This window comes from Argiope bruennichi, chromosome 7, assembly GCF_947563725.1.
Source record: "Argiope bruennichi chromosome 7, qqArgBrue1.1, whole genome shotgun sequence".
NCBI classification, from domain to species: domain Eukaryota; kingdom Metazoa; phylum Arthropoda; class Arachnida; order Araneae; family Araneidae; genus Argiope; species Argiope bruennichi.
This window is the reverse complement of record NC_079157.1, coordinates 91,751,708-91,802,217: the sequence shown is the minus strand read 5'-3', so window position 1 is coordinate 91,802,217 and position 50,510 is coordinate 91,751,708. Positions and strand designations below refer to the sequence as shown.

Here is a 50,510-nt window from a genome sequence, read left to right as displayed (position 1 = left end):
GTTGAATTTAGCGATGTTTTAACTAGGATAAACTAAGAGGTAAATGTATCAAGCTTAATAAGCAGAGAATAAATTGAAACTCAACGAAGATAGTTTCATTTTTGTATTCAATTTTTCATCCAGCAGACGATTTATTATTCTTGCCGATTTTTATTTCTTTATTGTTTTTGTTGATTTGGATTAGGAAAAATTAACTTGGCAAGATATTTCTATAGTTGTAAACTTTTTTTTTTCTGTTGTTGAATCTGGAATACTTCTAGCAAAAATAAACTGAGCAAAAAACATGTGAAAATAAACAAACTGATCGTGAACACAGACTTCATTGAAAATCAATGACGTTAGTTAAATTCTTATATTTGATCTTTTATCCAATGGGAAATGGCAAAACGTTTCTCTTACTTTTATGATTTTTGGAACTAAAAAAAAATAAATTCAGAAACATCTTGACCAGATGTTTGTTTGTTGAACCTGCAAATGCAGTATCTGAATTTATTGTAAATGAATGTAGTCATTTCAAAGATGATGACAACCCTTTTGCATAGATGTAGTAGGAGATGTGTTCGGAGTAGTGTTTGAAGTCCAAATTGGACTCTATGAAAAGGTTAGACCTGTGACACTAAAAATGGCACTAGGCAGCATCAAAGATGCTATAGAGCTACTCTACTATTTAGAAGAGAATTCAATGGATGTTAAAATGTTTGATATCGCTAAAATTGTTGCATTTTTATCATGGAATTTGGAATTGTTGTCATGTTATATTTTAAATTTTAATATTGAAGGTTTTGGTAGAATCTTTTCTATGCGAACCATTAGTAAAAATATTTGAGAGAAATATATTAAAAGGAATATGCCATTTTTTATATAATGCTTCAATTATATTTGTATTTATATTGCTGCATTTGTATAAACTAAAGTTAGATGAGTTTATTCATCGAAGCTACAGGATTTCGAGAATTTCCCTTAAAGCATAAAGTTGGAAAGGGAAAAATAAATCGTCCCTGAAATAACAGATTTTTTTTAAACTTTTACTTTTGGTTTCCTATATGGCAGAGTGGGATCAGCGAGGATAGAACCTGGGACCTTATGGTTCGCAGCCCAGTAACATGACTACTATACAAAAGCAATTGCTCGGGTAGCGAAGCTGTTAACTGGGTTATACGCTTTCACCACAGACTCTCCCTCCAGTGAGTCGGAGGTGAGACGAACGATATGGCTGTTGAGCGGTGATGTATTAGCTGTTGATTCTGATGAGCCTGTACCCATTTGAGTAGCCCCAAGCGTTATGCCGAGCGTGTGTGGGTGAGTGGTTGCTGATGCTATTGCTGCGTCAAATGAGTTTGACGCCTTTGTGTTGCTGCGTCAAGTGAATCTGACGACTTTGGTTTGCTGCATCAAGTGAGTCTGGCGACTTTGGTTGTGGGTAGACGGCGCCACAACAGCTGTACGAAGGTTCATCGTTCGAGGTCACCAGTGTGGCGGATTCGTATGAACGAGGATATTACCTGGAACCTTGTGGTTCGCAGTCCAGTAACATGACCACGATACAAAAGCAATTGCTCGTGTAGTGTAGCTGTTAACTGGCTTATAAGCTTTCACCACACCTATCTTATAGAAACTGGATTAACCCTCCAGAAGGATATGAAGTTTGTGATCTGGCTGCGGATTAAAAAATGTACGTTTCAGTTGTGTGTCTTTGTGTTTGTGCATAAAAATTATGGAAAAGAATAGATATTTGATATCAGTTTTGAATTTGAATTCATCATAAAATGACATTTTTATTTCACCTTTCGCTTAAATGTTTTGGCTGTTGTTGTTGTTTTTCTCCAGTTCATACATATATTGGTGATTAAGGTGTTAATTTTTTTAATATGAATAGTTTCTTTAAATGAATAGTTTTTAAATCTTTTGATAACTCTTCATTCAACACTGTATTTGAGCTGTGCACTTAGGGTTGTTCGTTTGATATATTGTTTCTTGCTTACATACTTCGGGATGATAATTTTAGATTTTTTAAAATGTTTTTAAAAATATATCATTTTAATTTATAATCAAATTATTTAATAAAAGTCAGTTGCGTGAAATCTTACTGACTCGGATTTTTTTTTTTTTTTTTGTCATATTTGCACTAAGTAAATTTTGGCAAAAAAATTTCTTGTGCCGACTGTCTTTAAAATATTTAAATTTTCTTCATATTTGCACTAAGTAAATTTAGGCAAAAAATTTCTTGTGCCGACTGTCTTAAGAAATTTAAGTTTTTATTTTCACATTTGCTAAAATATTAAAAACATCTACAATAGATAGTAGCATCGACACAAAAATCTTTAGCAAAAATCATAAGAATTATTTAAATATATCTTTAAATAAAGAGAACTTTGTTAGGACAAATAAAAATTATAAATCTATATATGGTGAGAATTACTAATGAGTGTCTTTTGCCAATTAATATATTTAAAAAATCCCATATTTTTTATTTAATATTAATTTTACTAATGAATTTCTGCATTAATGCATCTTTTTTTTACGTTCATCTTTGTTTGCAGCATTTCATGATGAAAGGTACCACTTTTTAATGCTTTACTTTCTTGCCAATAGATGGCACTGTTTACGTTTAGAAGTATTCTTTTCACTCCAGCAATAGACAGACTGAACGCCATATTTCAAATTATATTGTAGGACTGTATATTTTAATACAAGCAAGCTTTTTAACTACTGAAGAGATGATTAAAATAAGAAAACGATTTTTTTATTTATCGAAAACACTACCAAAAAAAAAAGTATCCGTTTGAAGTACAATTCGTTTCATTATTCTTTACCAAACTGGGAAGTGTTTGTCAGGCAGATTTAGGCCTGTTGCGAACCAAGAGACCCTATTAACACAAAATATTGTGTAACGATGCGCTAATAGTGTCTTTAGGTATTTTGTGATAGTAAGGTTCACAATATAAGGCTTTTCTTTTAATAAACTTGGAAACAATTTATTTCCATATTAAAATACATTTTTCATTTAACATCACAACGTTAATGTATTTGAAGTTACTTCCTTATTTCAGTAACTTTGTGAAATGCATATATTTTTATTCATGGCTTTTGATTGATTCGTATATATTTTTATACACACTATTAATTGTTATTTATAACTACTGTAATAGCTAAATAGACAAGATAACATTAACATTCTGTCAATCATAATTGATTCAGTTCTAATATCTGGTGATTCTAATTTGTACATATAATTTAAAAGAATATATAAGTGTATATTGTATTCTTTTAATTTGTGATTTTTTTTTATAAATTTCCTTATTTCACAATGAGGCTAATTACATTTTTTAACCATCACCCTTTGATTTCCTTTAGTATAGTCCTGTATCTAAGCAGATTAGGTAGCTACCTAATCTACCCGGAAATCCGCCGACGTTTATAGTTAAACTCTGATATGTTTAATTATTATGTACGAGAAACTACCAATCAATGACACTATTCATGTGTCTATGAGTCTGACAGTTTTAGAAACATCTCCATAAAATTAGAAACTTTTCTCTTAAACATTTTCCTTCAATTGGATTTTTACGATTGACTACGTCACCTAAATTTTCATGACTAAAATAATTCTAAACTAATTAACGGTCTATTGTTCGAATTGATTTATTATATGAATAAAACTTTGCCACTGAGTTTTATTTTACATGATCGCATTATTACAATAATTATTTAAAAATACTTTATATTGCCGCATTGAAAACAGGCACTCGAACTCTCCATGGCCGAATGGTGATAGCACTGGTCGCATAATCAAGAGATCATAAGTTCGAATCTCGCTAGAGACAATACCATTCACAGTCTGTGTAAATATTTAATTCCTTAGTTTTATGTTTTCTTTTATTGCATGTTCCAGCAGATTCTGGACCTTTCTTTAGTTTACCAGATAAGTGATCTGGGCATTTCTTACTGTCTCCAGAAAAGTATTCTGGAACTTTCCCCGCTAGTATAAAAGCAGAAGATATGTCAATCACTGTGTTCTGAGTTGAGTTAATAACTTGGTTTAATTCTACTTCTTGTGTGTGTGTGTGTGTGTGTCATTGAGTTCCACACTAGAGTACCTATGTGACAATATGAATGATATCTGAAATGTGTTATTCTGAAAATCACCCTGTCCATTACCATGGTATTTGCCGAAAAACTTTCCTCAAGCTTGAAAACAACAAAAAAACTACTTGAGATCTAGTAGTATTTAAGAAGGATTTACCTTCTTAGACACTTAACAGTGTCGGATTCAAATTAAATTAAGCAACTTAATTATGATTATATAATCAACGAATCTGCTATAAAAGTTGAAAGAAAATGAAACAAAAATCCATATTTTATTAGTTCGCAAATCAAATGTGGGGAAAGGCAATGACCAGCATTAATATGAAAATATATTTATTATAATTAAAGGACTAAACATTACTATACTAACATAAAATATATAAAGATGCGTAAGCTGTACGTCTTACAGGCTCACTACCCAACTCTCTTCTTCCAATTATGGCGGGAAAGCATCACGTGATTAATGACGTGACGCAACATGGCGCCATACAGGATACGGGATCTGTCAGCAGTTCCCACAATATTATAACTTTGGGTCAATAATTTTTGTTTCTTTAAAGAATTTTTGTGATTTATATTCTGACTTTATTGTGAAAAATAATTTAATAATTTATCTTTTTCATGTATTCCTTTAGTTCTTATTACTTCAATATGCGTAATAAAATAAATATCGAAATGTAATAAATCCTTTTTTTTTTTTATTGAATGAAGTTTACTTCAATACCCCACCGCAAATGAACACTACAGCAGACTTCACATTTCTTCGGGCAAGCACTGGAGAAAGTAAAGGCCCTTTGGTTGATTAGCATTACCCAGAATGATCTTTTTATATCACGTGACTTTACGTCAAACGATATTTTCCCGCATTAGAACTTTTGAATCTAACGAACGCGGAAGGACGTAATTCAGGAATGCATGTTTTTGCCATGTCGCATACAATAGCGAAACAGCAGCAGTTGTTTAGTGTTCTGTTTTAGAAGAAAAATGATATGAAGCCCCTATTTATTTGTTTCTTATTACTGTAATGCGTATAGCATTTTAGAACAATCAAAGCCAAGTTCACCAAGCAAGAAAAGAAGGTAAGTCAATTTTCGTAATTCATTGTTGAATACGTAGCCATTGACTGCTCATTCTTCTGATAAAGAATCTGATAAGGTGTATTTCGGATGTATCAATGCAAAATAGTACATATTAAAACAGACACGCGACTCAAGATATGTATTTTGATCTCTATATCTTTATAAGTTCTAGTGCATTCGTCTGTTGATTCAACGACAATTCTTCCATTTAAAAAGTCTGCAGATATTTTTATTTCTTACTTGGTAATTAGAATGTAATCCATATTCGAAAATATTGAATTGAAATCTAATTTAGGGATTCTAAGAATGCCAACAATGTCAAGTTATCAATCAAGATGGTTGAAGTAAAAAATTCTGTAAAACAGTTGTCATCCGATTTGAGTTTTGATTTTGGCGACCCTAAACTAGATTTTAGCTAAATGTTGTCTCCAAAATTTGTAATTCTTGTTCAACTGAGATAAGAAGTTGTGTCAAACTAGCAACTGTATTTTTTAGTGCAGCTGAGTTGGAATTATCAGCTTGTGTAATTGTGATTTTCATTTATCTGTAATCACATTAGTTGTCAGTTTTTTGAGTCCAAGAGCTCATTGGCTTTATTTCTGTCAACTTACAAAATTTGTCATTCTTCTTCAACTGACATGACTTGTATTAATGTAGTAACTGTATTGTTTTTATGTATTTGAGTCAGAGTTATCAGCTTGTATAACAGCCATTCTGATTTATCTGTGATCGCGTTGCTTGTCAGCTTTTTAAGTGCAAGAACTCATTTGGCATCATTTCTGTCAGCTTCCAAATCTGTTGATAATATTGACAATATCTGTGATTACATCAGCGACTTCATCTTATTTCTAATGTTGACTCCTGCTCATTTTTTTTTTAAATGGGCACATTTTCTTTTCATTTTTGTTATTTTTGAATAATGTATTTACATCTAATTCTAAACTGAAATATTTTTGAATTTGGAAAAGGAAAGATAAGAATCTTTCTTGACTCGGTGCTCCCGTGAGCCGAGACAGTTTAAGTCTATATTTTATTTTATTAACCTTGGCTAACAAAAAGTAAAAACGGACTTTAAAGGGAAATGATTATTGTTAAAGTACAGAATAGTAATTTTGCTTTGAGTCAATTTAAAAACCATTTAGAATTTCCATCAAATTTATTCAAGCTTTTATTATTCGCAATTTTCTATATCCAGATAAAATCAAAGATTATGGTACCGCTCTTTAGTCCGTATTGGTAAAATAGTGCACAAAAAGTTAAAACTAAATTATATGGTAGGGTTACTATATTTGGCGAGTAATCGCCTCCGAAAAATTAGATTGGAGTTGGTATTGTATTCTTTAGCCAGATCGAATTGAATAGATTTGTTATGAGACATCATGTGAAAAAAAATGTGAATGAATTTCCAACGAAATATTTACAAATATTTTTATTAAAAAAAGAATAAAATCTATATAAAAAAAAGTGAGCTCTACTTATTACAGACCAGCTGATAAAAACAATTTTCCACAAATTTACAAGAATCACACAGAAAAAAATATATACAACAGACGGGAAAAAATAACCCTTTGGGAAATGTGTATTGATATATTCTGAAAAAAAAAATACTCGGATATATTTTAAATACAAAATTACGCATCCAAGCGATCGAATAATGGTAAAATATCGGAAAATTTCTTCTAATAATAAAAGAATCTTTAAAGTATTATATAATTTCGTAAGAAATATCAAAGATATGTGAAGTAAGAAATTAATTATATTTGAAATTACATAATTATTGTATTTTAGATAGTTGGAAATTATTTTATATAAATGGTAATATTTTTTAAAACTTTGAAACAATAATCACATTATGTGTATTTTCATGTTTTATTTTTATAATTTTAGTTATATCATTAAGTGTTAAGTTATGAAATGAGGTGGTTATGGTATTAAAAAAGTTTGGTTAAAAAGATGCTCGATATTTATAAATCATTTCGGTGCGTTTATTAAGTTTTTCAATTGGTCAAGGAAAAACAGCGCTATTTTATCCAATACAATTAGTTTTACTACCAAAATTTAAAATTATCGCTGACTATTTATCGCTTTTACTAATTTTTATAATAAGATATTTTAACACCTTTTGGGTGAAGTTATATCTAATATCAAATTTGATGAAAGATTATTTTTCCGAATAATGCTGTTATTTTTTAAAATTTATCTAAGAATCAATATAACGCTTATTTATGGAGTTCACATAAATTTTATATCCAATAATAACGCCTAACAAAATCTTAATATAATTGATACCTTCAAAGTTAATTAAAGACATAGGATCGAATGGATGCTTCCGCTGATGTTAAAAAATTACGATTGTAAGTAACTAAAATACGATATTAAAGAAGAATATAATAAAATGGCAGTTGAAGTTGTTATGGTTGACACTATGGTATTAAATGGACAAGTAAAAATATTAAGAAAGTTTCGAAAGCATGCTCTTGAAGGTCTGGGCTGCTATCGGGCATTTGTTTTGGGAGTTGAAGTATTCACAGTCGCCCCCGGAGCCACCGAAATCACGAGCTTGCACGAGGCCCCCTTTGTTCATAAATTTCTTGACAGCCGGTAAACTGCAATAGAAAAAAAAGTGATAAATATTACATAAAAGTGGTTTTAATGAGATTTAATAAAATTTCATTTCAGTATCATTTATTTAATATCGAATTTAGTTTATTTAGTAAAATTTCAATCAAGTGTCATAATGTGATTATGAATTTTATTTTACTTAATTGCCATATGCTAAAAATAAAATTTTATTAAAAATTAAATTTCTAAAGTATCATATCATGAATACGAATTTTTCATACAAGTTCATTTAATCTTCATATATTGAATATGAATCTTAGGGAAAAAATTCTTTGAAACATATTATGATTGTAAATTATAATGCAATGAAATTCCATTGCAATATCATATCTATAGTAAAACAATAAAACTCCAATAGTAATGCAATCAAAATTTCTTTGAATCACCATTAAGACGTATTTCAATACAACAAAATTTCTTTGAATCATCATTAAAATGTATTTCAATACAACAAAATTTCTTTGAATCATCATTCAAATGTATTTCAATACAACAAAATTTCTTTGAATCATCATTAAGACGTATTTCAATACAACAAAATTTCTTTGAATCATCATTAAGATGTATTTCAATACAACAAAATTACTTTGAATCATCATTAAAACGTATTTAAATACAACAAAATTTCTTTGGAGCATCATTAAGGAGAATTTCAATACAATAAAATTTCTTTGAAGTTTTAAGGTGCTTTCTTTTGAAGTTGAGATATTTCTTAAAGCAATTCTGATAGTAAACCAATTGTTTAGATTAATTGAAACCACATCCAGATAACTGACTACTAAAAGGGGTTATTACTTGGGAAGGGAGGAGGAAACGCGTTTATAGCATATTAATTTAATATCTACAAAAACAGGTTTGCTTTCTCCGCTCATAATTTTTCGTTCCCACAGAGACCATTAATGTTCCTAGAACTGGCAACATGCAAATGGACGAAAAAATAAGCACCAAATGCGAATTCTCATTTTGAAATAAAAACAACGCTTTGAGGTGTTGAAATCACATTTACACTGATTTTGTCCTTTTGAAGGTCACGATCCCTCGCAACTCTATCTTCAGGTACTAAAAGTTACTTTCTGATTGGGTGTAATTTGGTTTGTCAATCAAACCTTTTCAGCCACTTCCTTCGATTATTTGACCAACGTTTAAGACCCCTACCCCATTAATAGGGAGCACTTTCATCAAAATAGGGTTTTCTTGTGTGTATATTTGACTCTTAATTTTTGTATTGAAATATCGCTGCTTAAAGATATCAAAGTCAGTTTGTTCTTACTCGTGAAAATTTTGCTGTGGATTTGATTATTTTCCTCAAAGAATTTGAAGCTCGGGGAATTGGAATTTAAATGTATATCTAAGAATGAAAATGGTATGGCACGATATCTTTTAAATAGTATCCCACTGCGTCGAATTTATATATAATATGATTGAACTTACTTGAGGACATCTTCAACGACGTCAGCAAGTGATGATGTGGTGTCTCGGCCCCTTCTGGTGTGTTGACGTTTGGCATTGCCCAGCGAGCACAGCGCCACCTTCATGCAAGCCTCGCCGTCGATATTAAACTGGTTGAGAACATTGTTTACGTTTTGGAAGAAGTCATCAGCATTACCACCTGTAAAATTCAATAAACAGTGAGCTAATGAAACTCGAGAGCTCAAAGTTAATAAAAATTCTAATATGATAATTTTATAGGCTGAATATTGTCAATAAATTTTTGACGTAATAAAAATGATGTAAAAAGTCAGTCGAAATATTCTGCAGAACAGGTCGTTGGACTTCCAACTCGAAATTGGTGTGTAGATACAGCTTGGGTGCATCAGGCGCTCAATCAGAAAAGTTTTTTACAAACTTTTCCTTAGATTTTTAGTTAGAAATTAATAAGGTTTTGCCTCTTTATCACCAAAGCAATATATATATATATATATATAAAGTTCAAAATTAAGTTAATTAGATTTTTAATGATATAAATTTTATTTCAATAAAATTATTTTTTTTCTGTATTGATAAATTCTTAGTGACCCATTTAGGCGTATTTTCCATTTAATTAAATGAATGCACCAAGTAGCACTTTCCCACGATATTAAATATGTTTCATTGCATTCCTGTCTCTTTATGATTTTAAAGAATTAATTTTAAAAATATAAAATCAGTGGTAGTAGCCTCCCTGAGGTTTTTTAGTATGATATGTAATAAGATTTATCCCCCCCTCCTTCCGCATAACAATATTGTTACGAATTCTTGATGCGGCTTCCCAGCATAGTGGGTTCCATAGGAGATCCCAGAGCTTGGCGACGAATTTGGCGACTTTGGCGCCAAAATAGATTATACCCGAAACATCGAGAATTTTCCCGATCCGTCCAGTAGGAACCGAGTTAAGCCTCGAACGTTCCTGATTGGTTGAGAGGCTTCTAGCCCCGCTTCCTGATGCCTATAAAAGGAAGCAGTCCTGCCGCTGCCAAGTAGTTGTGAACCAGTGGTGAATTGAGTAGTCGGAAGCGACAGAGAAGAGTGGTCGTGAACCAGTGGAGTTGTCGTAGTCGAACCGACGATAAAGAACTGGCCTTCCAGAGATAAGCGGAGCAGCGACGGAGTGAAGCTAGTGCTGAACTAAGCTGTGTGCTACTGTCTGCAGTAGAGTCTGTTGTATGCTGCACTTCTCGGCTGAAGATAATCGTCTTCTGTGCTGTATATAGTTGTCGTCTTTGTGCTGTCCTGTGTGTCTTCGTGTAAATAAACGTCGTTGTTTTATTTTCTACTGCCGCCTGGTGATTGAGCGTTCTTCACACCATACAACTTCCACTATCCAAACGAATCCCGGAAATTTCGTAACAATATGGTGCCGAATGGCATTGGCTTGCATAATAATTACAGATTTCCAATGTAATAATTTTTAGCGAGCCTTATCCAGAATATTTCCAATAATATTTTACAGCCCCATTAATTATCGAAGCATTAAATTAAATGCAAATGCGAAAATGCTCAATGAAGTAATATGAAACGGTCGTATAGTGATTTCTTTACATTCGACTGTTGCCATTCGAAATTCGTAATAAGAAATATTTCTGTGCAACATTTTGTATAGATTGTCTCGATCTGGGTCCTCATTGAGTTGGAAAAAAAAATTGTGAAAATGAAAAATTGCGTACCATCTCTGAATGTATTGCCATCGGCGCTAAACAAGCCAGTAACCTTGGGATACAGCATAGCTGCTGTCACTGCCATAGCAGCCACTGTCGCGACAGTACTGGAAATGCCACTGCCAGACCCCAAGATATTGGATGACAAACTACTGGCTGCAGTGGTAGGGGATCCTCCGTATGCAGATCCTCCTCCGAGAAAATTTCCAAGTCCACCGCCCAGTGAAGGGGCACTCAAGGCAGAGAACATCTTGGCATAAGGAATGCTGAAGAATGGAAGCTTAAAGTCGAGACCCACCTGTTGAAATGAAAGGCAGTGGTTACTTTTTTAGAATGGGATTCGGAATATGAATTTTAAAATACAATTTTCTTTTACAAGAAATCTTAATACCTACTATATGCTGATAATTAAATTTGCTTATATTAATATTTATAGCAGCTACAATTCTTGTAATTCTAAATTTTTTTATCTGCAAGCTAAAAAATTTACAATCCCTAAATGGAATCCGTCTGCATGTTTCTTCCATCAACTTGTTGATAATTTCTCTGCGCAGTGGCGTAGCGATTGAGGGACAGAGAGGGGATACAAACTTCCCAGTTTTGTTTGTCTTTAGGAAAATAACTCAGAAATATCTTTATGCTATTTTTAAGATGAAATACCAGGAAATGTTAAGCCTCTTGCATCATTTACACCTGCAAAACCATTGATGATGACTGGGGGCGAAAAACACCCCTTATACTCCAGGCGCCTATTACTCTTGCTACGCCACTGACTCTCCTCTCCTGAATTATTACTTTAAATGGGATAGTTATATTTCTAATTTACGACAGAAAATATGAAAAGGTTAGCCAAAGGGTAGCATAGAACAGTATAATTATCTTCAATGATTTGAGAAGTAGAAAAGATAATTTTCTAGATTTTCCTTCTAAAATTGCCGTAGCAAATAGCTCCATAATCAAATTGGTGAACATCGACGCTCATTTCATGCTTAAACTGTCTATTTAACTTCATTTTACAGCGCATATCCAAAAGCATGTTTTGCCAGTAAAACAAGAATTTTTATGCAGTTTTTTTTTTTTTTTTTTTTTTTTTTTTTTTTTTTCTGTAATCCATCCATCTATACTTTGCCAATAGATAAACATTATATCATTTAGATAAAGAATTTTTCATTAAAAAAAACTAATAAAAACTAATATTTAATAAAACTTTTCATATATTTTATGATTTTTTTATGCATTAATTTTCAAAAAACTTTGATGCCTCGATATACTAAACAAAAACATAGAATGACATTTTTCCTAAAAATTCAACGAAGGCTAGAAGATTCTTTACCTGAATTTCTTTGTTTTGTATAAATTTTTGGCTCCAAGTCAGAAAATGAAAATGAAAAATTTGAAATATTCAAAACGATTTGACGAGAAAAAATTTAGGGAATATATATTTTACATATTGAAAAGTGTTCTAATAAATAAGAAAAGAAAATATTATTCTTAATTTCTATTTAGAAGGAAAATAGAATAGAAAATAGAAAATATTATTCTAAATAGAATAGAAAAAAAGAATGCAGCAAGAATTTGAAAAATAAAGATAAAATTATTTTTAAATAAGTGATTAAATTAATAGCTCTTCAATTTAGAAAATGATAGATCAATTCTATCGAATTGAATAAGAAGGATTTATGTTTCTTGAATATAGATTGTGTGACCATGATATAAATTAAATCACTAAACTTGTTTGATATAAAGACAAAATATTCAAAAACTTTTCCATTTCGTATCTTAAGGTATATTTGTTTAATAAATAATAAAGAAATCAAATTCATTCAAAGTAATAAATATCTTTGTAGCATTACTCAACATTCAGCTGATAAAAAAAAATCGATTTCGGCAGACGATTGAAAAAAAAAATTGAAAACGGAAAAAAAAGTAGTTTAAAAAACTTGGAAAGAAAAAAATAATCTTCATAAAACTTATATGGATTTTTTTTTTTTTTCTTTAATCATACTGGCTACAGGATTTTCAAATATTACTTTAAAAAAAACTAAAAAGATCTTAAGACGTGAAAACTATAAGTTTCTTTTTATCTTTCGATTTAGTTTTCATATTTCTACTTTCGAAATATACCTCCCTCCCCCTCCCTTCCCTGCAATGATTCTGAGTGAAAACGCTATCTCAGCACGAAAGACAATTTAAAGTCCCTAAAAAGATGTTGCGACGGCAGAATAAAAGAAAAAAATTAATACTAAAAAAGGATTGAGGGGGTTGGGGTGTATCATGATTTTTTTTATTAATCATTCTTTTTGCGGGGGTTTATAAGTCCCATTTAGAAAAATTTATTGAATTCATTGATTAGATAGCAAATACGTACTCCATTAATTTAAAATATCTCCGCTTGCATTAATCGTCTGGTGTTGGAAAGAAATCGTCTGCAGACAAAAAAAAGGGGGGGGGGAGCATACAAACTTAAGGCTCATTGAAAAATTTAAGAGAGCTTTATTGATATGAAAGCCAAATTGTATAGAATTTTTTTTTACAGTATAAAATTTCAGATATAAATGGAAAAAATATTTAGTGTGTTGATTAGAAAGAAGTATTTTGGAAAACGAATTGAGGTATTTGAAGCGATGTTTATCGACATTTTTGTTTCTTTCTCTTAACGCTGATGCTGTATAAACAAACTGAAGAAGTGCAAAAAATTTTTAAAAGGCAAAGAAAATTTTTTATACAAATTAATAGCGTCCAAATAACAAGGATCATTTTATTATCTAGATTCGTAATGTTCATAAATATAATATTTTACAGACTTTAATTTCATATTTTAAAAGATAAATCATTAAATAGAATAAATTTTACTTCACTTCCTAATGGACTAGAATTTTGAAATCTTGTACACTTCTGCGCTCTCGATGACAACATACTATTTAAATATCTTCAGAGTTAAATTGTCAGCTAATCGATAGATTTAAATATTTAATTTTGATCTCACAGTGATGAAGTCAACTGATTCTCAAGTTGAGGAAAAAAATTGATATAAATATTCATACTAGTTCATTATTAATATAATTATATCTTCTTAGTTATTATATTAAATTATAATATAAATAAATAACCGGAGAAATATAACTAAAATATTTTTGCTTTAAAGATACTAAAAAATAAAGTAAGTTTTGAAAGTTGTTTCAAAATGTCATCTGAAATGCCATTTCCAAAGTCTGTTATCAATGCGGTTTCTTTTCCCCCAAAATGAGAAGATTGGTTTTCGAGGCAATGAACTCTGATTTATAAATCACTCCTAACGGAAAAATTTCATCTACATACATTTTAAAAAAATCAAAAATTTACATTTAAATTTGTTTCAAAATTGAAAATAATTCATTCAATCAACATTTAGGGCGGAAAACATTTTAAAAATAATTGATGAAATCAATCTTTTAAAGATTTTGTTTGTTTCAAATACTGCTTCAAAGATTCCATTTCATAAGAGTTAAGTCATATGAGGCTTAACAAAGGGCATAATCAATCTCAATTGTTTATTACTAAAACAAAACATGAGAATTAAAACTTATAAACAGCAACAACAGCTGCTCTACTAATCTACTATTTCAAGTAACCAAATACCAAGAAATGAAATCCTATCTTTACTTGACACCTGTTTCAAATAAGATTCAAATAATTTTAATATTTTTTCTGAAGTTATTTTCGACTTAATAACGTGTTTGCGTTTATCCCACAAATTCGCATTAATCATACAGCACATCAAAAATACATTTGCATATTCCGAATTCAAAAAGACGAGATCATTTAATATCGTCTGCTTTTTTGCTTCGTAAATTTTTAATCGGAGTTGATTCCTTACACAAAATTGATTTAGAAATGGGAATTCAATATTTAGTTGCCTTTTTCATTGATTGATTGTTTGCAAACTATTCGCTTTTTACTTATAAACCCTCGGCCATATTTTGATTTTAATTTAAATTGATGAAGTTTGTACAATTGCATTGACTTTCAGGTTATATTTTTATCGAATAATAATTTAGCTGCAGCTTTTTTCGAATTTGTTTTATTGTTTACTGGCTTAAAAAATTTAAACTTGTTACTTTCATTTCATTTTTTTTACCAATTAGTAAATTGAAATTTATTATAAACTTTAATTTGCACTGAATTCTTTAACCCTTATTGTGGCAGGATTGCTTCTTTGAAGAAAAGCAAAAAAAAAAAAAAATGTATATAGGTAGCTTATTTTATATATATATATATATATATATATATATACAGTAGACTCCCGATTATCCGCGTGCGGGTTATCCGCGGTGCGGATTATCCGCGTCTGCCGCACAAAGTTTTTTTTTGACTAATTTTTTCAAAAAGGTGCAGTTTTACAGTTATGCTTTTGTAATTGCATAATACATTACAGTATTAAAACAGTACATATGTATTAATTTTTCTGTGTATCCTTGACGCCTCTCGTAAATACAAAGCACTTTTCTGTTTTCATTAACAAAATGCATTTTAGGTTAGTTTTGAGTGATATACTAAAATATTAAGCGTTAGTTAAACATTTCCTGCTGTTTATTTTACGTTTTATTGTACATAAAACGATTTTTCAAAGTTGGAATGACTGCTTTCTCTTTTGCTATACCCGTTTTTAGCTTTTTTCGGATTATCCGCGATTTTTGTTATCCGCGGCGGCCGCGCCACCCAATTCCGCGGATAATCGGGAGTGTACTGTATATATATATATATATATATATATATATATATATATATATATATATATATATATATATATATATATATATATATATATATATATATATATATATTATATTTTATATATATTTTTATTTTATAGTGGTAGTTTATTTTTATAAAGTTGTATGTATGGTATACTATACAAAATGAACATAAGGATTAATGTCGTATGTATAAACAACTAAATATGTCTGAAAAATGATTTTGAAATAAGAAGCTTTATGAACTTATAGTAGTTATAGCTTTTTATTAACAGTGAAAGAAACAGAAAATTTATTTTAGAAAGTACAGTTTAGATACACGGTTGTTAAATATACATTTATCACTATAATTATTTTAAATTTCAAAAAAGTTTTATGAATATTTTCTCATATAAAAAGGCGCAATTTTTTTTTTGTTTATATAACTTTAATCCATAAAAAATTACTTCTGAGTATCGCGTATGCTTGGCGAATATTTTAAATCGAATTAAATTAATTATTGAATTAGTAAAATACATTGAAGCTGAATTGAAATTTTACTAAAGGATATTCACATTTTAGAGCTTAGTTACATTTAAACACTGAAATTTAAAAATTAGCTTTAAATTTAAATTTCTAACAGTGATATAAAACTATATAATTAATAATTATCAATCAAATTTAGAACCTGAATCGTCAATTGAGTATTATTTTTAAAAATTTCAATCTATTTTTTTTAAATTTCGGTTTTTAAAAAAAAATTATTCAAATTGAATTTTGTCACAAGTACAATCAATCAGACGTTATCTTATTTAAAGCAGAAATTATGCAAATTAAAAGCATATAAAGATAGTTTATCTTCTGGATTATTAATTTCCTCAAAATTCCAAATTCCATAAAATTTAATTCTACATTTACCCACAGCTGCTCTCCATCTTTAAATAATATTCATAGAATTCGAAATAGTTCTTTTTTATTATTATTAAGTCTTTCGTCTCAGTGACGGATCTGTGCTTAACGAGCGTACATTTCCCCATTAATCATCTCACTGTATTAAAAATGCATTTGCATATTCCATATTTAAAAGAAGAGATAATTTTATATCGTCTGCATTTTTGCTCCGCGTAATTTTATACGAAGTTAATTCCAAAAGTCAAAACCGTTTCTAAAATAAGTATTCATCGTTATTTGATTATTCCAGGCTTATTTTTATTAATGCTCTATGCATGAGGTAATGCATTTTCGAATGAAAAAAATGTTTGACTCTCTTTTTTCAAGTAGAACATTTCAAATATGCAGTTGCTTATTCTATAAATCTCCATGAAAGGCGAGTTGAGTTCAAGCACTGATGTTTTATTTTCACATTTTTTACCGCTTTGCTATTTATTGAAATAAAAACGAATGTTGTTCTTAATTGAAAAAATAATGCTTAAATTTTTAATTATAAAATGTTTTTTTTTCATTTCTGTTTCAATAATTTCTAGTTTAGAAAAAATCCTCCTTTGACTCTCACGTATATGTGTTCACGTATATTTGGCGATTTGAAAGTTTTGTTAAATCGCCAAAAAATTAAAATTCCGAATTTTGGTGTATTACCAGATTACAGACTTCCCGAATAATAATAATGATAATAATAAATGTTTTTTGAATTTTATTTGTTTGTGAATATGATAATATTATGAATACGCTTTTGTGCAAGTAAATTTCTGAACATTCACGTTTTCCTTGCTTTAATAAATTTCACAAATTAATACCCTCAGGTGCGGATGTTGGGGGGGGGGGTAATATCCTTATTAGAATATACGAAAAAGTTACGGACAGACTACTCCCCGCTTTATTTTGAGGATCGTGGTGGCTTGGTGGTAAGGCCTCGATTACAGAACCGGACAGCTTCAGGTTCGAGATCCGATTTCACCGAAGAACCGTCGTGTAAGCGGGTCTGGTGCACGTTAAATCCGTAAGCTCCAAATGTCCTCCCGCTGGTGTGGTGTGGAAGTTTGGAGAGGGGATGCCAGTCAGGTGTCGTCCTCGTCATCTGGCCGCGGTTCAAAATGACGAGGTACTTCTCAAAGTAACCCTTGTGTTGCTTTAAAAATGGGACTTTAATATAGCTAAACTAAACTAAAATAAACCCTCTGTGTTTTATTGAGAAAAATAAGTATTGAAGCGCAAATGCGCCTTTATATATCACTACACCTGAAAGCGGAGAAGGGGGTGTACTCATGTTTGAGCACGATTGTGATCTACCAATTTTTGCCTTCTCCGTCCCTACACTACCCAACCCCACAATGCTTTCAAGGAATGATGGGAAGTATTTAAGAAATTCTGAAATGAAGGTTCTAGATTTGTCTTAGTACATAAAAAATTCCAGCTGGGTTTTCCATGACATTACGGTTCTTTACAGTAGTGCTGCACCCACGTGGAGAATCATTGCTTTAATCCATTCACTGCCAATTTTTTTTTTCAAATTTTTTGGCCGAATATGTTATATAGATATATGCACAAAAAATTGTAAATAATTATATTCAGATTAAGTATTGTTTTGAAAATATTTGGTATTTTTGAAAAAAGAGTATCATTATAAAATGATCAATAAAATCATTTCAATAATAAATGATTGAATTAGTAACAGGACGTCACTAAAGTCTCCAAATTACATATTTATGCATGGTATTTCATTACAGTATAAAAACCAAACCACAAATATAATGCTTTAACCCTTATGTTCATTTTGTATAGTATACCATACATACAACTTTATAAAAATATATACCACTATAAAATAAAAATATATATGAAATATAAAAAATATAAAAATATAAAAAAATATATAAAATAAGCTACCTATATATATATATATATATATATATATATATATATATATTTGCTTTTTTTCAAAAAAAAAAAACAATCTTGCCACGATAAGGGTTAAATAAGACAATTCCTCTTGTTCAACTTGCAAATTTCACTGTTATATAGAAACGAAGCACAGAATACACACTGTTACACACAGTATTAACTGATGTCTGAAGGATGAAACTAAATTGTCAGATTCATCAAATATATTTTTGGTGCTGGGTGGTGTACGTAAAATCCCAAAATCCCTAAATTGCGACCTTGTGGTGGCAAAGCGATCAAGAACTATTAAATGGTTATCTGACAATATTATTTTTGCAAGGACTAAACTAATTTTGTATATTATTTTAACATGAAAAAATTTTTAAAAATATATTTCCTATAATGTCTTTGCTATACTAGAGTGAAAGGGAATTTTTTTCTACTACTAACAGCATTTTGTTGCTTTTAACACGAATGTCAAATCCTGTTCTGAATTAAGTTTTCAAACACCGTCTTCTCTTAAGAAAAGGAACAATAAAACATTTAGGTAAACAAAACAAAACAAAACAAAATAGTCAGAAGTTCATAAATTGAAGTGTATCCGTCCTTGAAATGTACGAAATTGTAAGATGGATAACTGAAGCGTGTAAATGCTTTTAGCTGAAACCTACTTCTGATTTACAAAAGAAGTGTTAAATTTGAGGTAAATGACCTAACAGTGCTTTAAACGTAAAGACTATTGTCACGAACCAAAGAAATGCTCTCTACTATTTAAAAAAAAATGCGTTTGTTACAAATTGCTGCGTTGCTGTAATGAAGCTTTAACATCTCTCAAAGAACACATATAAATATAAAATTAAGGTTAAACCCTGTTTCGATAACTTCCTCCATAACGGTGTAATGTACTTGAACGATACAGATGATGCCGGATGATGCTTTCGTTTACCCCTCTTAGCACATTCAGTTTTAAAGACATAAAATAAATTATCTTTGCCTACACCTCGCTTCAAAAATTCGTTTTGTAACATGAATACGATGCTTCGATAGGGGGTGGCGGTAATTTAGAAGCTTTTCGGTTTCGGGATAGTAGAATTTTAGGTTCGAAACCCAATTCCACCGAAGCATCAGTACATAATTCAGCTTGATGATGAATAAATCTGTCTCTACCAAATTCGTCCGCTGACGTGGGGCTGAAACTTTGAGATGTCATCTCAGGTGCCTCCCTCGTCGGCTGACCGGGGTTCATAAATATAAAATTCATTCAAAAATAACTCTACTGTTGCTTTAAAACGGGAAGTTAATAAAACTAAACTATTCCAGTCTATGAATATGTACATTTAAACAAAGACATATAGGGAGAAAAAAAAAGAATGTTTAAAATTGTTTCTAGGCGCACTGATAAATATAGAGCTACCAAATTTGGCAAAAAAAAAAGAATGTTTAAAATTGTTTCTAGGCACACTGATAAATATAGAACTACCAAATTTGGCAAAAAAAAAAAAAAGAATGTTTAAAATTGTTTCTAGGCACACTGATAGATATAGAGTTACCAAGTTTGGCAAGATTTGTTTTTTAACCCTTTGCACTCGTAAAAGTAATTCGATGCATAATTATTCACCTAATACAAAGACATGTTTATTGCATCGAAAAATAAATGCATATAATTGTTTTAAGTTGAATATTCCCGTTCAATTAATTTGCATCTTCTTATTACTCTGCAGGTATTTACAACAATCAAAATTAAATAAATAAAACGTCGAAACGATGCATCATCTTGAATGAGAGTGAATGTCACCTTCCTAGTGCAAAGGGTTAAGTAACAACCCTAGATAGGAAAAGTTTTTCAAAGTTTCAAATGAAATAACTTAATAGAAAATTTCATGTTTAATAGTAAATTTCAATCAAATTTTTTATTAAATATGAATTAATCAAAATTTTTCACTTTTTTCTTTAATTATTTTGGATTAGACTATTAAAAAATCACTTTAAAATTTGAAGATTTAAGCTTTACAATGAAGCCAAATTTATTTTCTTGCATTTTTGTCTTTGTTAATAAAAATAAAATCTAGATAGAAGAATTAAGTCTAGAAAATTATTGTTTTATGATGTTTTGAACTGGAAGTTCGAATCTGCTTTAACTCTTTTTTTAAAATTTAAGTACTGTCATGGCCTTTCTTTGATAATTAATTATTTCACTTTTGAATAATTAAAAAGATATACCTATTATTTCTTTTATGTTACTTTTAATTTTTTGGCGCTTTCTTTCTTGAAATTGATTTGCTAATTAATTACAAGTGTGAAAAAAAACTTTAAAAAAGAATTCGAAAGTTTATTTCAAATTTTTGATTGATTATTGTTGCTTCATCAGTTAAAAAAATGTCGCTCTTACAAGTAGAAAAAATATCAACACATAAAATATATTTCGAAATTAAGCTTATGAATGTCCAGAAAGAAAGAGGGTGGCACAGCCGGAAATAGCCAAATGGTTAAGGGTTCCCATATATTTAGGGTCGTGATCCTAGAGATTTTTTTTCATAATTGAAATATAAAGACTGAGCAATCGAATTCATATAAATTATACCGAAGTATTTTTTTAAAAAATTTCTCAATATATTTTAGAATTTTTTTTTATGTTAGATTTATAATTTACAAATGATTTTTATTATTCTAAAAATATTATGTTTTATAATTTAAAAAATTAAATCCTATTATCAAATAATTATTTAGACTGTTTTAAAAAGTTTAATTTTTTGTACTATGCTGTATAATATTGCTTTAAAAATTTAACGGTGCACTTTTCTATATGCAGTATTTGTTGTATTTATATTGAAACCTCTTGAAAGTGATAAAAAAATGTTTTGTTATTTTAATCTGTCAAAATATACTCTGTGAACTGCCAATATAGAGATCAGATTTTTTAAATTTATTTTAATCTAATCTTGTAGGTTGGAGAAGGGGGGAACGAGTGTCAAAGCTTGCATGAAATCGTTTTAAAAAGTGGGCCCAGAGGCTCCTAAAGGTCCCTAGAGAGTTTAATAAGAGCTTGAGATGCGTGAGAGGGAAGAGCAAAAAAGGACATCATCTGATGGAGGGCTCGATTAAAATTTTTATATAAAGTTTTTCTCAAGGTACTAAAAGAATGAAAAATGTAATATCGGAAGATTATTTTGTTAGTTTCAGAAACAATCTTCACTAATTTTTGTAAAATAATCATAATTAATCTTTTAAAAAATCAAATATTGTTGGAAATCAATTGCTTTCTGCAAATCGATTATTTTCCTGCAAGTTTTCAGCCCAATTAAAGCAAGGAAAGATTCAGAAAATAAAGAAAATATTTTCGTTATAATCTGTTCGCACCTGCATTCCATTTTCTCCGAAAGATGGCAAAAGCGACAGCAAACGATTTTCATCCGACAATCCAGACGACCCAGCTGTGCTGAATCTGTCCTCGGTGCTTTCATAGGGGGAGGAAATTACGTAGGCGGGCTGGTGGGTCCTGGAATCTTGCTGCTGGGTAGCGCCCGGGAAGGTAAAAACCCTGGCTTTGCGGCCATTTTTAGGAGTAATCTCCTTGGCGGCGTCTTCTGCTGGAGCTTGGCGACCTTCAGCAGCGATTGGCGCCGGTTGACCGAAAAGAACCTTCTCAGCCGAAAGTGAAGAGTGTATAAGAACACTCAAGAACATAAGTATTAAAAAGTGATTTTCCATTGTGCTTATTCTGCAAAAAAGGAGAAAAATGAATCATTTAACTAAACTATTTTATTATGAAATAATATAAAATAGAAGAATAGTATTACCGTATTTTCATAAATACAATGGTATTACTAGCTAAGCAGTATATTTTCAAAAATTGTTTAAAACTTGAACGAATAGTATATCAATAAATGAAGATGGGAAATGTAATTTCTCATCTGCATAAGATTTGGCATGTTCTTATTTAGATTTTGCATTTTTTTTAAATGCAATGCGTAGAAATTTAAAGAAGTACTTGATAAAAAGGGACATTTACAATGCAATTTATTGTATATTTTCATTTTTATTTAAACAACATAATGCCATTAAAATTAAAAATAATGAGTAATCTATAAAAAAATAGTGAAACTCATAATTAGTTCGTTTACTACAAAATTCCAAATTAATGAATAAATTTTTCCAAATTTTACTCTTTAATTTTCTGAAGCAGCAGACGTTTTAATGCAAGTTTCGTGAAAAGTAATTATTTTCAAGAAACAATTAAACTCCATAAGTAGAAGTTTTTATTTTATTTTTAATATTACCGTATTCTAATTGGAAGAAAAAAATGACAGGTAATTCAAATACTTTTATTTATTTGGCGCCGAATTGTCGTTTGCAATGTTTAATTAAATTTTTAAAAGTTATAATTAACTTATGCTAGAAATTAGCTTTAATTTCTTTTTAAAAATTGTTTTGAATAGTTTAATTTCTACAAGGCGCTATAAGATTTAAAAAGATTGTTTAGTGTCTGCTGATTTTTTTTTTAAAGTTAAAATATTCTATATTTTTAATGCGTATATTTGCATGCATGCTGGCATTTTGCCGAATGTTAATATTTAACATGGTGTTACTTTCTTGCATATTTGCTTATTCTTTTAACAGTTGATTATGTAATATTTATAATTTTTTGTTAAATTAGTGATATTATAGTTAGTGATATTTTTATTTTTGTTATTGTAAACCATTTTGTTTATTAAACATTTTATATATATTTCTAATTTTGTTCATAAATGCCGAAGTGTAACGAAAATTGCATGAGGGCTAATAATTATATGGTATAACTGGTATGGTTATACTGTTTCGTTCTAAATTAATTAGAAAAAGTTAGAGAAATGCAAGATTTTATTTTTGAATTTTTATTAAAAAAAACAGCCATTCGCGACTTTTACAAATACTTAATTCTTTTTTTTAGAGTCAATCTCGATTAAAAATAATTTTTAAATTAAAGATATTTAAGTTTATTTCATACTATGAAATAAATTTTATTTTTAAAATAATCAATGTCCAGAATCAAATATATACTCTTTACTCAAATATTAAATAGATTTTAAGCAAGCGTTCGATGAATATTTTTTTAGTACAATTAATAATTTTGAAATACAAATTAAAAGCAAATTTTGAAATCGAATGAATATTTAAAACCAACTCTGTTAAAGATATGTGGTTATTATGAAATATGTTACCTATAAACATTTATACATTATATTTTTTCGTATATCAAGTATACAAGCAGAAAGTATTGCAGTTATCGAAAATTTTGGCCACAGGAATATAATGAACTTTCACTTTTCAGATCTAAATCTGAAAAATACAATTTTGAAATTTTGTCTACCTGTATCAATATTTGAAATCCGTCTGTCTGACAAATATATTTGAAATTATGTCAGGCTCTTACGATAATTTAAAACTGCTTTGGTGTAGATGAATGGAATTTGGTAGGTCATCTCTACATCAAATTTGAGGATCGTAAATAAGTTTTAAACGAAAGTCATTCACAGAAAATTTGTTTTTACCGTCTGTTCGAAAGGAAGTGTACACGATTATTACAAGGCACAAAATACCACATAAATATAATTTGTTGCACAGTTTTAGCACTTAAAGTGTAAATGTGTATCGAATTTCAACTTATATTCTCTGGACTTAACATTTCAACTAAATTGACCAATTTTTTGACTGTCTGTCGGTATGTTCATTCGCAAACACGTAAAAGGATAGATCAAAAACACATCAACGTAGACTAATGATATTTGTTGGAGTTTAGGTTTCAATTGCATGACAAAAAAAACCATTCAAAAGGCATACTCAATTTTCTTCATTACATTAAGAGATACAAAGCGTTCATATGCAGAGACGCCGAAAATAAAAATGTGAGCACTCGTCATCACAGTCCTCCTCAAGATCCACAATTTATATGTTCAATGAAAAAAGACAGGGGGGGGCAGAGTAACATCTTTATTAAGGAGAGTGCCAGAAAAGTTTGAGAATTCTTCCCAAAATTTCTTTACTGAAATTTTGCATAACTGCATTTTTTCTGTAAGATTTTTTTTTAATAAATATGGCATTTCCTTTAATATCTTTATTGAATCCGACTTAAATCTGCTATAAATTTGCATAAAATAATAAGCGTATTCATTTGAAAATGTGTATAAAGTTTCGATTTAGAAATAGATATATCGATTATTGGAAACTTTGCTTTGGGAAGACAGTATTTATAATAAATTCCTTTTATTACAAATTTAAATCCAACTAAAAAAAATCTTTGAAAACCTGCATATTAAGAAAAAAAGTCCTGAACTATTATTAAAAACAAAAATATCAAATAGAATGTATCCATTGACACGTTTTTGAGTGATAAATTTTAATGTATTTATGATTTAATCATACCAATAACAGTTGGAAACAATCATTCTGTCTTTCTTCAGTAAAAATCACTGGTAATTTAAATTTTTTATTTTCTTATAAAATATACAAAGAGAAAGTATTGTAATCGTCAAAAAAAATTGAACTCGGTATTTTGTCGAATCTCCACGTTTCAAACTTTCCTGAGTTCGAAAAACACATTTACCGAATTTTGTCTGCTTGTTTGCTATGAACTGAATAACTCCAAAATGCTCTGACCTTCAGTGATGAAATTTGGTATATGATCTCTACACGGCATTTGTAGAATTTTGTCAAATTTAGAACGAAATCCCTTCACAGAAAGTCTGTCTATCCGGCTGATCAAATGCAAGTTCACAACAATAACTACAAAATGAAGAGTAGATAAATAAAAATTGGCATTTAGCTTAGCATCTAAAATGCCAATCCATATGAAACTTGAATCCATATTCGTCAAGGACAATCTGTCAGTCTGTAATTTTATAAGCATATAAGAGCAGTTATTCAAAAACACAAAGATTTAAATAAATGAAATTTGGTATGTATGTGACCTTGGAACGACAGTACTTCTGTGTTAGTTTGGTCTCAATTGGCCGAATAAAAGGCACCCAAAATACACGGCCAGTGCTCTGACGCACTCAACTAACAACACATCGAAAACCGCATCCCAGCAATTAATCGCCAAAAATCGGACGCCAATATCTTCTTTCATATTTATTGTTCTCCAGTTGTATATAGTTGATAATACAGTACAATTATTTCAGAATATGCGAAATTTTTTGAAACAGCTGACTACTTCCGCTGGACAGTTAGAAATAAATTTCAGTAAAATTTACAAACTGGATTAAATTCTACATTTTTATATTTTGTTGCTTGAAAGATTAGAATTGTTCAAGCACTACATAGCACTTTGATTAGTTTTTAATAAGGAATCCGGTATTTATTAACCTCTTAATTGCGTATTTTAGCCTTAATATGATTAGAAGCCAGTTAGAAAGGCACTGTCGCCTTAATTCAACTGAGAGTTTTTAGGGCACTTGATTCGTTCATGGATTTTAAATAATCTTACTTACTACTTGAAAAATAGGATTATTCGATGCACCGACCAGAAGCGGAACCAAAGTTAAAGGGTTTAAATAGCACTTGGATCCTGACTCCATAACTTCACCCAATTAATCAAATAATAATTTGTTCAACTTCAACTAATCATTGATTTGACACCCTTTTCCATTTTAAAAGAATTTTTGTTTCTGTCACATAAACAAAAGATCAAAATGAGATATTTCTTTTAATAAAATAATGAAACCAAGTGATAAATATTACATTAATGGAAAATTTTCTCAAATTTAAAATTCTATTCAGAAAAATATAATATTATTATAGAAATATTTACCACTTTAAAGAAGAAATTTTTCCACTTAAATAATAAAGTGGAAATATTTGCGTATATTTCATAACTTCATCTTAAACCAGTGGGATTGGTCTTTCTGACATTTTCTCTCTTACTCTCTAATAAATCTGCAAATCCTATCTCTTTTGCCTAAAGTTGTCGATATTAGTCAAGGCTCAGAAAGCCACGAATGATCGGCGTTTTATTTTCCCACAAATGAGTATTTTGAACTTTGTAGCATGTCGAAGAAAATCTAGTATACATTCTGAATCTTTTTAATATTTTCGAAGAATTAAAATTAAAATTTGGCATTTCATTAATTTTAGTAACAAGTTATATAATATCAATTTTCATTCATATAAAATATTGCAGTATTTTTTTAATCAATGAAAGTACAAACCGGTGAAAGTTATGCCCATGATGGCATAATAACTGATGAGAATGATGGATTTGATTCCATTATGGGCATCATTCTCATCGGTTATTTTATTTCATCATTTCGATACGTCTTCACATTAAATACCGAATATCAAATTTTATTTATGTAGCTCTATGCTGGATAGATAAAGCTACCGTTTTCAGTAGCTATCAATCTCTATTTTCTCTCAGACAGATAAACTTATTTCTCATAAATGTTCAAAAATTCATAGAAATCTAAAACTTTTGAGTGAAATCACATACAAAATTTTATTCCTCCAGTTCTAGGTGTTTTGGAGTTACAGTCTCCACAGACAAAGAGATATAATTTTTTTTAAATGTATTTTTTGGACTCAGAAAGGTTTGAAAGCGAAAATAATCAAAATCTCAAAGTGGAATTTTTCGACGATTGCAATTTTTTCTATTTGTATAATTCGTATCGCAGAAAAAAAAAATCAGGAATAATCTAAAAGACTTCAATGTAATTGAACTCAGAAATAACCTTCATTAAATTATCTCCTGCCGTTTATTTTTCATTTCGAAATTTTTATATTTTTCAGCGATATCTTCGAAAATTATTGTAATCTATGTCTACGAAATGATAATATACCATTTCTTTGCTTCTTTAAATTAAAAAGTAATTTCTCACTTCGTGTGATTAGAATGATTTTCATGATATTTTTCAAAAAATTATTTTTAATCACAGCGTCAATTATTTCCGCATAATCAAGCTGATAAAATATTTTCTTTCAAAGGAATGTTAACAAACTAATAAATAAACGAAATAACTAAAAAAAAATTTATAATATTTTGGATATTAATGGCAATGCGTGTTTTAAAAATGTTTTTTTAAAATATGATATTTGTATACAAAGATAAAGTACCAATATCTTAGAAAATTCTATTTTGATGCATCTTTTAAAATTTTTGATACCAAAACACTTTTATGCAATAATTCAACCTACTGATATATGAGGGAATTCAATAACGCGAAAACACATTAATCTAAACAAGGCATTTGCATTAAAATCTTAAATATCGATCACATTTTTAATTTATCCGTTTAGAAAAAATCTTATCTATGGGTTTTCATTTGCATGCTAACATAGTAACTCAGTAATATAGACAAGTATTTAAACTATATTTAACATATTAGTTTTATGATTAAAACTGTGTATCAAATTTTATACGATGCTTGTAAAATTTTGTACCAAGTCAATCCCAGAGATGTCTGTCTTTCTATCTGTGAATTCGCGCGTGTTGAATTTGATAATTCAAAAGTGCTAGAAGTTACATCAGTAAATTTTGTGAAAAGTCATAACAATAAAATTGTCTATATAGCTAATTTTCTGCAAACTGTTGATTGTTCCGCAAATCAAAAAGTTGATTGTGATCTCCCTTAAGTGGGTTCGATAATGCAAAAAAAAAACACTTGCAATATGATTTTTCTTACTAAATTTTAGATCCAATTATTTGATCCGATCTTTCTATAGTAAAATTTCCAAAATATTTGTTCAATTATTTTTGTTCATTCTACGAAACTATATAGAAATAATGCTTTATTATGTTAGTATACTGCAAAGCCAAACAGAGAACCTTCTTGCTTTTTAGAATGGTTTCCTTATACAGTAAAAATTTCGAATGCCAGACAGACAGATAAACAATTTCAAATAAAATTTCGAAGATGTAAGCCTGAAATACTGAGTGTTGCCTTGAAACACCATACTCAATTTTGTCTTCTAAAATATTGTAGGAATAAGATTGGAGCTATAAAGCTTGTAGCCAATAGAATATATTTTTCATACGTTATTATATGAATTTATAACATGTAATTGGCAACACGAGTGCTGATGAAAAAATTATTAAATACTTTACTTATAACTGCAAGTAGTTTCGTTTTGTTACCACGAATGGAAATGCCACATTTTATTTCGCAATGTTGAATTAAAAATTGCTACTTGAAAATTAACTCTTTGCACTCGGATGTTGACTCTCACCATTCAAAACGGGGCATCATTTTGACGTTTTATTTATTTATTTTTAAAAAATATTTAAATAATGGTAAGAAAATTCAGATTAATTTTTAGGTAAAGTTCAACTTAAAACTATAATACATAATTTTTTTCATAGCAATAAGTAAGTCCTTGTGCTAGCTGAATAATTTTGCAACGAATTACTTTTCCGACTGCAAAGGGTTAAAGCATCTATGTTATTATTATTTACAAATTAATTTACTTAATTAAAACGCAGGTCGCCAGCTAGCAATAAGCTGTTTCTTAGTCTTAAACTATGCTTATAACAAAATTATTTTTAAAGCATTTCCACATGATTTCTTTAAAATATTATAAGACAAAAAGCATTTTTAAATCAGCTTTCACAAAGCTAGGCATTTCAGACTTAAACGAGTTATTTGACAAATGCCGTACTTATTTTGCATGTGATTTTGTATTTAAAAGTAAAACTAAAGTCAGAATCGTTATTGAAATGATTAAAAAAGAAAGCTTATTAAATAATTAAACTCATTAATAATTAATAATTTGTTTTATAACAAATGTCAATCCACTTCTAAGATTTTTCTGTATTTTTCGAATATTTTCTCATCTATCTGATGGAATCTACCTCTTAAAAAAAAAAACAAGAAATTGAGTAATTGCCATTGAACTTACCGGTGAAACGAAGCTGGCGTTTGTTTTGACCGTGCCCTACAAAGTCTCAATAAAGACTGCGATTCAGGCGTCTGTTTGACCGACTTTATATAGGGAAAGATGTTTCTAGTTGCGGCTTCGACTTTTTTTTAGCTTTTTTAAAAATCCACAATACCTCTTTCAAGGGGGAAAGACCTGCGATAAAGATTCTGGCCTACTTAGCGGGTTTTCCAAATTTTATTAGCCAAATCCGTTTGACGCCTTTTGTTTCACCGGCTAGATTAATTTCGTGTTACTCACTAGATGCAGGATTTGAAATATTTGACAAGGAAATTAGAAATTTTGTTTCCGGTTTGAAATGATTATCCAAAAAGAATTATCCTTTTTACATTTGAAGTACACTGATAATTTTTATTATTGAATATCTCAAACATAATAAATTTGTTACAGTTTGTTTACTTCTTAAATCGTTTGCCAATTTTTCTGCAAGTTATATACATTTTTCATTATGAATAAATTGATATAGATATTTGTGTTAGTTCATTTATTTCAAAAATTTAATTAATTCAAGATGAAAATAACAAATTTGGTTACCGATTAAAATATTTTCATATTTGGAGAGCGTTTATTTTTATGTTATTGAATGCCTCAACTGTATATAATTTACTACAGTTTAATTCTTAAATCGTCTTGTCAATTTTTCTGCCAACTATATATATTTTTTCACTATAAATAAATTGTTATAGATGTTTTAATTTATTTCTTTCAGGAATTTAACTGATTCAAGATGCAAATAACAAATTTTGCTTCTGATTAGGATATTATTTTAAAAATATGATATTGATTGCTAAAATGGACTAACTTTTTAACTTTTTTTTTTATCATCTAATTAGATATGCTGTTTTGAGAATTTGCTGTTTTATTGATTGTGAGAAATCCTTTAAATATTTTGAAATGTTTGTGGATTTTGATCCAAACTAAAAATAATCAATAAGCCTAATTACAGAGCATTAAATTATTGGAAAACTAAAGAAAAAAATAATAAATGATGATAAAGAAAATGAAAATGATAAACGATCATGGATAATGAAAAAAATATATTTTATATATTCTTGAGTTTTATGAGCAATTTTTATTTCAAATAATAGCACCCTTGAATAATTTTATTGCAGTTTATAAAATTAGAAAGCAATAATTCGATACCAGTAGGATGCCCGTTAGAGGTTAATATAATCCAGTATTTTATTTTTGAAACTTGTTGTAACTAATTTGCAAATTAAAAAAAAAATGATCATTTACCTAAAAGTTTACTTTTTTTGTTTGACTACTAAATTGATTTCTCATTACTAACTAGTTGCCAGATTTAAGTATTGATTTTTAATCTTAAATTGTGAGAAAAAAATTACCAATTTCTGTTGATTATTTGAAAGGAATTAACTTTTAATTGCCGAGATTTATTAACTCATTGAAGAAATTATATTTTTTTAACTGTAAAATCTACTTTAATTGCATGAGATGATCGATTATTTAGGGTTTATTTGTTAGCTAAATAGATTTTCTGCTTTGTGCTCCTTAATTAAATAAATTTCGCGTAACTCGCTATTACTAATTTACTTCTTTCGAGTTTTACCTTATTTCTTAAAATTTAATTGCTCTTTCTTCTTGAAAATTATATTTTATCTTTTTCAGGATTAATTATAAAGTATTATATATTGACTGAAAAAAATGCATGAACTTTTGAAGCAATTCATTTTAATTGTAAAAACTAAATCAAATATATTAAAAAAATTGATAATTTATAGTCAAATTCCGCTTTATCACATTCTTTTCTGATTGCTAAATGATTTTTTTTAGTAATAGGTTGAGATAGAACTCGTTTGATTTATTTTAATTTTTTGTTGACTAGTGTCATGTTGTTCACAGTTTTCTATTAAACTGTTAAAAAAAGGATTTGAATTCAATTTCAGTTTATTTTGTTAAATATTTTATTGTATTGATTTCGAATGAAAGCAAAAACTCCCCTAACATATTTTTGATCATGTTTGAAAAGAATTAAATATTGATTTATAGAAGGATTGAACTTATCAGTAAATCTTAAGGTTATTTACGCTACTATGTTCGGAATGCATTTTTTTAAATATAAAATATATACTTGAATTTTTTGCATAAAGTTGATTAAAAAACATTTATGAAACCAAAATATATTAGAAAAAATCAAAAATTGGAAATTCTGTATTTACCAAAAATGCTGAAATATAGTATTTTCAGAAAAGTAAAGCCTATAATAAGGCCAAATCAATAATTATCGATCTTTGGCGACTATCTGGCACTTCGGTGATAGAACTGAAGGCCAAATTTCTTTTATAATCCGAGATCTAGAGACTCTTCTAGAGATTTCCATGCGATGCTTCCATTCTCTGTCAACTCTATTACCTATTTGGTATCTGCTTGTATTATTAATTTCTACAACTTATTTGTGTGTCTTTGGTGTGTTTCTGTTACTGTGTCTTTATCTTTTCCGGAATATGTGTAGAATAAGGCGTCGTTTTCCATTGCCCATCTTATTGAACTTTATTCACCATATACCGGTTTCGCGACTTTAGAAACGGAGCTCTTTACTGGTAATCCCAGATTTTTTTTTCTCTTTTTCAATTTCTACTATTCACTCACACTCTCTCTATATATAACTTGTTCAAATTTTTAATCGTTAATAAAATACTTCTTATTCATCCACTCAAGTTCAAATACATTTTTTAACCTTGTAGTGGATGACACTTGATGTTAATACAGTTTTTTTTTTTTTTCAAATACTAATTAAATTTGTCCAGTAATTTCTTTTCTGTCGCTAAAGTTGCCAAATCCGTTGCTATGTCACCAAATTTGTCTTCAAGCTCTATTTTTCCACTTAATATTGTAATTCTTTCATATGTATATACATATTTATATTAATTATAATTATTTAATAAAAAGTAACTAAAATACAAAATTTTTATTGACCTAAGTAGGAACTGACTTAATTTTATATATTGTTACGAAATTTCCGGGGGTTCGTTTGGATAGTGGGAGTTATATGGTGTGGAGAACACTCAATCAGCAGGCGGCAGTAGAAAATGAAACAACGACGTTTATTTACAAGAAGACACACAGGACAGCACAAAGACGACAACTATATACATCACAGAAAACGATTATCTTCAGCCGAGACGTGCAGCATACAACAATATACACAGCAGCTCTATTCCGTCGCTGCTCCGCTAGTCCCTGGAAGACGAGTTTTTTTCCGCCGCTTCCGACTACTCCTCGACTCCACTGGTCCACGACTCAATTCACCACTGGTTCACCACTCCCGGCAGCTTCAGCTCCTTTTATAGGTCTCAGGAGGCGGGGCTAGAAGCCTTTCAACCAATCAGGAACGTTCGAGGCGTATCTCCGTTCCTACTGGACGGATCGTGAAAATTCTCGATGTTTCGGGTATAATCCATTTTTAGCAAGTCGCCAAATTTGTCGCCAAGCTTTGGGACCTCCTATGGAACCACTATGCTGGGAAGCCGCATCACAGGTTCGTAACAATATATATATATATAAAAATATCTCGAAATAATTGGTGGTCTACTATGAGATAATTATTATCACCATCACCATAAAAAAATATTCATTTGGTCGGTATTATATATGAAAGCAGGCAATTATCTTTTCGGATGAACCTTTTTGTTTTGGAATATACAAGGGATAATCTGCCACGCTCCCAAGGTCTTCGAAATGTCTTGCTGCAGCAATAGGCTTTTCTGCCAATTGTTTATATGACATTTATTTATAAGCAGTATGTCTAAGCATTGAATATCGTTGTAAAGTCCAAAATTATGAAAAGGTAAGCACATTCCAAGCTGAAAATAACCACCTATAGAAATCAGATACTTTGTTCCTCTTTTCATTTTTTCATTTTATTAATTTAAAGATAGAAGTGGAACATATTTTTTTTTTCTTATTTGGAATTTATGAAACACTATTTGATCAAAGTTTTGTTTGTCCAACGAATATAAATTTTCTTTTTACTTTCCCGTATATTTAGTATAGAGAATGTATACAAATCGTCAAAAAATTCGAACACGAGATTTGGACGAATCGTTTTTAGACCTCTCTGAATTAAAAACACACACACACACACATTTTTGGAAAATGTCCTCCCTTCTGACTGTGATAAATATAGCTCAAAAACTCAAAAAAAAAATTTGGCATACTGTCTTTACACCAGAATTTCAGATTTCTATCAGATTGTGAGTAAAATACTGTCTTTACACCAGAATGGCAGATTTCTATCAAATTGTGAGTAAAATACTGTCTTTACACCAGAATGGCAGATTTCTATCAGATTGTGAGTAAAATACTGTCTTTACACCAGAATGGCAGATTTCTATCAGATTGTGAGTAAAATACTGTCTTTACACCAGAATGGCAGATTTCTATCAGATTGTGAGTAAAATTTATTCAGAGCAAGTCCGTCTGTTCGGCTATTCGAAAATAAGTTACAACGATAACTGCAAAACGAAGAGAGCTAGATAGATAAAAATTGGCAGATAGATATATCATCTATAGTGTTGATGCCTGTAAAATTTTGAGTCGAATCTAACAATGGAATGTCTGCCGTTCTGTATTTTCTGAAACATATAAGTGCGTTAATTCGAGAACAGACTGACTTAAATATATCAAATTTGGTACGGGATATTGTGAATGAAAGTACAATTTTATGTAAAAATTTTATTGCAATCTATGGTTTAAAAACGTGTCGAAAACCCAAATTCGATTTTTGGATACATTTAAGGCACGTTAGGAATTATAATCGCCAAATAACTCGCCAAGGATGGCACGATAGATTCAGCAAAAATGCTGAATCAGGCCAAAGGTTAATATTTCGCAATTATTGTACGCTATTGCCATATCCGGTGTTCTCAGACATAACAAGCTTATTAATTAGAAAATTTCGAAAAAGTGCAAGAAAATTTGGGAAAACCATTTCCGCTTTTTATTTTCCTTTAATTTTTAGAAACAATATAATCCTATCTAAAGGGTTTTTTTTTTTCCACTTCCTCTCAAATTCCGGCATTATCGTTACAAAAAAAAATTGGTTGAATTTTTCGTAAACTAAAAGTGATTTTAAATATGTTCTCAATATTCTTTCAACATCACTATATTTGTTTCAGCTAATCTAAAATATTCATTTGTAAAATATGAGATACATGATTTAGAAATATTCTGTAGCGTATACAGTGATATCAAAAAATATTAGATATTTTAGAAATTTATAAATAAAATTCTGTGATTGAATTTTAAACAGTGCATCTTAATTTGATTTTGAATCATCCCTTACTTGATTTATGCATAGAATATTGACTTTTTTTTATATAAAAATAGAAATTCAGAAAAGAAGTGAAAGAAAATGTCATATAACTATTGCAACATCAAAATACATTATGGTTAATTAATTGATAAATTTTCATCTTCGGCATCGAATAAAAAAAATGATACCAAGTATTTGATACTCTTAATCTTTGTGTATCCTGACACCTTTTAACACTTGATACATAGTATCAAGTGGATACAGTATCATACATCTCTAGTGATATTGATCTTTCATTATCTTAATATTCTGGTGAAATTGCTCATCTTCGTTCATTCTTAATGCTACGTTTAGTTGGATAAAATTTGATATACAAATTTAACTTCTAAAATGAAATTCCGAGTCGAATTTTGAACTATATCTGTCAAAAGATTTGTGTTCATAGTTTTTCAGTGTGTATTTTCGCACTTGAATAAATGTAACCATCCAAATCACAAAAAAATTATAAATGGAATTTGGTTTATAGGTCAGCAATTAAAGTAAAAATTCTTATCGGATTTTGAACCAAATCTTTCAAAGGGCTCATTGTCTATCAGTCTCTATTACATGAAAAAGCAATAGCTCAGAAATACAACGGCTTTAATAAATAAAATTTCGTATTTTTTATTTGTTGCTAAAGTTGCTGTTTACATGTCAAATTTTGAGTTCAATCGATAGGAAAAAAGGCTTCTAAAATACATATTCAACTTTCTTGTACTTGTGTATTAACCGCACACTAGTAATTAATCGACAAAAAAGGTCTGTGATCGAAGGCTAGATATTTCCAACCTATTGATTGCCAATGCGGTGGAAATAATTCTTGAGAATTGGCTTTCTTTACTGCCGGCGTCCTGGCCTAGGAGTATCGCGTCTTCCCCGTGATCTAGCCGTTCCGCGTTCGAGTCCTGGTTCGGGCATGGTTGTTCTCTCTGTGAGGTGCATGAATGAAAAAAGGGGTTGTGCAAGTGAGTCTGTGTGTGCTATTTTCATTTGAACTAGAAGTCAGACTTCCGCCCTCGGGTGCTCAGGGGTCTTTAACCTCAGAAGCTACGGCGCAAAAATTTGGCTTAAAATAGTCCCACGACAAAAAAAAAAAAAAAAAAAAAAAAAAAAAAACTTCTTTGCTACTTTATTTTGTGTGTTTCTTTACGAAACACACAACTCTCATGAGTGGGACACTGAAAATAAAATTCTGAGTATGAATTTATAATTCGCCCTCATCCCACAATCTTATGCGGGGAGAAGGGAGTAATATGTCGTATTTCTGCGAGAAAGTTTTAAGATGGCCTTTCCGTCTGCTTTTTGAAATGTTTCATAATTTATCTACACAGCATTTCTTTCAAACATTAGCTGTAGCAGAGAAAAACTATTTTCATATTTGAAATTAGCACACAAGATATAATCGAAAATACTTTTTTAAAAATTCGAAGCAGCAAACAGTAAAATGTTCTGATGCTTATTATAATTTATTTACATAGATATTTACCACCTCAAATGTAATCCTAACTCAAAACTTTCCAGTGAATTCCAGCGTAGTAAAAAGACGCATTCCCAGAGGTATTTCAACCTGAAGTCGTAAGTGACCCCGTATTCATACCCGACCAACCCGGCATAATAGAAAATAAATCAATAACGTTTTCTTTACCGGAGATTTCTCCGCAATCGCTGAATCTATGTCGCAAAAAGTTCCAAATGACTTGAATACATTTTGTTGGCTATAAACGTATATCGCCATTTATTTAGCTGAAAAAGGAATCATCTCAGTCATTAGAGCTGAAAATAAGATCCTGATTTATGAAGCATTTTCTCCGCTTTAACCCTTCGATAACAATGATTCATCTCCAAGAAGAGAAAATGGAAGGGTATATCGGAAAGAATTCAATAAAAATTTATAGCAAGGATATAAAAAAATGGATTCAACTTTAAAAAAAAAAAAGAATTTGAAGAAAACTTTTTAAGCATTCATCTATCAATCATTTTGTGTGTTTGAGAAATTGTAGTTCAGCAAATTTACTCGGATACATTTTTTTTTTTTTTTGAAAATAAATATGATGGATTCATTTTTACTTCCTCTTATAGAAAGTATAAGTGAGTAAGTACTATAATCGTCAAAACTTCATCGACTTTTAGAACAACTCTATGTTTCAGACCTTCTTGCGTCCAAAACACAAAAATTTTTTGGATATTTGCTTTCTTGTTTACATATTATAGAGAAAGTATAGTAACCTTCAAAAATATTCGAACTCGAGATTTCAACGAATCTCTATATTTTAGTCTTACATAAGATCGAAACACACATTTCAGGAAAATATCCGTCTGTCTGTTTGTCCGTGACAGAGATGATTCAAAAACATTTTGAGCTAGACGGATAAAATTTCGTATGCGGTCGTTTTACCAAAAATGTAGATTTCTATCAAATTTTAAGCTAAAATCGCTCGGAGGATGTCTATCTGTCCGGCTGTTTCAATATAATTTCACACAATAACTATAAAAGGAAAGAAGGAAGTGAGATAAAATTCGATACAGAGAATTAACATTTATAGTCTGGATGACTTTCAAATTTTGAGCCAAATCCAACAAGTGATAGACCATCTGTCAATCTGTACTTTCAAAAACATGTGAACATTATAACTGAAAGACACAAAATTCCATACCAAATTTGATTTATTTATCAAATTTGGCATGGAATTTTGTGGTTATAATTGTAATTCTGCGTCTAAATTTTGTTTCAATCGGTGAAGAAAAACGAGTCTAAAACACAAATTCGATTTTCGGATACTTTTAACAGCATGCCAAGGATTAATCGCCAAAAAAACTCGCCAAGGATTGAAGGTCATGCAAGGTTTTCTCTGGGATAATAACTTTATTAGAGAGTATGCAAGAAATGTTTAGAGTGACCACTCCTTCCGGGTTTAGTTTTATTAGGGTCTCCTTTAAAGCAACATTAGAGTTATTTTGGGGTGCTCCTCTTAATTTTGAGTCATGTTAAAATGATGATGATGAACCTGAACTTGTACACCATCTCTTAAGTTCCGTACCACACCACTATTTGGTCCCGATGGATTTAATGTACACCAGACCTCTTTACATGACGGTTTTTCATTGGAATCGGCCTCGAACCTGGAACCCTCCTGTCCGGAAGCCAAACTCTTATCACCAGGTCATTGTAAACCTTCCAAACACTTTTAGAATTATGTAAGAATGTGAACAACATAACTCAAAAACGTTTTGATCATGACGGATGCAATATGTGATATGATCTTTTATAACAAATTTATGGATTTTATAGCTGGTGTGGTGTGGATTTTTAGAGAGGGGGGATGCCAGCTCAGGTGTCGTCCTCCTCGTCTGACCGCGATTCCAAATCATGAGTCTAATATAGCAATTAGTGTTGCTTTAAAACGGGATGTTAACTGAATGTGGTTTTTATAACAGTTATTTAAAAATTTTATACATTTTATTTCTATGAATTGATGGATTTTTAGGCATATTGGTTCCCTAGGCTGTGCATTTTGAGATCGCTCTTTTAATAATTAATCAATTTAGTTTTATATTTCAAGACATATTTAACTTAATGAGCATGTTAATAATCTATGTTTCAATTAATGTTTTCATTTAGATAGTTCAGATTTCAATGTATTTACTTGACGATTTCCAGATCGAATCGTGGTTGCCAACATCGAGTTGCTCGTCGCCCAGTTGGCGATGATTTTCATTTTTTGAATATTTATTGTAATGGTCGTAAAAATAAACAAAAGCTATTGAAAAGAATCGGAAATAAACGAATTAAGAAATGGTTCTCAGGGCAAGCATTTTATTCATTTTTTTCAGTACGAGGAAAGATTCGAGAAAAAAAATTCACTGGTACTTGGCGCTGCATAAGCAAATGAATAATAATACAAATTTAGCATATTTATTACAACATACTAACTATTAATCAATCGCCATTTTAAGTTATTTTTCAGGCTAAGCAATGCACACTGAGACCAATATTTTAATAAAAAGACCCTTTTTGATTTTAACATTCAATTTTAACATCATATTGATGATTTATTTCAGGTTTATTTATTTTCGTAATCTTGTGTAAAATTCTATGTTTTTATTTTTTTAATTTTATTTATAATTTTATGGAATTGCATAATATTTATAAACCCTTATAGCACATTTTTGGATCTTTATAGCACATTTTTGGATCTTTATAGCACATTTGTAGAATTATAGCACATTTATGGACCTTTATAGCACATTTATAGACCCTTGTAGTACATTTATAGGCCTTTATAGTGCATTTATAGACCCTAATAGCACATTTGTAGAATTATAGCACATTTGTAGACCCTTCTATTTAAGCAGACGCATGATGTTAATAAATATTGTAACAGAACCTGAATAATAAAACAAGTGGAAACCTGACTAATTGTACTTTTCAAAATTTTAGAGTACCATTCTAATATTTTATAATTCGTAAAACATAAATAATTTTTTTAAATATGTATTTGGTAAGTAGAAAAATTAATGGCTTTTAACGGATCTGCTTGTGGCATACCTCAACCTATTGTAGACGAGTTACAATGTCAGAGACAACAGATTGCAATTATCAGAGAATATGGGCAACGCCTCTCGGTGAATTCCATCTTTCAATTCAACCAAGTCGATGGACTTGATCTACTCAAAGCATGGTTTGAAATATCTCCACAGTCGGAATTCCGAGGGAATCGAATCTGGGGATTCAGAAAGCCACGGGAGTTTGCAATAGTCCCTGCAAATGGTGTTGCCCCTCTAAAAGTCTCAAACAAAAAAGATTTTACCGGATTTGCAAAGTGACTTGTTGTTCCTTCCCGCTTGTCATTGTTGAGAACACTCCTTTTTCCGTTTTAAAATAGGACCCTAACAATTTTTTATACTTTCCAAGCTATCTTTACGATCAAATAGCTGAATGCTTATAGGTTTCTAAATGAAAGTATTATTTGCCTATTTCTAATGCTGTACTTTTTTTAAGACCACTTTATGTTAAATTTTTGTACTATTTTTAATTCCTCCCTTCTTCCAAATGCGTAGAATATATCTCTCAAACATTTTTAATCGAATATTTTTGGATTTTGGATATTTTTATCAACTGGTATTTAAAGCTAGATATTTTTATCACATTTATTCATTTAAAATAATTTCTTTATGACTGCAACTAAAAATTCTGGCAGGTAAGTTACGTTGCTACTTGATTTTGATACAAATTTTTGAAAAATTTCCATACATCCACTTCTCTATTAGCTATATGAAATAAATGCCTAATTAAATCGCTCCGTAATAAAAGGGACTCTCTATTTTTTCTCAGAAGCGTCCCTTGACGGGTATTCTAATGCTCCACTTACTTAAAAATAAAACAATCTTTATTTGATTCTTTAATACATTTGCAACCCCCCCCCATCTATGACCATTATTATTCACAAATTGAAAACAGAGATAATTGCTCCCATTCCAAAATTTCTCCAATACCGAGATGCAATTTCAATACAGTGTTAATTACCTAAACAAACCAAAAAAATAGTTTAGGTAATTAACATTGTACAGAATTAGAAAAATTAGAAACTGTAAAAAATAGAAACGAAGTGATCTATCTTCATCGTTGACACACTTTGTGTTTAATTTCGAGTAGAATGAGAAAAATGGAACATGTATTTTGGACCTCTACAATATAACACACTAACTGCCAATTTTTTTTTTTAAATTTTTTGTCTGGATAAGTTACATATATGTATAAAAGATTGTTTTCCGAGTTATGTTTTTTTTTAAATATATCATATTTTTGAAAAAAAGGTATCGTTATAAAATGATTTCAATACAGAACAAAAGACTGAGTAATTAACAGATCGTAACTATGATCTCTAAATTACTTATTTAAGTACGATATTTCATTACAATATAAAAAACAAACTAAAAATATTATGCTTCAAATATGATCATTCTGTTCCGTTCAACTTACGGACGAGTTTTAAATTTGTTTGCTTGTTCTAAAGTAACGAAGTACAGAATACACACTATATAGAAGAATACAGAATATACATATATAAAATATAGAATAAAACTAGAGTCAGGAGTAACAAATATATTTTTGAAGCCGAGTAGTGTACGTAAAATTCCGGAATCCCCAAACGAGGATAGTGGCACCTAATGGGTTTAGCGATTGAAATTCAAAGTGTTAGGCTGTCTACACATTTTCCAGGGCCGGAATGCCCTCGTTGGTAGTTCGTTGGATTCTTGTCCCTTGGGTTGCGAGTTCGAAGCCCGCCGGTCGAAGACTCCTCGTGTGTGTGTTGACTGGTGCACATATAAATCTGTCGTGGTTACAAAGTCCTCCATGTTGAGAGTAATACCATCAGGGACCAACTGGATCAGGGGTGATCGTTCTCTGATTCAGGTCTAAATTACGATCGGTGGATGAGTGAATGAAATGCATGAATGAAGTCTGCCGCGTAAAAAAGGTTGTGACTGTGTGTAGCTAAGTCGTACTCTTGGCCCTAGATGGGGCTACTGAAAAACAAGAGACTCGCCCTTGGTTTAAAATCACTGACTTCTGAAGTCTATGACAATTGTCATTAGAAACAACAACAACACATTTTACAACACAAAGTCAAATACCAAATTTCATTTATCTAAAGTGTCATTTGTCTAAAACATATTCGCACACATGGGAATATATGGCCCCATAGGTAGGAAAAACTGTTGGAGTAGCTCTCAAATTGGAAAAAAGGATCGGAAAATCCAGTGATAAACTATATATTTTATATCAGCGTTCCACGGATTATTCAGTTCAAAAACGATTTTTCACATTTTCATTATCCAATCTTGTTCAAAATTTTGTATAATTTTTTCCATTTTTGCTTCTAAATTTTGGTTCTATCTCCGAAGATAAAAAAATTGGTGGCTTAGGAAACTTTCGTAGTCTTTTTTTTTTTTTTTTTTTTTTTTGTATTGCCTTATGTGTCTTTTTACTTTTTGCATGAGAAAAGTAGGAATTGTACTTTAAAAATCAATAAATGTTTAATAATTCTGTTATTATGTATTAACTATTTTTGTTGACTAGTTAATTCCCCAGTATTAATAGTTTCTGAAAATTTCACATTCCTTTTTTTATAACATGATTTTAATGATTTTCTGAGCAAAATGGTTTTATCAAACATAGATGGATATATAACTCGTACAGTTTTAGAATACTTACATCTATCTGTACATTGTGCTATGAATTTCCCTAATTTTCTGCCTCTATTTTTATACATCTAGTTATATAACAGGAAGGAGCAACAGCGTTTAATATTGGGTACACTTCAGAAATTTTTCGCCTTTGTTCAGCTCTGAAGTTAAACCTTAACTGTAAACACAATAAAATTTCAAAAAGTTTATTAAAAGCAAGATATAAACTGAAACGACACAATATGTAAAAAATAAACGAAGTCTATATATCATGATCATAGACAATAGGATAAAACGCTAGAATAAAATATTAGCAGCAACAATGAAAACGGATTATGTTTCACTTCGACTATGAAGTATATTGTTGTAAAATGCGTTTAAAATACAGTATACTCCCGATTATCCGCGGGTGGGTTATCCGCGCCTGCAGCACAAAGCTTTTTTTTTTTTTTTTTTTTTTTTACTGATTTCTTCAAAAAGGTACAGTTTTACAGTTATGCTTTTGTAATTACATAATACATTACAGTATTAAAACAGTACATATGTATTAATTTTTCTGTGTGTCCTTGACGAGTCTCGTAAGTACAAAGCACTTTTCTGTTTTCATTAACAAAATGCATTTTAGGTTCGTTTTGAGTGATATACTAAAATATTAAGCGTTAGTTAAACATTTCCTGTTGTTTATTCTACGTTTTTTGTACATAAAACGATTTTTCAAAGTTGGAATGACTGTTTTCTCTTTTGCTATACCCGTTTTTAGCTTTTTTCGGCTTATCCGCGATTTTTGTTATCCGCGGCGGCCGCGCCACCCAATTCCGCGGATAATCTGGAGTGTACTGTACTTTTCAAAATAATTAAAAATAATAAGAAGAATAATTAGTTTTTTATTTTAAAATAATGTAAAAAAAGTATATTTTTATTTTAATATTTTCGGAAATTATACAGGAAATATACCAAAATTGTGTTCTGTTTCTAATTAAATAAAATTCTAATTGCAATTCATCTCAAGTACGCATTTTAAAAATATATATGTATGTCCCAAATTTAGTAGTTCTAGGTCAAAAGGTTCGTTGGTGAAGTGTGAATGCTTGGAGATGGGATCTAATCTCATTTGCTAATCTAACTTCCCTAAATCAAAAATACGGCTTGTACAATGTCAATACACACACTCATATTTATTGTTAACAAAGATCTAGTCATTTATATAGATTCATCAAATTAAGCTTCTCTAGGAATGAATGGAAGTATGATTTCTTCGTATGTAATATTTAAAATCTTTTAATCTAACTGACAAATTTACTGGATGCAAATATATTTCATTAAATTAAGTGAATTCTTTTTTCTCGCTAAAACTAAGTATTTATCGTTAACATTATTGCGAAACTTCAGAAATATACGCAGCAGGGATAACTGAACATCTTAAAAGCTTTCTGTAAGAAATGAGTTTATCCCTCACATTCCATTCGCCTAATTAGGATCATAAATGTCAATTTCAATCCAATTAATGAGGAATTAATTAATTAATTAATTCTGCAACAGAAGGCGACATTTTCAGTATTTTGTACTGGGAATAATGCCTTAAGAAATTAGATCTGAGATCTGTTTGACAGGAAGTTCGAATTTATTTCAAAGGCGTCGTTTTAAAAGTCCTAAACAATCGGAACAGCAATTTAGAGGACCAGACTGTTATTATACAGAGCTAAATTACAGAGGATTAAAATAACGTTCAGACGAATGTAATGGTATTAAATGTACAACGTCATATGAATGCTATTATATAGAGGAGGCAACAATTATTTAGCCTTTTATTGTATTTGTTAAGAGATTTATGCAACTGGATGTGGGCCTTAATGTCAATAAAGAGCTTGATTTCAAAGCCAATGTCTCTAAGAATCCTGTTTGTACAATGTTTCGCATTGTGCATAATAATATTTGACATATTATAGTATTGTGGCGGATTGGTATGAGCGAGGATAGAACCTGGGACCTTGTGGTTCGCAGTCCAGTATCATGACCACGATACAAAAGCAGTTGCTCGGGTAGGGTAGCTGTTAACTGACTTATATGCTTTCACCACAGTATCATTTCTGTAATTTTAACGTACAACTGAAAACGTCATTTACTAAACTGTCTCAAAACCTCGTGCGTTATCTACCTCAAAAGAAAGTTTAAGTTTTGTATTATCTGATTTCTAATGTCACTGACTTTATTTGAATCCCAGATTCTACGCAATAAAGTAGATATTCTTAACAAAAGTAGGACTAACAACCATTTTTTAAATCGGCATCTTTTATATTTATGGAATATTACAACAGCGTTGCCACTTTCGCAAAACTAAAAAAGAATTGTATCAATGTTGTCATTCACTTAAAATTTTGAATTACAAACATAAATATAACAATATTGAAGATCAAAAAAATTATCTTTTTAATGTTACTGACTTTTTAACCAACAAATTAAATTTCTATTTTCATGTGGGGGGGGGTAAAAATAATTTAACCATATTTATCAGCAATTTAGCTCGCACGAAATAAAAATAAAATTTAACCTGCACGAGAACGTTACGGGTGCATGGGAAAAAATTAGCTCTTATCAACGAGTTGCCATCACATTGACAAAAGCTCAAATTAAATAATAAGTTAAATATTAATGCAATAAATATAAATTGTCCTTTTTTCTAAAAATTAAATGCAAAATATAACAGTAATAATGATATCGCGTCCTAACAGTATGTAATATAAATTTATATTAAATCATATCCAATCTAATGTGCCAAAACATTAAATAATTATTTTATAAGCAATAATAAATTGGTTTTCCAATCATTTTTACTTAAAAATAACATCTATATAAGCTATAATGTTAATTTCTAATATATTAGAATGCAAAACAGTTAATCGAATGCTTATACAATAATTTTAAATTATTCTATATTGGCATATATATTACTGTATAAAGCAATCAATATCTTGTGGAATTTTACCTAAATACTATATATTTTATATTTTGCAATTCATTTATTAAATTCTCTTTTCTTTTTCCAATAGTGTTAAAAATCAGTAATGTTTGCTTTCCTGAAAAGTTAAATTCATAATGAGAAGGATAGTTGCACAGATACCTCGAATGGATGCTGAAGGGATATTAAGTCAATGACCTCCAACCGTAGCAACGAATTTGTCAATTAAAAAAATGTTCTGGAATATGCAAGAATCTTAGCGATATCTCTACTATAAGCCAATGCCGCACTGCTCATAGGATCATACAATACCTCTAAACTCTGGAATGCGACTTCCACTATTAAAATTCCTGCAAAAGTTTCTATGAACCAGGCCGTTTAGCATAGATCTACCAATTTTAGTAAATAGTCCTTCTAAAGATTTCAGTGCCTTGTTTTGGACACATAAAAACTCGAGGAGTAGAACTGAAACAAATAAGTCAAGTGAATTCTCTCTTTAGAGGTTTAGTCTTTTCTCACTACGTGCTTTGTGCTGTTAAAGATGTTTAAAAACTATTTGCTGCTTGCATGCGTCCTGTTAACTTTTGCGAGTGCTGGTTTTGTGTATGGTTCTTCTGTGTTTTGCTACCTGAATTTTCGTGTTTTCTTGTGGATAAAAGCGCTGAGTTATCGCGTCTGTTGAACTTCTCAGGATTCACTCATAAAAGCAGTTTTCCAAAGCAATATCTATTTTTAATTCGACCATAGATTAAGCAACATCTACCAGGAAAACAACATCTATGAAGAATTTTATGCTGGACTTATTTCGTATCAAAAATCTGTTTACAAATTCATGCGCGATTCTTTATGAATTTGTAAAACATGAATGTTGTTTTAAATTGTTGTTATCCTTTTCGTTTTAAAGTTATAAAATAAAAATAGAATCATTTTTTGGAATCGTTTTTAGCATGTGATATTTTTCTTTCGCTTGTTGATCCTTTTACCAGTGTACTCCATAAAATATAATTATTCTTACTTGAATATTTAAATCATACTTCATTGAAAAAATTATAAGTTAAAATAAAAAAAACGTAAAAACTATTAATTAATTTTTATTATTATTATAACCCTCTTTAGATTTTCGTATATGTCGTATACAAAAGCATTGCAGCTGTCAAACAATTCAATCACGAGATTTCAACAAATCTCTACCTTTCAAATCTCTCTAAATCTGAAAAAAAATTTGTTTAGAATTATGTCTGTACGGGACAAAATAATTAGAAAACATCTTGAATTAAAAAGATGAAATTTAATGTGTGATTTGTACATCAAATTTGGAGATTTCCATCAAAATTCGAATGAAATTCATTCGTATCAAATTTGTCTGGCTATCTGACCACGTACAGGTGAATATCATGATTTTTAAAAAAAGATAAAGCTCTACGAATAAAATTTGGTATACAGATTTGGCATCTGAAGTTTAAATCTTTATGAGATTTTGAACGAAATGTGTAAAAAAAGTGACTATTTGTTTATACATACTTTTGGATGCATTTAGACATTACAACTAAAAAGCGCAGTAATCAAAGTAAATGAAATTTGTTTTGATTAAAATTGTAGTTTTCTACGTCAAATGTCGGTTTAAATCGATTGAGAAAAGACCACAAAAGTGCTTACTCGATTTTCTACGCCATTATATTATGAACAAAATTCTCATATTTTGGATTATAAAAATGAAAAAAAAAAACTGAACTCATGGCGTACAGGTTTGGTCCAAGGGCTATAGTCTTTTGTAAGGGGAAGGAGATAGCCCTTTTATTTAGAGAGTATAATAGAAGGTTTCTGTTACACCACCAGTTGAACAATATAACAATATGGTGTATCTGAATTATGTCATATGATATGCATGATTTAAATTCATGTTTAACGTTCTATAAGGCAAACCGTTCACCCAATAGCTCTAAAATTAGCATGTACTTACTTCTTGAGTAGTATTTTTTTATTAGAATAGAGGCCTTAAAAATCCGATTGATTTTTATTTAAAAATCAGTAGAATTTGTATCGGTGTTTCCTCAATAACTTTGAAACATAGTATTGAACAAAAACCAATTTCATATATCACTTTGATATTCTAAAAGTGAACTAGGCACTAATACCAATTTTATGGCCTCAAAATGTTTTTTTTAATTTAGAGTTATATATATAATGCTTTTCATTATATACAATGTTCAATTTCAATATATATACAATGCTTTTCATTATATACAATGTTCAATTTCAATATATATACAATGCTTTTCATTGTTTCAATAAATCCCTTATATACATGCTTACATTAAGCACATTGTATGCAATTTTATCGTTCCTTTGACTGTAAGTAAATTATTAAAAATAAAATAAAGTAGAAGAATCGTTATCATACTTCGATGATGTCGAAATAAATGTTCGAAAATTTTATTTACTGTAACGGTGTGGTAAAGAATAAAAATCTTACAATTTCTATGAAAAATCAGCCAAGAAGTCATTTCATATCAAACGTATCACATAATGTAATGCCATACACCATGTGAAAGGCATTATGTAATGTCACTGTTCTTAGGTTATTCAAGATTATAAAATTCTCATTAAAGATTATCTTAACACCTTAATTGTGGTGATTTCGTTATGTGGGTATTGAATTATCTCTTCTTGTACTTATAAGCTAAAAGTAAATCATTCAAAGACTGTATGATCCAATATAAAAATCGCATATAACATAAACACTTCGCCATTTTGTTAATTTTTAATTGAATCAATAAAGCATTCCCAATAGACTGCGTAATAGAAAAAGGAGTATCTTTAAAGGATTAACCCTTTACTTCTATTAATATAATGAAAAATATTAAGCATTTTATATAATAAATAATATTCAATAGTGGTAAAATTATGGTTCGAGTCTGGGTCTCTGACCGTATTGAAGAATATAGAATAAAAACAATATTTCAAAAATAGGGTTCGATGAAGACAGAAGGTGCTAACTTATTTGAAGATGAGCACACTTTTTTAAAAAACTTATATTATTTATTTATTTTGAAGTGACAAACATACATACAACGCTACAATATTTCAATCATTATGCTTATTCGTACCTAATTGTTGAACTGATTTGCCAGTAAGAAATTATATTGTGAGCCTGGGTCCAATCCCATGCACGACGACTAACATTATTTTTAAAATGACGAGTACAACTTAGACTTAAGATTCTAATAACACATAATAAGGATAGTATGTTTAATACCATGCTCGAACTATTATATAGTCACGGAAATGGATAATGTGCCCATACTGAGAAATCAAACTAGACAACGATTATTTATTTCGCCAGAAATACGTAACACTGGGAACAAAATGCATCCGAAACCTAGAGAGCATTTATAGGAGTTCATAACACAGATGCAAGCAGTAAATCATTATCAAATAACAGAAGCGGAGAACACACTGGAGATCAACCACCATTCCAATTAGAGAATTCACTACATCCTCTGAGGAGATTGCCTCCGCTTTTATAGTTTCTGTTACAAGTCATAGAATTTTTTAGAAGGAATTACGAATCTCGAATTCTGATAGATATATTGCAAAGAAATTTGAACTTTCCTTCATATTCTCAACCTTTTTCCCAAAGTCGCTAAGAGTGAAGGTAATTGGCCAAGCATCAATCGGCATCTGTTCGAGGTATCTGTAAAATTCTCTTCTTTATTATGGGATTAACCGCGCAGAGAAGCAATGTTACAGATTCGCAACAATATTTACAAAACAACTAAACAAATTCAAACACGATTACGACTAAACAGTTGTATATCTGGATATCAATTGAAGTGAATTGTTATAAGTAGTGAGGCAATACTGAAGTGAATCAGTTTGTTTACACTTACGTATTTGAGAATTAAACGCTTTGTATCATATGGTAAAATACGAGAGACAACACGAATTTGGAAATGAAAGTAAATTATAAATAACTTACTTTCATAATATATTTTATATATCCAACCGTTTTTCGTGCAGTAACAAAAATAGATCTTTATTTTTCATTCAAGGTAAAGAAATATGCCAATTTTGAAAGATCCTGGGCTCGGAAACGCAAATGTGGACTGCTACAAGTTATTGTTTATCAGTGGATTAAGTAAAAGAAAAGAATTGTAGCAGATTGTTATGAATAAGGCTAAAACCTGGCACCCTGTGGTTCACAGCCGAGTAACAAGACCACAAGACAAAAGCAATTACTCGTGTTTCGTAGCTGTTATCTGGCTTATAAGGTTCACCACAGAGTATACCAGATAAAAATATGTTAACGTGATCAAAAAGTATCCAAATTGCGTCAATTAAAATGCATGTATTGTCGATATTAATTGCGAAGTTTTATTAAATATTTTTATTACTTCCATAAGCAATCTGGCAACAGTCAAGAATTTGATTTTTACTTTATGGAACTGATGATATATTTATTTTTAATACTTCCTCAAAGTTATTCCTTTCTAAAGTGCATTATTAATAGTCTTGAAGTTTAGATATATGATTTTGATACAGAAACAGCTCAATAACCAAGTGAGTAGAGAGTTTTAAGTGAAGTAAGGCCGAAAGACCATGTCAAAGTTGCGCAAAGATTCAAGGTAATATTGACTTTTTTCTTTTATTGGTCGTGGTGTTGTGCTTCATGTATTCCTACCAACAGTTCAGACATCAATAAACATTATTGCTGAATGTTTTGCACCGCTTGCGTGAGGCAATAAGTCGGAAAGGGCTTGAAATGCAAAAAAGGTAAAATGATTGTCTGACAGACTTGCAAAGTTGTTGTTTGGAATGAAAGCACGAAGTGGAACAAAATGGGTCTACAATTCTTAATGGAACTTTGCGTGATTTCTAAAATTGCCATAATATTATGATTGGGATTCTTGTTATTTTAGCCAGGGATTTTTGTCAAATTCTACTGACCATTTTAAGGACACCACCAGCAAGCATATTATATATATGTTTCGAGGTCTCAAAATTTCAATTCATGTATGGTTTATATATAAGTGAGCTTATTTGGCGATATCCCTACAGAAAATTTTGCAAAGCATTAGCAAAGTGTAAGTAAAGGATAGTTCCTGAAAAATACGTCTAATTTTATTTTCCATCTCATTTTGCTTATCAGCATCCGCTTTCAAAGAGTTGACGAGGAATTTATTTCAAGATATTTCGAACAAATATAAGATCCATTTCTGACTTTATGAATAAGTGATTTCCGTTCTTAATACTTGAAATGTTAATAAAATAAACAAAATTTTTCTTACAGTTATGAAGAAATTTTACTGTACATAGTTTTTTTTATTATTTTAATTGATGTAGAGTAAACTGTTTATTATCTCACTTCCTCCATATGCATTTGAGGGCCGCGGTGGCCTGGTGCTAAGGTCTCGGCTTCGGAACCGGAGGGTTTCAGGTTAGAAACCCGATTCCACCGAAGAACCGTCGTGTAAGCGGGTCTGGTGTGCGTTAAATGTCCTGGCCAAACGTCCTCCCGCTGGTGTACCATGGTGTGGAGAGGGGGTGCCAGCTCAGGTGTCGTCCTCGTCATCTGAACGGGGTTCTAAATTACGAGGTCCGTCCCAAAATAGCCCTAGTGTTGCTTTAAAAACGGGACGTTAATATAACTAAACTAAACTAAACCTCCATATACAC

At 30.1% G+C, this 50,510-nt stretch overlaps 1 protein-coding gene across 1 annotated transcript; it reads right to left on the bottom strand.

Annotated features, from left to right (window-relative positions):
* Positions 1–6,579: 6,579 nt before the first annotated feature.
* On the bottom strand, positions 6,580–29,405 carry LOC129975905 (uncharacterized). The gene is made up of 5 exons (XM_056089188.1): positions 29,338–29,405; positions 21,829–22,189; positions 10,931–11,219; positions 9,219–9,396; positions 6,580–7,771 (listed from the first exon to the last, which is right to left on the bottom strand). Exons 2-5 carry the CDS (start codon positions 22,177–22,179, stop codon positions 7,618–7,620), a joined length of 972 nt encoding a protein of 323 aa, XP_055945163.1. The 5' UTR covers positions 22,180–22,189; positions 29,338–29,405; the 3' UTR covers positions 6,580–7,617.
* Between the last annotated feature and the right edge of the window lie 21,105 nt (positions 29,406–50,510).

Bases quoted from the DNA above. Each gene is read 5' to 3' on its own strand.
- LOC129975905 (XM_056089188.1), bottom strand. From the start codon at position 22,179: ATGGAAAATCACTTTTTAATACTTATGTTCTTGAGTGTTCTTATACAC. The intron at 11,220-21,828 runs GTGCGAACAGAT...TCATTTCAACAG, and splicing joins TCGGAGAAAATGGAATGCAG to GTGGGTCTCGACTTTAAGCT. The intron at 9,397-10,930 runs GTACGCAATTTT...TGAATTTTACAG, and splicing joins TGGCAATACATTCAGAGATG to GTGGTAATGCTGATGACTTC.